A 72089-nucleotide genomic window follows, 5' to 3' on the forward strand; every position below is an offset into this window, starting at 1 on the left:
AGCGTGTAGTTGCATCTGTATTAAATATACACTACGTGCAGAATTATTAGGCAAATGAGTATTTTGACCACATCATCCTCTTTCTGCATGTTGTCTTACTCCAAGCTGTATAGGCTCGACAGCCTACTACCAATTAAGCATATTAGGTGATGTGCATCTCTGTAATGAGAAGGGGTGTGGTCTAATGACATCAACACCCTATATCAAGTGTGCATAATTATTAGGCAACTTCCTTTCCTTTGGCAAAATGGGTCAAAAGAAGGACTTGACAGGCTCAGAAAAGTCAAAAATAGTGAGATATCTTGCAGAGGGATGCAGCACTCTTAAAATTGCAAAGCTTCTGAAGCGTGATCATCGAACAATTGTCATGGAACCATGAACCAGACGTACAACAAGAGATAAGTGGAAATAAGAAGGCTTTATTGAAAATCAAGCTGTAAGGCAAAAGTCCAAACGGATGGCTAAACCGAAGCAGGGTCTTGCGAAGCCAGAGATCAGGAACCAGAAGGGTAGTCAGACGAAGCCTGGATCAGGAACCAGCAGGGTAGTCAGACGAAGCCTGGATCAGGAACCAGCAGGGTAGTCAGACGAAGCCAGGATCAGGAACCAGAAGCAGCAGCAGTCTTAGAAGCATGTGAACACAGGAGGACCAAGCAAGGAACTGAAGCCACAGACCTCCTATATATATGAGCTAGGCATCCAGCTCCTCCCAGTGGGAAGGAGAAGCCGCAGGGTGGGAGGCTACAAGAAACCCAGAAACCAAGATGGCCGCCAGCACATGTCAAACGAAGGAGAACAGCAAGAAGGTAAGACCATGACAGTACCTCCCCCTCAAGGGCCCCTCCTCCGCGGAGTAAAGAACGGTTTCTGAGGGAAGCGTGCGTGGAAGGCTCGGAGCAAGGCAGGAGCATGGACATCTGCGGAGGGAACCCAGGAACGCTCCTCTGGACCATAACCACGCCAATGGACCAAAAACTGCACCCGGCCACGGACCAGGCGTGAGTCCAGGATATTGCTCACCTCATACTCCTCACGATTGCCCACTTGGACCGGACGAGGCCGAGGAACCGAGGAAGTGAAACGATTACACACCAGTGGCTTCAACAGGGAGACATGAAACACGTTGGAGATCCGCATGCCAGGAGGAAGCGCAAGGGCATAGGCTACCGGGTTTACCCTGCGAAGCACTCGGAAGGGACCAACAAAGCGAGGCGCCAGCTTGGGAGTGGGCACTCGAAGGTTGAGGTTGCGGGTGGACAACCATACGCGGTCTCCGACCTGGTAGGAAGGAGCGGGCGCTCGTCTGCGATCAGCCTGGAGTCTCTGGCGCTGCGCAGAGACCTCAAGGGACCTCTGGATCTGTACCCAAGAAGCACGTAGGACGGAAAGGTGATCCTCCACAGCCGGAATATCCTGGGGAGAGAATACCTCCGGTAACACGGCAGGTTGGAACCCATAATTGGCCATGAAGGGGACGTCCCAGAGGAAGAGTTCACCGCCGTGTTCCTGGCAAACTCAGCCCAAGGCAGGAGGTCAACCCAATTGTCTTGGTGATCGGAGACATAGCAACGAAGGAATTGCTCCAAGGCCTGATTGGATCGTTCTGCGGCCCCATTGGACTGAGGGTGGTAGGCCGAGGAGAAAGAGAGATGAATCCCCAACTGGGAGCAAAAGGCGCGCCAGAACCTGGACACAAACTGACTCCACCGATCCGACACAATCTCCTTGGGCAAACCGTGCAACCGGAAGACCTCCCTGGCAAAAATCGAGGCCAACTCTTGTGCAGAGGGTAACTTCTTGAGAGGAACACAGTGGCACATTTTGGAAAACCGATCCACAATCATGAGAATGACCGTATGGCCTCGGGATGCAGGGAGGTCCACAATGAAATCCATCCCCAGGTGTGACCATGGACGCTCCCCGGTGGCTATGGGTTGCAAAAGGCCCAACAGAAGGTGCCGAGGGGACTTACTCTGGGCACAAACGGAGCATGCCGCTACATATGCGGCGATGTCGGAACGTAGAGAAGGCCACCAGAACAGACGTGAAACAGCCCAGGACAGCTGATTCTTTCCAGGATGCCCCGCGGCCTTGGAGTTATGGTAGGTTCGCAACAACCGAGTGCGCAACTCCTCAGGCACAAAACATCTGCCGTTGGGTCTCCCAGAGGGAGCACCAGATTGAGCCGCCAAAATCTGCTCACCCAGGGGAGAGGTCAGGCTGGTGCGAATGGCGGCCAGGATCTGATTCGGAGGTATGACCGAAGTCGGAATCGACTCCTCCCCGGACAGCTCGGAGTACTGCCGTGATAAGGCATCCGCTCTGATGTTCTTGGAACCGGGTAGGTAGGAGACCACATAATTAAAACGTGACAAGAACAGAGCCCATCTGGCCTGACGTGGTGTCAATCTCTTGGCCTCAGAGAGGTAGGTCAGATTCTTGTGGTCCGTCAGGATGAGAACCGGAACCACCGAGCCCTCGAGCAAGTGCCTCCATTCTTTAAGGGCCTGCACGATGGCCAATAACTCCCTGTCACCAATCTGATAGTTGCACTCCGCGGAAGACAGTTTCCGGGAGTAAAACCCACAAGGAAGCAGAGGACCCTCTGGTGTTCTACGCTGAGACAGAAGGGCGCCTACTCCCGTCTCAGACGCGTCCACCTCGAGGACAAAAGGCAACCCAGGGTTGGGATGCGATAGAATCGGAGCCGACACAAAGGCGGACTTTAGAGCCTCAAAAGCTCGGATGGCCTCGAGCGGCCAGACCTGGGGATTACTGCCCTTCCTGGTCAGATCCGTGAGAGGCTTGGCTAGCATGGAAAAGTCCCTGATGAACTTCCGATAATAATTGGCGAAGCCCAAAAAGCGCTGCAGGGCACGAAGACCACTGGGCTGGGGCCACTGTAAGACAGCCGAAACCTTCTCAGGATCCATGGAGAATCCCTCAGCGGAAATGATGTAACCTAAGAAGGTTACCTGGGATCGGTGAAATTCGCATTTCTCAAGCTTACCGAACAGCTTGTTCTCTCGTAAGCGTTGCAACACTCGTCTGACATCCAGAATGTGGGCCTCCATGGATTCAGAATATACCAAGATGTCATCCAAATAGACCACACACTGCTGCAACAGGTCACGGAAAACATCGTTGATGAATTCCTGGAAGACTGCGGGCGCATTGCACAACCCAAAGGGCATAACCAAGGATTCATAATGACCGGTCCTGGTGTTAAACGCGGTCTTCCACTCATCGCCCGCCTTGATCCTTACCAGGTTATATGCCGCCCTCAGGTCGAGTTTGGTAAAGACCGTGGCCCCTTTGAGGCGATCGAACAGCTCGGAAATCAAGGGTATCGGGTAAGCGTTCTTGATCGTGATGCGATTGAGACCCCTGTAATCGATGCAAGGCCTCAACTCACCGCCCTTCTTTTTCACAAAGAAAAATCCAGCCCCTGCCGGGGACGAGGATTTGCGAATGTGTCCGCGTGAAAGCGCCTCCCTCACGTACTCCTCCATGGCCTCATTCTCCGCTACCGACAGTGGATAGACTTTGCCACGAGGAGGAACGGCACCAGATTGTAACTCTATGGCACAATCGTATGGGCGGTGCGGAGGTAGGGCAACCGCACGCACCTTATCGAATACATCCCGGTACTCCTCGTATTCAGGAGGCAACAGAGAGTCCGAGGAAGTACACAGCAACTTGACAGGCCCATGGATGCAACTAGCCCCACACTGCGGTAACCACGAGAGGATCTCGGCCGATCTCCAATCGAAAGTCGGATTATGCTTCTGGAGCCAGGGGTACCCCAAGACCACCGAGTAGTGTGGAGACGAAATAACCTGGAGACAGACCGACTCTCTGTGAACGGCACCAATGGCTATCCCCACTGGAAGGGTCTCCTGAGTCACGTGTGGCGGCAGAAGGGGTCTGCCGTCTATCGCCTCAAGAGCCAGTGGGGAACCTCGAGGCTGCAGAGGAATGGAATTGGCGGCAGCGAACACACTATCAATGAACAAACCACCAGCACCAGAGTCCACCAACGCCTGGGTCGTCACCGAGCCCCCGACCCAGGAGAGGACAACAGTAATCAGTGGTTTGTCAACACGGTGTCATGGTCTTACCTTCTTGCTGTTCTCCTTTGTTTGACATGTGCTGGCGGCCATCTTGGTTTCTGGGTTTCTTGTAGCCTCCCACCCTGCGGCTTCTCCTTCCCACTGGGAGGAGCTGGATGCCTAGCTCATATACAGGTCCTTCTCAAAAAATTAGCATATTGTGATAAAGTTCATTATTTTCTGTAATCTACTGATAAACATTAGACTTTCATATATTTTAGATTCATTACACACCAACTGAAGTAGTTCAAGCCTTTTATTGTTTTAATATTGATGATTTTGGCATACAGCTCATGAAAACCCAAATTTCCTATCTCAAAAAATTAGCATATCATGAAAAGGTTCTCTAAACGAACTATTAACCTAATCATCTGAATCAACAAATTAACTCTAAACACCTGCAAAAGATTCCTGAGGCTTTTAAAAACTCCCAGCCTGGTTCATTACTCAAAACCGCAATCATGGGTAAGACTGCCGACCTGACTGCTGTCCAGAAGGCCATCATTGACACCCTCAAGCAAGAGGGTAAGACACAGAAAGAAATTTCTGAAGGAATAGGCTGTTCCCAGAGTGCTGTATCAAGGCACCTCAGTGGGAAGTCTGTGGGAAGGAAAAAGTGTGGGAGAAAACGCTGCACAACGAGAAGAGGTGACCGGACCCTGAGGAAGATTGTGGAGAAGGACCGATTCCAGACCTTGGGGGACCTGCAGAAGCAGTGGACTGAGTCTGGAGTAGAAACATCCAGAGCCACCGTGTACAGGCGTGTGCAGGAAATGGGCTACAGGTGCCGCATTCCCCAGGTCAAGCCACTTTTGAACCAGAAACAGCGGCAGAAGCGCCTGACCTGGGCTACAGAGAAGCAGCACTGGACTGTTGCATGTCATTCGGAAATCAAGGTGCCAGAATCTGGAGGAAGACTGGGGAGAGAGAAATGCCAAAATGCCTGAAGTCCAGTGTCAAGTACCCACAGTCAGTGATGGTCTGGGGTGCCATGTCAGCTGCTGGTGTTGGTCCACTGTGTTTTATCAAGAGCAGGGTCAATGCAGCCGCTATCAGGAGATTGTGGAGCACTTCATGCTTCCATCTGCTGAAAAGCTTTATGGAGATAAAGATTTCCTTTTTCAGCACGACCTGGCACCTGCTCACAGTGCCAACACCACTGGTAATTGGTTTACTGACCATGGTATTACTGTGCTCAATTGGCCTGCCAACTCTCCTGACCTGAACCCCATAGAGAATCTGTGGGATATTGGGAAGAGAAAGTTGAGAGACGCAAGACCCAACACTCTGGATGAGCTTAAGGCCGCTATCGAAGCATCCTGGGCCTCCATAACACCTCAGCAGTGCCACAGGCTGATTGCCTCCATGCCACGCCGCATTGAAGCAGTCATTTCTGCAAAAGGATTCCCGACCAAGTATTGAGTGCAGAACTGAACATAATTATTTGAAGGTTGACTTTTTTTTGTATTAAAAACACTTTTCTTTTATTGGTCGGATGAAATATGCTAATTTTTTGAGATAGGAAATTTGGGTTTTCATGAGCTGTATGCCAAAATCATCAATATTAAAACAATAAAAGGCTTGAACTACTTCAGTTGGTGTGTAATGAATCTAAAATATATGAAAGTCTAATGTTTATCAGTACATTACAGAAAATAATGAACTTTATCACAATATGCTAATTTTTTGAGAAGGACCTGTATATAGGAGGTCTGTGGCTTCAGTTCCCTGCTTGGTCCTCCTGTGTTCACATGCTTCTAAGACTGCTGCTGCTTCTGGTTCCTGATCCTGGCTTCGTCTGACTACCCTTCTGGTTCCTGATCCTGGCTTCGTCTGACTACCCTGCTGGTTCCTGATCCAGTCTTCGTCTGACTACCCTGCTGGTTCCTGATCCAGGCTTCGTCTGACTACCCTTCTGGTTCCTGACCTCTGGCTTCGCAAGACCCTGCTTCGGTTTAGCCATCCGCTTGGACTTTGCCTTACAGCTTGATTCAATAAAGCCTTCTTATTTCCACTTATCTCTTGTTGTACGTCTGGTTCATGGTTCCATGACACACGGGAAACCGGGGACGAGGAGACTCCACCCAAGATCTGCCCCTGACAGGATCTCAGGTGCGAGCGTTTCCCGGACGGTTCGGGCATGCCAACCGAAAATGCCCACCGAGACCACAGTACATGCATCGGCCCTCGCGTCTCCGGAGCACCCTCTCCCCCTCGGACAGGCGAGCAAACCCCAGCTGCATGGGTTCACCCCCAGACAAGTCATCCCCAGGAGGCGTGGGAGGAGAGGGAGGCACGGGTGGGACAGCAAACGTAGGCGCCAATCTGTTAGAAGACCTCCGCAGGCTCTCCTTAAAGGAAGGTCTCTCCCTGAGTCTGGTGTCAATCAAAATCAGGAAAGAAATAAGAGACTCGAGCTCCACTGGTAGGTCCTTAGCTGCAACCTCATCCTTCAAGGCATCCGAGAGACCATGAGAGAAAGCAGCGACCAGAGCCTCATTATTCCAGCCCACCTCTGCTGCCAGGGTACGAAACTCAATGGCGTATTCAGCTACGGATCGTGAACCCTGTCTGATGGACATAAGGAGCTTCGCAGCAGAGGCAGCACGAGCCGGCACATCGAATACCTTCCGAAGAGAAGCAACAAAACCGGAAAACTCGGCAACCACCGGATTGTTGTTCTCCCATAAAGGGCTGGCCCAGGCCAAGGCCTTGTCCGAGAGCAGCGAGATCAAGAAGCCCACCTTTGATCTCTCAGTAGGAAAGGCATGTGGCAGCAACTCGAAATAAATGCCCACCTGGTTAAGGAAACCTCGGCACTGAGTTGGCTCTCCCCCAAAGCGCTGTGGAAGGGGGGCAGAACCGGTCATACCCCGAAACACCGCAGGCGCAGCAACAGGTGTCGGGGTAGACTCTGGCGCAACAACCGGAGCGGCAGTAGGAGCGGGCCCAGGAGCGACAACCGACCCATCGGCAACGGAAGCTAAATGAGCCGTGCGTTCAAGCAGGGTTTGCAACGCCACAGCGAACCGACCCAACAGGTGATCCTGCTGATCAAGTCTGGCAACCAGCGTAGGTAGCGAGGATGGCCCTGTACCGTCAGAATTCATGGCTTGGTCCTAATGTCATGGAACCATGAACCGGACGTACAACAAGAGATAAGTGGAAATAAGAAGGCTTTATTGAAAATCAAGCTGTAAGGCAAAAGTCCAAACGGATGGCTAAACCGAAGCAGGGTCTTGCGAAGCCAGAGATCAGGAACCAGAAGGGTAGTCAGACGAAGCCTGGATCAGGAACCAGCAGGGTAGTCAGACGAAGCCTGGATCAGGAACCAGCAGGGTAGTCAGACGAAGCCAGGATCAGGAACCAGAAGCAGCAGCAGTCTTAGAAGCATGTGAACACAGGAGGACCAAGCAAGGAACTGAAGCCACAGACCTCCTATATATATGAGCTAGGCATCCAGCTCCTCCCAGTGGGAAGGAGAAGCCGCAGGGTGGGAGGCTACAAGAAACCCAGAAACCAAGATGGCCGCCAGCACATGTCAAACGAAGGAGAACAGCAAGAAGGTAAGACCATGACAACAATCAAGCGTTTCATTCAAAATAGTCAACAGGGTCGCAAGAAGCGTGTGGAAAAACCAAGGCGCAAAATAACTGCCCATGAACTGAGAAAAGTCAAGCGTGCAGCTGCCAAGATGCCACTTGCCACCAGTTTGGCCATATTTCAGAGCTGCAACATCACTGGAGTGCCCAAAAGCACAAGGTGTGCAATACTCAGAGACATGGCCAAGGTAAGAAAGGCTGAAAGACGACCACCACTGAACAAGACACACAAGCTGAAACGTCAAGACTAGGCCAAGAAATATCTCAAGACTGATTTTTCTAAGGTTTTATGGACTGATGAAATGAGAGTGGGTCTTGATGGGCCAGATGGCTGGATTGGTAAAGGGCAGAGAGCTCCAGTCCGACTCAGATGCCAGCAAGGTGGAGGTGGAGTACTGGTTTGGGCTGGTATCATCAAAGATGAGCTTATGGGGCCTTTTTGGGTTGAGGATGGAGTCAAGCTCAACTCTCAGTCCTACTGCCAGTTTCTGGAAGACACCTTCTTCAAGCAGTGGTACAGGAAGAAGTCTGCAAGGTAAGAAAAACATGATTTTCATGCAGGACAATGCTCCATCACACGCGTCCAAGTACTCCACAACGTGGCTGGCAAGAAAGGGTATAAAAGAAGAAAATCTAATGACATGGCCTCCTTGTTCACCTGATCTGAACCCCATTGAGAACCTGTGGTCCATCATCAAATGTGAGATTTACAAGGAGGGGAAACAGTACCCCTCTCTGAACAGTGTCTGGGAGGCTGTGGTTGCTGCTGCACGCAATGTTGATGGTGAACAGATCAAAACACTGACAGAATCCATGGATGGCAGGCTTTTGAGTGTCCTTGCAAAGAAAGGTGGCTATATTGGTCACTGATTTGTTTTTGTTTTGTTTTTGAATCTCAGAAATGTATATTTGTGAATGTTGAGATGTTATATTGGTTTCACTGGTAAAAATAAATAATTGAAATGGGTATATATTTGTTTTTTGTTAAGTTGCCTAATAATTATGTACAGTAATAGTCACCTGCACACACAGATATCCCCCTAAAATAGCTAAAACTAAAAACAAACTAAAAACTACTTCCAAAAATATTCAGCTTTGATATTAATGAGTTTTTTGGGTTCATTGAGAACATGGTTGTTGTTCAATAATAAAATTAATCCTCAAAAATACAACTTGCCTAATAATTCTGCACTCCCTGTAGTGAGGACATGAACTTGGAGCGCAAGCCGTGAAGGATGATGTGCTAACCGATGCCATGCGCAACCTATACTGTGAGGTAGCATCTAATGTTGGTAAGTGATAGTGCAGATATGGCAACAGGGCTAGACATCAGTACAGTATAGTTATGTATCGAGTATGTATCCAATAACATAGTGCATAATATAACAAGAAGTAGGAAATGGAATGAGGGATAGGGGGTGGAGTTAGAATAGGAGTAGGGGTGGGGGGGGGGGAAGATGAAAGGGTTGGGATCAGTATCAGAAGTTTTAAAGTTTAGAGTCAGACCACAGTGGTTTGTGACATAGATGTGAGTTGCTGCAAAACTTGAGAGGTTGATCGGAACTCAATCCAGTCCTGCCAAATATTTTGGAACTTGTGGTGAGATCGTAGTTCCCATTCTGACAGTTCTTCCATTAGGAAGATGAAATTAACCTTTTGTAACCACTGCGCCGTGGTAGGGGCTTTTGGTTAGTCCCATTGTTGTGGAATTTGGCCGCGGCCATGAGGTGTTGGAAAATAATCCTTTTCCCGGTAGGGATATTATCTAGTCTAATGTTAAGAAGGATGGAGATTGGATTGGGATCTGAGGTTAGAGAGCAGATTTGTCTGGACAGTTTCAGGACTTCAGACCAAAATGAAGTTATGACAGGACATGACCACCACATATGTAAGTAAGAGCCTTGTGCAGAGTTGCATTTCCAACACACGTCTGTGTCAAGGCATCCCATTTGTTTAAGCCTGACTGGGGTACGGTACCATCTAGAGATGAGTTTAAAATAATTCTCCTGTAGTTTTGTGCAACATTAGATGCCGTGAGAGTTCTTGTAAATCTGTTTGGATTCTTGCGGGGTCCAAGTGGTAGCAAGATCTTTGCTCCATTCTGAGATGTAGTGCCTATCTGTAGGGGAACTAGTTATTTGTAATATAGAGTACACTTTTGAAAGAAGGTGTGGTGGTGGTTTTGAAAGTGAGGACATTTCTTCAAAGGGGGTAAGATCTCTTGGGGTGCCAGCTTGGCGAAGGTAAGGAGATATAAGTATGGTAATGTGCAATCTTTGTAGATGTTGAAGGGAAGTATTTTCTAATGGGTTCTCCCGAGATCTTTATTGAGGAAGTTAATGAGGCCTATTTTATTTAGCTCAGGCAGATTGAGTTTAACTTCCTTACATTTTGGAAGGTATAGTTCTGATATGTCCGTTATTGTCATCAGAGGGGAGAGGGTGGGGCTAATATATATTTTTATATTTCTTCCAAATCTTTAAGGTGGTTTGTGTGATGGCGTTCGAGGAGAGTTGGCTAGGAGGGTTATATGAATCATTATCACATTGCCATAGAAGGGATCTTAGTGGAAATTTAGCTAGTTGAGATTCTAATGTGAAACTGAGTCTTCTGTCACCGTCTCGTAGCCACTGAACTATTCTGGATAGATGTACAGCGTCGTAGTAGTGTCTCCAGTTGGGTAGGGACATACCTCCTCTTAGTTTATGTTGAACTAATAGGTTGTGACTCAACCTAGGTCTGTTGCCTCACCATAAGTAGTTACTAATCAGTCTCCTAATATTTGTAAAAAAAATTGTACGGGCAATGAGATGGGGAGAGTTTGGAAAAGGTACAGTAATTTAGGTAGAAGGATGGATTTGATTAGATTTTTCTGTCCCATCCATGATAAAAATGGTAGGGCCCAGGATTCTAAGGTTGATTTGAATTTCGGTAAAATAGGGGCGTAATTTAAGGTATACAAGTCTTTCCATGTGGAGCTGATTTTTAGGCCTAGGTATGTGATGTGGGTTTTGGGCCAATGGTATGGGTAGCGTGATTGGAGCAGTTCTGCGTCTTTGCTGTGCAAATTGAAACCTAAGGCTTCCGATTTTGTAGTGTTGATTTTAAAGTTAGAAATCTGACCATATTCTTTAAGTAACGATTGGAGAGCGGGGAAAGCAGAAGTAGGGTTGGTCAGTATAAGCAAAATGTCATCGGCATATGCAGCCGTAGTATGTGACCGGGTACCGTCATTGTAACCTCTAATGTCTGGATGTGATCTAATGGCCGTCAATAGGGGTTCCAATAAAAGTATAAACAGGATTGGGGAAAGTGGGCAGCCTTGTCGGGTCCTGTTTTTTATGTGGAAAGGGGCTGAGAGAGACTTGTTAATGCGTAGCCTATCCGTGGGACTGGAGTACATGACAAAGATCGCATCAATAAAGGCCTGGGGGAATCTGAAGTGTTGCAGAACTTGCTTCATGAAGAGCAAATCCACCCTATCAAAAGCCTTTTCTGCATCGGTCCCAAGTAGTACCAGTGGTTGCTTACGGTGTGACACAATTTGTATTAATGAGAGGATCCTCATGGTGTTGTCCCTCCCTTCTCTTCCGGACACAAATCCAACCTGTTCAGGGGAGATCAAGTCGGGGATTATAGGTTTGAGTCTGCTAGCTAAGAGGGTTGCGTATAATTTTAAATCGGTGTTTAGGAGCGAGATTGGTCTATAACTACCGCAGCTGGCCGGATCTTTGCCCTCTTTGTGGATAAGGGTGATATAAGCCTCTAAAGCTTGTTGAGGTATATTTGAACCCGAGAGATATGAATTTAGCGTGTCAGTTAATTGAGGGAGGAGAACTGAGGAAAATGAGTCATAATAGGAGCAAGGTAAGCCATCTGGTCCTGGGGCCTTATTTTAAGGACATTATTTAAACGCCATGCGAACCTCAGGTATAGAGAAAGGCTTAAGTAGAGATGAATGAAACTTGGGGTTTAGTTTAGGGAGATCGAGTCGTGATAAGAATTCCGAGATGGCCGTTTCGCGCGAACTCTGGCCATGCGCTCCAGCTTCTGAGGGGAGTTGGTACAAGGAGGTATAAAATCGTATAAATTCAGACTCTATGTCTGATGGGGCTGATGTGATTTCACCTGAGTCCTGTCTGATCTCTGAGATGTTGGTGTGTTTTTTTTTTACGTTTGATGAGGGACATCATTAGTTTTGAAGACTTGTCTCCGTGTGCGAAAAATGCGTGTTTGGTTGACATATATATTTTTGCGGAAGATAAGTTCAGTGTATCTTTGAGTTGGAGACGGGCTTCAGTGAGTTTCTGGAGATGGGGGGTGGAAAGGAATTGTTTGTGAAGTCTCTCCAGTTTGAGTATTTCGGAGTATAGTGATAATATTTCACTGCTGATATGAATTCACCTCTGATAGTGGCCTTATGTGCTTCCCAAACATAAGGGATTGAGGTGCCTTTGTCTCTGTTTTGCTGGAAGTATAGTTCTAACCGTGCCTTGATCTTATTATGTATCGAGGGGACCGATAATAATGTTTCATTAAGCCTCCATGGAGGTTTAGCCTGGGAGGTGCTTGTAATAAGCAAAGACATTTCTATGGGGGAGTGGTCGGAATGGACACTAGCGCCGATATCTATAGAGCAGAGTTTAGGTAGTGAGGATTGCTGTAGGAAAAAATTGTCTATTCTGTGGTAGGAGTTATGCGGAATTGAATATAGGGTGTAGTCTCGATCAGTGGGGTGATCAAAACGCCATGCATCTCTAAGGGAGAGAAGTTGGAGGGAGTTTTTTATATGATTGAGTGCCCTGTGGGATAAAGCAGACTTACCAGTGGACATGTCTAACATAGGATCTAGAGCTAGATTAAGGTCCCCGCCAACTACTAGCAGACCCTGTGATATGCCATTAATCAGTGAAAGCACGTCACGCAACCAAGGAGCTTGTTTTGTATTTGGGGCGTATAGATTAGCTAACATTACTGGTATACCTTCTAGCTTTCCGATTAATATCAAGAATCTGCCATCCTTGTCTTTATGTTGGAGGGTTAGGTCAAAGGATACCCGCTTTGAGAAAGCAATGGCTACTCCCTTTGAGTTCTTGGTAGAAGTGTGGGAATGGTACCATTTATCGTAGAAATGCCCACGCAGAGCCGGCGTCTTTTCTTCCCTAAAATGGGTTTCTTGAAGGAAAATAATATCTGAGTGTTTTTTTTTCAAAGCGTGCAGGATTTGACTGCGTTTTACTGCTGCATTAAGACCTCTAACATTATAAGAGGTAAATTTTATGTTGGCCATATGAAAGTGAGATTAAACTGAATCTTTGGAGAAGATGTGGTCTGAAGAAAAGATTGTTGGATGTGCCCAACGCCTTTGAGGATTGAAGAGGTGGGTGTGGGGGGGGGGGGGGGATGAATGGGTGTGGGAAAGGATTGGAACCAATAAAGACATGCAAATATCAACATAGCCTGAGCCCTCTAGTGGATTAGGAGGGTTTGTGCGTGCTAGTCGTAATATATCATCCCAAACTTTGGAATGGAACAGAAGACAGATAACGTCCCTGAGGGGTTCTTTTGGTGTAGGTTTGGCTCTGAGGGATCTGTGTGCCCTTTCGATGGTTATCTCAAGGGGGAAGTTATCTCCTAATATTGCCATGAAGATTTGTTTAACAGTGTCAGGGAGGGTCTCTGGAAGTAAAGACTCTGGGATTCCCTTGATCCGTAAGTTGTTGCGTCTGGCATGATTTTCTTGGTCCTCCATCCAGTTTACAATCTTATTCATGTGTGATTGGCAGGAGGTGAATGAGGTTGTCAGTATAGGAGACGATTTGAGATTGAACGTTCTCTAGTTGTTCGACTTATATCTTGTAACTCTTTAAGCACTGGTTCCAAAGCCTTAGAAAGGGCTTTTCCCAGGAAGTTTCTTGAAATTGGGAGGCCCCTATCCTCCTGGAATTCTTCTGTATCGCTATCCATGTCTGAGGTGTCACGTGATGTGTGGACACGTTTTTTATCCTCTGTAGGAATCTGTGCAAGGGTGTGTTTGGATGAAGAGACCCCTTGAGTTTTTTGCATGTAAGAGTCTAGAGATCCTGATACTTTTATGGTGGAGGTTGTTCTAGATTTCCCTGGTCCAATTTTGACCATATCTGTAGATAATCAGGGATGGACCCGAATTTTTTTGTAGACAGGCGGTGTAGCTTTTGTGGATCACTCGCTGTAGTTGGCCCTCATTGGCCAGTCAATGAGAGATTATGAGAACATAGTGCTCCAGTAGGTTATTTCCCTTGCAGTAATGTCACTGTAGCATGAGAGAGAAATTGGGTCAGGGGCCCTTTAAGGGACAGATTTGTCGGTCTCTAAACAGAGATCTGTAAAAATTTAGGCTTGGCCTATTGAGAGTTAGTGTGAACTCCGCGGGGAATCGATTATATTGTCACCTGAATGAAGAGGTGATGTAGTGTAAAGCAGGTGTGGGCGTCCAAACCACTTTGCTGGCACTACTTTTCGGCTGTGCGGTTAGTTAGAAGGTGGTAGCACAGTGGTGATAGGAAAACCTCCTGATTGCAGGCTGCTGCCTTTAAATTCCTGTGTAGACAGTCCTGCTCTAAAGCGCAGAGTCCTAAGCTCTGCTTTCACCACAGTCTAAATGAGCTTACCCGCAAGATTGGTGTCCACAGCAGATGGTCTTGGGCTGTAGGTGAGGGATCTTTTCTGGAGCGGTGACTTTAATAATCGCGGGGATGCTGGTGTCTCTAATTTGCCGTTGATCTGCTGTAAATATGTGGGAGCAATCAGCAGAGGACCCCCGAGTAGGCAGAGGTCTTGGCGCAGTGAGGAGCTGCTATGGATGTGAAAGATCGAGATTCAGATGATCTGCAGCTATATCGGCAACCACACTGGCTGAAAATTGTTTTCAATGTGCCGCTTAGGGGAGGACAGCTAACCGCTGGAGACCGATTCAGGCGATTGTATTGCCGTATGTCAAGATGGCGCTCACTCAGTGAGACCGCCTACGGTGAGAGTCCAGGTCCCCTGAATTCGCCGGACTGAGGTAGGCACTCTTTATGTGGTCAGCTACCTTGCCCCTGGTATGCTGCCGACAGGGGCTAAATAGACAACTTTAAAGTCGGCCTCACCTCTCTTCTAAGCTGTGGGTTCTTCCTCCGCTAGGCCTCTCTCCTGATTCCCTTTATGTATTTAAAAGTTTCTATCATATCCCCTCTGTCTCGGCTTTCTTCCAAGCTATACATGTTAAGGTCCTTTAATCTTTCCTGGTAAGTTTTATCCTGCAATCCATGTACCAGTTTAGTAGCTCTTCTCTGAACTCTCTCCAAAGTATCAATATCCTTCTGGAGATATGGTCCCCAGTACTGAGCACAATACTCCAAATGAGGTCTCACTAGTGTTCTGTAGAGCAGCATGAGCACCTCCCTCTTTCTACTAGTAATGCCTCTTCCTATACACCCAAGCATTCTGCTAGCATTTCCTGCTGCTCTATGACATTGTCTGCCTACCTTTAAGTCTTTTGAAATAATGACCCCTAAATCCCTTTCCTCAGATACTGAGGTTAGGACTGTATCACTGATTTTATATTCTGCTCTTGGGTTTTTACGCCCCAGGTGCATTATTTTGCACTTATCCACATTAAATTTTATTTGCCAGATTTTTGACCATTCCTCTAGTTTTCCTAAATCCTTTTCCATTTGGTGTATCCCTCCAGGAACATCAACCCTGTTACAAATCTTTGTGTCATCAGCAAAAAGACACACCTTACCATCGAGGCCTTTGGCAATTTCGCTAATAAAGATATTAAACAATATGGGTCCCAGAACAGATCCCTGAGGTACCCCACTGGTAACAAGACCTTGGTCTGAATATACTCCATTGACTACAACCCTCTGTTGCCTGTCCCTCAGCCACTGCCTAATCCATTCAACAATATGGGAGTCCAAGCCCAAAGACTGCAATTTATTGATAAGCCTTCTGTGTGGGACAGTATCAAAAGCCTTACTGAAGTCTAGATAAGCGATGTCTACTGCACCTCCGCCATCTATTGTTTTAGTCACCCAATCAAAAAAATCAATAAGATTAGTTTGACATGATCTCCCTGAAGTAAACCCATGCTGTTTTTCATCTTTCAATCCATGGGATTTTAGATGTTTCACAATCCTCTCCTTAAGTATGGTTTCCATTAATTTCCCCACTATTGATGTCAGGCTTACTGGCCTATAGTTGCCCGATTCGTCCCTACTACCTTTCTTGTGAATCGGCACAACATTTGCTAATTTCTAATCTTCTGGGACGACTCCTGTTGCCAGTGATTGGTTAAATAAATCTGTTAATGGTTTTGCTAGTTCACCGCTGAGCTCTTTTAATAGCTTGGGTGTATCCCATCAGGCCCCTGTGACTTATTTGTATTGATTTTAGACAGCTGACTTAGAACATGTAATCATTTTGTCTCTTTTACTTTTGTGACTCAACTTTGTAGTATTCCTTCATTATTCTTGCTGTTTGAAGCGACATTCACCACCTAACACATTCAGGGGCTCTCTATCTATTAAATAAATAGACAGAATCTGTCTTTGTGGTAAAATAGGGGAGGCCACATCTTTATTGCAAAGATAGGAGGACCTTGTCTACACTTAAGTCCAAAACCGCTGTACTTTCTGTGTCACCTCACATGCCTGGTCACAGTGGCTGTGGTGAGCATGTCTTAGTGGAACCTCAGGTGACTGCCACTTCTCTATCTTTTTCTTAGACAAGGTCCTCCCTTTGCCACCCAAGTCGGATGTAAGCCTACACCAAGCTCTGAACCCTCCCCCCCAAAAGTATGAAGTGGACTTTGTCAATGGCATCCTGTAGCCCTGATAAGATGTTGATACCTATGTCAGTAAGGTACACCCCATCTTGTAACATCAAATTATGGTTGTCACCTTCTAACTGATTGCAAATCACTACTCCACCTTAACCCAACTAATATGTCTGGACACCCTCATGTTAAGAAGATGGTGTGCCCTCTTGATGCCATTACTGTTCCTCACTTCACTCCACAATAAACAGGGAGCTATATTGGATCAGATAACGACTAAATAATTAAAGAAGGCTGGGAAACGATCAAAGGCCAACCGCATAACATAAATCGGTTCTAAAATCCTGACTGAACATAAATTGTTTCTGCCCTCGTGGATAACCAGCACTGTGGGACCACGGGTTTCCCTGCTAATCTTGACAACCTCCGGCAGCATTTGCAGCCATTTAAAACTCTGAGCGCCTGCTTGCATGAATACGAACTGCAAGCCTCTTGGGATGTATGATGCCCTCTGCACAGCCAAGTAAATATAGGAATGACCAATCAGCCAAACCTAGAAAGAAACAAATAACCATTAACCAGTAAATAAATTGGGTCTTGTGTATCCGCAGAAGCAATCAGATTTCCATCACCCAAGCCTGATACCTTATGCCTCCAACATTCCCGCCACATCCATGGTGGTAGCCACCCCAATGCAAAATTAATTTTGATAAGGACAAACCATACTTGGCAATACAGTGTTTGAATACTGTTGTAAATTGATATTTGGTAAGGTGATAACCGTTGGCGTGAATTAAGTAACTCGGAGCCCTTGTATGCATGTCGGAAATAGATCGAATTACGCTCACTGGGCAAAATTTGTTATTAAAACGGGAACGTTGAATGTGGACCTTAAACTGCGTCCCGAAAAAGGGACATGCCTTCCTCCAGTATGGGAGCAGCAGCAGTGCGCAGAGACACCAATAATTCTCTGAGACGCATTGCACAGAAAAAACAGCATGAAAGCGCATTAAAGAAGTTGCGATTCAAATTCTGAAGAACAGACGAAAGGGAGGATGTTGCAAAGTCCGTACAGCAAAGCAAATTACATAGGTCGCCATTTGTCAACTGAACAAGATTCCTTCTTCCTCACTTTTAAAATCATAGAAATGGGAAAGTTTTTAGTGACATAGTGAAGACCCAATAAAAGAAATGAAAGGAAAACGCCGGATAACTGCCTTTGCACAACTCTTGATGAACGGCCCACGAAGATGATTTAAATACAAATTTATGACCCTACTGTAAGAGACGTGTCTGTCTCAGTGAAGGACAACCATTCAACCCATGTGTCACCGTTGCTGGACCAGTTGTAAGGTGCCACTGCACTCTGAATCAATAGCATTAAATGGTCAGTGGCAGGTCCCATGGAAACTGAGATAATGGGAGGCAGCTCCCTGAAATGATGAACTTGTAAATGAGAAAGAGCATCAGCCACTACGTTAAACTTACCTGGCACGTGAGATGCCTTGCAAACCACGTTATGCAATAAACATGATAATACAAGATGATGCAACTACATCAATACAGGCAAATAATGAAATCTATAGACTCAAAATGGTGGCTCACCTCAGGCGGGGTTCTGGATTAGGTGCTACTAGCCCAGTAAAGAGGAACACCCCTCCTCTGGTAGTGAAAATAGCTAAAATCAAAAATCAGGGCGAGCACTCAACACTTGGTCCAAATTGGTTATGAATAAAATATTTATTAAATCACAATAATAACGCGTATATTAGAACCATATAAGCTAAAAACTACAAATAAAATACATAACAATTCACACATATAAGGATGAATGGATAGAGACTGTTGCTAAAATCCGAAATCACTGGTGCAAATGTAACCAATCTGGGTAGTTAATAACAGAGATGCGCTTCAATTTCCCATGTGCACCTTGGAATAGTTCATGAATATCGCTCCAGTATTGGTAATGAGCAGGTAAATCAAGCCGTGCAAATATAGCCAATCTGGGTAGTTGGTAACAGAAATGCGCTTAAATTTCCCATGCGCACCTAGGAATAGTTCATGAATGTCACTCCAATGTTGGTAATAAGCAGGCGGGTCAAGCCGTTCCTGTATAGACACGTGCTTTGATATCTTTAGGTAGCAGTGATACAATCAAGTGCCGTGTAAATTTTGCAAAGTACAGATGTAGTGTTCCTACCTTCCACTCCGATCTCAAAAACGCCTCTATGAGCGTGTGCGGTGGTTCAGCAGCAAGAAACAGTTCCGGCGTCTGGCTTGTGGCTGCTGTGATGCGCTGTTCCCGGATCTCGCGAGATTTCGCGGATTTTCGGAGGAGGTATGTGTCCTGGATGATACAGGGCACTGCTTCACAGATTCTGTACTCGGCGTCTTGGTGATTCAAAATCTTCTGCTTATGTTAGTATTTGCATGGCCATGCATAGGGTGCGGAGATTTCTTTCACAGGTGTGCGGCCCAGACGCGTTTCGGGAACTCTATCCCTTCGTCAGTGGTACAGCAACACCTGTGTTTCTCCGCCTTTTATATCCAAAGCTTGCACCAAATCCTGGATCACTGGAATTTCAGCTGGGAAGAATCGCATGCGTTTTTTTGCGTGCGTTTTTAATGCGGTTTTTTTCAAACATGCATTTTTCATATTATAGATTCCTTTTAACATTTTCTATATTTTGCAAAAAAAAAATTTAAAATTGCAAATTGCATACATAAGTTATTCTCATTTTTCTGGATTAGCAACATATAATAATGCAGTAATAATATTTTACTAAGACTTCAACAATAAATTGGTATAAATAAATTCTGTTACTTCATTTTTTCTTAGTACATGTGTCATTCTAGGCCTATTATTCATTAAGTATCCAATCTTATGTAAAAGTTTAAAATAATAAATAGATGACAATAATAGTAAAAGCATTAATGTGCTATACTGTATGCATATAAATGACACAAATAAATGAATAACAATACATAAAATTATGGGATTCATAAAGTATAAAATACGCTTAAAATTTTTTTAGTATAAGAAATATATATGTAAAAGACTTTTGAGTGAGAATATCAAGAATATTAAGAAAAAAATATTAAATATTAAGATAAAATGCACATCCTGATCTATTTCAGGCTATACAGGTGTTGGAATTCGGACTGTAGATCTCAACTGATGAGGTGTACGACTGGGGGCCCACAACCGAGTCCACGACTCAGTGTCGATAAACGGCCTGACTGAGTCGCAAGAGTCGGACTGGGGGCACCCAGTCTACAAAAATCCCAAAATCTCTAATTCAGCGTTCAAGCCCATTGGTAACAGAGATCCAAACTGATAAATGTGTTTGGATTCTGTCCTAGACATCTGTTCCCCATCGGGGATCGACAACTTCTCTGTTCTGCAATGCTCGACTCCGGGGCTGGCGACAATTTTATGGATCTAACTTTTGCTCACAAGAACAACATTCCGCTTGTAACCAAGACAGCCCCCATCGATCTGGAAACGGTGGATGGGTCCCCACTCTCCTCGGGACCAGTTACACATCAGACCGCAGATTTACAACTCACCTTGGAAGGGGGGGAGTACTGTCAGGACTCGAACCCGTGGCCAGTCATGTCCCAGGCAGTAGCTCTACCTACTAGGCTACCGTCTCTCCTTGGACTATTCTCTAGCTAACTTCTAACTACCTCTCTTGTCCTTGCCTTGACCTGCTGAGTATTCCAATCTCTTGCACCTGCTACTTCCCTATAAAACCCAACCCTTGAACCCAGCCCTTTGCTGGTTATTGTGCCTCCAAGCGTCCTCTCTGCTCCTCCACCACTATTGCTGATTTACCATTGTTGCCAACCCGGACCGTTTGACCTTGCTGATTTGCCGCCTGCATTGACTCACTGCTTACCACCGACCACGCCTCTGTCTACTCCTGCTGTTACCTCGCTGCCATCTCTGCTGCCGACCCGGACTGATCGACCACGCTATCTGCCTCCTGCCTCTGTGGGCCTCTGCCACTGGACTCCATACTTCCAGCTCGGGTGTCCTCTGACTCAGGTGAGCCTCGATTGACACTACCACCCATAACACAATGTGTCTGTGGTTAAGTGGACCTTCCCAGTAACTGCGTTGGTCAGGGCACGTGTGATGTTTCAGGACACATGTTGTAGTAAGACTGGCATGGCACACCTTGAAGAATAGCAGCGGCTGGGGACAGAGTAACGCGGGATGTCCGCCGAAAAAAGGCTGCAGAAGGCCCCAGTGTTCAGAAGCCTAAATGGCAATATTTCCACGGCCATTTAGTGCTATGGACTGTGGGTGTGTGGTTGGATATTTGCGCTTGCATTCAAATGCCTGGGTAAGGACATTTGGACGCTGCGCTGGGACAGGGAAGTGGATGTGTTTGCTGAGGGTGCTTGCGAAGGTCCAGGTGCGGGAGGCATCCTCCCCTGCACCTTCAACAGGCTATTGGCCAGCATGTACCACAGGGGAAGAGGAGGCAGTGGTGTGACTTGCAGACACAGATTGTGGACCCAGTCGTTCATCCCACTTATTAGGGTGCTTTGATGCCATGTGGCAGATCATGCTGGTGATGGTGAGGTTGCTAGTGTTCACTCCCGGCTCATTTTGGTGTGGCACAGGTTTCAAACTACTTTTCTCTCGTCGTTCACATTTTACTCAAAAAAGCGCCATACTACGAAACACCTACCCCTCGGCAAGGGAAATTTCCGCAAGGGGGTGCTCCGTTGAACAGTTGCGAGCCTGTGTGGTGTGGCCCGCCTTCTCCCTTTTGCCACTCCACTACCTTTTCCAGCCTGTTGCGGTGCTGCAGATCTTTCCCCCTCTATACTAATGTCCTCGTTCGGCTTTCCACCTTCCCAGGTTGGGTCAGTGACCTCATCGTCCACCACCTACTCTTCCACTTCCTCACTCTGCTCATCCTCTTAATTTGTTGACCTAACCACAACCTCAGTGATTGACAACTGTGTCTCATCTTCTTCATCAACCTCTTGGGACAGTAATTGCGGTTGACTCATTGGCAACTGTGTCTCATCATCATCCACCTCATTAAACACTAATTGCCATTCCCCACCATCATGTTCTTGTGACTGTGGATGCCCAAGAGGTTAGGAATCAGGGCACAAGATTTCATGTCATTCTTCAAGCGTGCTTGGCGAGAGGTTCAAATTAAGTAATGGCAATGAAAAAAGCTCCTCAGACTATCTGGGTGTGGGATCACTTGTTTGGCCAGACTCTCCATGGTGGGAGCAAAGGATTCTGTTGACTAGACTCTTGGCTACTGAGACTAAACTTGGTGGAAGACAGGGTTTTGCCTAACCAACTGGAAGCATTATCTGCTGCAATCAAACCGACCACCTAGTCGCACTGTTCTTACTTCGAGAACGCTGTCCTGCTCCGGCCTGCAAACTGGGACATGAAGCTAGATATTGTGGATGATTGTTTTTCTTGTGCTCTGGCAGCAGGCATAGTTTTAACACTGCCCAGGGCCACTGCCTCTGCGTGAACCATCAGCATCATGGCCACTTCCCCATCCCTTACTGCTCGCCTTCTTCACATTAAATGTTATATGCACGCTTGACATACGAGATGCGGCACGGATGTCACAGTTCACAGCAAGCACAGTATATAGAAAAAGTACAAAAAAGTATGGAAAAAGGAAAATAGATTTCACTTATATTTTTTCTATCTCTGGCCCTGACAAGCAAAAGGTATTTCACAGATGTCACAAGTCACTCCAGAGACCCTCTATAGAAAAATGGATGGCTATATTATATTATATTGCTGCCACCACACACAATATTCCTTAAAAAGACTTTTGGGTCTTTGAAACGTTTTTCAACTAAATAGATAGTGATCACACTCCCTACACTATCTTTCCCTTCCTAAGCGCAGCTCTCCCTGACTAATAATGAGCTGAACACATGCCATAGGGTGCTATATAGCACCCAATCACATGTTCCGGCCAGCCAATAACTGTAATGCCAGTAACCAACAAGGCTATGGCATTACAGTATGGCAGTACTTACCTGCATGTTTATTGGCTGCATAGGGGAGGAGACTCGAGCATATGCGGTACTCGGCCGAGTACCGCCATGTTCCGAGCATAGCCATGCTCAAGCCGAACAGCAGTTCAGCCGAGCATGCTCGCTCAACACTAATACGCATTGTATTTCAGTAAAAGAAGAAAATATATACGCACTGCACTGTTGCAGTTTTTTCTGGTGAAAGCGTATAGGGCCGTATTTTAGTAAAAAAAGAAGAATATATAGAAACTGCATTTTCCAGTACTACAAGAAAAGTATATACGCATGTCACTCTTTAAGTTTTTCTGGTCAAAGCGTATAGTGGCCTATTTCAGTCCAACAAGAAAAATATATTCTCAGTTCACTTCTGCAGTTATTTCTGTTGAAAGCATATAGTGGTATTTCAGTAAAAAAAGGAAAAAAAAAAAAAATATATATATATATACACTGCACTTTTGAAGCTATTTCTGATGAAAGCATATAGGGGCGTAGTTCAGTACTACAAGAAAAATATATATGCACTGCACTGTTGCAGTTATTTCTGGTGAAAGCGTATAGGGGCATATTAAAATAAAAAAGAAAATTATATACGCACTGCACTGTTGCAGGTATTTCTGGTGAAAGCGGATAGGGGTGTATTTCAGTAGTGCAAGAAAAGTATATAAGCACCTCACTATTTAAGTTTTTCTGGTCAAAGCGTATAGTAGCCTACCTATTTCAGTCCAATTAGAAAAATATATTTTCACTTCACTTGTGCAGTTATTTCTGTTAAAAGCGTATAGGGGTGTAATTCAGTAAAAGAAGAAAAAAATATACGCACTGCACTGCTGCAGTTATTTCTGGTGAAAGCGTATAGGGGCGTATTATAGTAAAAAAATATATATATATGCACTGCGCTATTGCAGTTATTTCTGTTGAAAGCGTATAGGGACGTATTTCAGTAAAAAAGAAAAATGTATGCACACTGCACTGCAGTAATTTCTGGAAAAAATGGATAGAGGCTTATTTCAGTACTACAAGAAAAATACATACGGACTGCAGGTTGGGAGCCAAATGTGCCCAGGGTAGACAATCTGATTCGTGGCAGCCTACCTGCTTCGGAAGTAGTGGTGCAGGGGTTCACGGAGGCAGTGGCAGTAGCAGTCAGTCAGTGAAGACTGTTATGGGAAAAATCACCTACTCGGAAGTGTGGCAGGTTTTTTATTAAGCTGCCAGAGGAGGTTAATGTGGCCATATGTAGAATATGTGGGCAGAAATTGAAGCATGGCTAGGGTGCCAATGTTGGCACTAGGACCCTGCATCAACATATGCAGCGTCGCCATGCAGTGGCCTGGGAGATCCGTGTCTCTGATGTGGTGGTCCAGTCTGCTCAGCTACTGTTGCATCACCCAGTGGCATGTACCTGGTTTCAGCAAGTCAAGGGTCCACCACCTCAGCCGAAGGGAGCTGTCTGTAATTCTCATCTTCTACTGTTCCAGATCCTCCTACTCCTACTCCTCATCAGTCATTCCGTCAGTAATCGATCACCGAAGCAATTTCCAAGAGGCAGCAGTATGCGTGCACGCATCCAACTATGCTGAAGCTGGACATGCTCCTGTCCAAGTTGCTGGTGCTGCAGTTCCTCCCTTTCCAAGTGGTGGACTGTGCACCATTCAGAGAACTGATGGCTTGTCGGTGTCTGCCAAAGTGCACGGCAGTGCCGACGTGTGAATATATAACTTCAGTCAGTGACAGTACAGGGAGTGCAGAATTATTAGGCAAGTTGTATTTTTGAGGATTAATTTTATTATTGAACAACAACCATGTTCTCAATGAACCCAAAAAACTCATTAATATCAAAGCTGAATATTTTTGGAAGTCGTTTTTAGTTTGTTTTTAGTTTTAGCTATTTTAGGGGGATATCTGTGTGTGCAGGTGACTATTACTGTGCATAATTATTAGGCAACTTAACAAAAAACAAATATATACCCATTTCAATTATTTATTTTTACCAGTGAAACCAATATAACATCTCAACATTCACAAATATACATTTCTGAGATTCAAAAACAAAACAAAAACAAATCAGTGACCAATATAGCCACCTTTCTTTGCAAGGACACTCAAAAGCCTGCCATCCATGGATTCTGTCAGTGTTTTGATCTGTTCACCATCAACATTGCGTGCAGCAGCAACCACAGCCTCCCAGACACTGTTCAGAGAGGTGTACTGTTTTCCCTCCTTGTAAATCTCACATTTGATGATGGACCACAGGTTCTCAATGGGGTTCAGATCAGGTGAACAAGGAGGCCATGTCATTAGATTTTCTTCTTTTATACCCTTTCTTGCCAGCCACGCTGTGGAGTACTTGGACGCGTGTGATGGAGCATTGTCCTGCATGAAAATCATGTTTTTCTTGAAGGATGCAGACTTCTTCCTGTACCACTGCTTGAAGAAGGTGTCTTCCAGAAACTGGCAGTAGGACTGGGAGTTGAGCTTGACTCCATCCTCAACCCGAAAAGGCCCCACAAGCTCATCTTTGATACCAGCCCAAACCAGTACTCCACCTCCACCTTGCTGGCGTCTGAGTCGGACTGGAGCTCTCTGCCCTTTACCAATCCAGCCACGGGCCCATCCATCTGGCCCATCAAGACTCACTCTCATTTCATCAGTCCATAAAACCTTAGAAAAATCAGTCTTGAGATATTTCTTGGCCCAGTCTTGACGTTTCAGCTTGTGTGTCTTGTTCAGTGGTGGTCGTCTTTCAGCCTTTCTTACCTTGGCCATGTCTCTGAGTATTGCACACCTTGTGCTTTTGGGCACTCCAGTGATGTTGCAGCTCTGAAATATGGCCAAACTGGTGGCAAGTGGCATCTTGGCAGCTGCACGCTTGACTTTTCTCAGTTCATGGGCAGTTATTTTGCGCCTTGGTTTTTCCACACGCTTCTTGCGACCCTGTTGACTATTTTGAATGAAATGCTTGATTGTTCGATGATCACGGTTCAGAAGCTTTGCAATTTTAAGAGTGCTGCATCCCTCTGCAAGATATCTCACTATTTTTGACTTTTCTGAGCCTGTCAAGTCCTTCTTTTGACCCATTTTGCCAAAGGAAAGGAAGTCGCCTAATAATTATGCACACCTGATATAGGGTGTTGATGTCATTAGACCACACCCCTTCTCATTACAGAGATGCACATCACCTAAAATGCTTAATTGGTAGTAGGCTTTCGAGCCTATACAGCTTGGAGTAAGACAACATGCATAAAGAGGATGATGTGGTCAAAATACTCATTTGCCTAATAATTCTGCACTCCCTGTACATATCCTTTACGGCCCACTGGGTAAATGTGGTTCCTGCACAGCCACATCAGCAACTTGGCCAGGTCAAGCCGCTTCCACCTCCTCGTTGTCGTGCCCTTGCTGCTGCGACAATGTCCGCCTCTGCCTCCTCATTCTCCACCATATTCTCAGCCTCCACTGCAGGGACAAGTCACAGTGCCCCACCACAATACCACATGTGCAGGGCACAGCAGTGTCACACTGTTCTGCACCTCGTTTCCCAGGGAGAACGGAGTCACACAGGGGAGAAACTGCTCTGTGTCCTTCGTCAAGAAATTGAATCCTGACTTTCTCATTGTTTCGATGCTGCGTCAAGGAAAGCTGAATCATGCACTCTGCATGGCACACGTGTTCAATATGGTTGTCAAGCGGTTGCTGTAGTCTTCCACCCATCTGCAAGACATCCTAAAAATGGACAGGAAACTTTGCATGCACTTCAGCAACTTGTACCTCCAAACCCTCCTTGAGCTGCAGCGACAGAACAACATCAAACAACATAGGCTGATATGCGATGTTTCCATCCTTTGGAATACGAACAGAGAGAGGCCATCAACGATTTATTGATGATTCAAGCGGATAGGCGTACTCCCTGTGTAACTTCAATGTCAGCCAGTGTCAGCTCATGCGTGACACCTGTCATTTGCTTAGGCCCTTTGAGGACATCAAGTTATTTGTCAGCCGCCAGGACTACGGGCTGAATAAAGTCATTCCATTGCTTCATGTCCTGGAACAGATGTTGGCAACAATGGCTGGTCAGGGGACTGGAGATGTGGTGCCTAGATCTCAAGGCCACAAGAGCCCTGTGGGGGCTGAACTGGAAGAGGAGGAGGAGGGGAGGAGGACATTGGAGCACAGGCAATGTGTAGCCAAATGGGTGTTTTTTCTACTCAAGTGACAGGAGAGGAGGAGCAGAAGCAGCCAGAGGAGCTACAGGGCGATTAGGAAGATGAGATAGAAGACACAGACACACCGTGGCAGTATGCAGTATTGATGGAGGCAGGGAGTCCCTCCGATTCACTTGCGCAAATGGCCTGATGCATGCTCACTTGCTTGCATAGTGACAGTCGAATTGTCACCATTCGGCAGAGGGATGACTTCTGGCTCTCCACCTTGTTGGACCCTCGCTACCGGTCCAGAATGGAGGCCAATTTTACACCCACTGAGAGGGAGGACAAACTCAACTACTACAGAGACATCCTATGTAGTTAGTTGGCCGGGGAGGGGTAGGGTGGCAGGAGCAGTTCCAGCTCCATCAGCAGCAGCCTGAGTCTACAGTCGCTAATGAGCAGCTTTCTTTATCCGCATAGTGAAGAAACTACTCACCAGCAGCAGCAGGTAGACCTGGAGCAGGACCTAAACCAGCAGGTGGTCACATACTTGGATAGAATCCTGCCTACCCACATTGAAGATCCGTTAGACTACTGGGCAGCCAAACTGGATTTGTGGCCACAACTAGCAGAGTTTGCCCTGGAAAAGATGTCCTGCCCGGCCAGTAGTGTAGCATTAGAGCCGGTGTTTAGTGCGGTGGGGGCCACAGTTACCCCAAGGAGATCTCGCCTTTCCACCCAAAATGTGGAGAGACTGACCTTTGTCAAAATAGATCAGGCATGGTTCAGCAAGGATTTCCAACCACCAATTCCTGATGCATCAGACTAGATCATCCATGGTGCCACACCAACACGTTGATAAAAGAGAACGTTTTTTTTTTTTCTGACTACCTGCCTCAGCTATTACTCTGATGGTGCCACCCGCCTGATGCCACACATCTGATGTCAAGTTTTCCTTTTTTTAACCACCTTCATCAGGGGGTATTGGTATTGCCACCCACCGCCCCACTTTGCTATCGGGTCACTTTGTGATCTCCTGATGCAGCTGCTGTCTTATCCACACTATGTCACCTAACCACTCTGTGGTCTCCTGATGCTGCTGCTATATCCACACCATGTCACCTTGCCACTCTGTGGTCTCCTGATGCTGCAGCTATATCCACACTATGTCACCTTGCCTCTCTAGGGTATCCTCTTGCTGCTGCCATATTTACACTATGTCACCTTGGCACTCTGTGGGTGTCCTTCTGCTGCTGCCATCTCCACACTTTGCCACCTTGCTATTCTCGGTGGTATCTTTCTGCTCCTGCTGCCATCTCCACACTATGTCACTTTGCCACTCTGTGGTCTCCTGATGCTGCTGCTATAGCCACACTATGTCACCTTGCTACTCTGTGGTAGCCTTCTGCTGCTGCTGCCTTATACACACTATTTCGCCTTGCCACTCCTTACTATGTCATAGGGCCTCTCTGTGGACTTCTCATGCTGTTCCCAACCTCCCCACTTCATGACTGGGCCACTATTTTGCCTTTCGGCCTGGCTGACATGATTTATTTGACCTTTCTTCTGATCTGTCTGAAGGAAGTAAAAATGAGATGGACAACGGTTCCTGTCTGTGTAGCAGCTGTAAGACCTGTATGGTCCCTTCACAATTGACTTATGATTTGGTAGCCAAAAGTACGAGTGGGTACAAAACAGAGAAGACATGCAAATATTCCATTCACGTGTCATGTTTGTTTTACATCCACTCCTTTTTTTTTTTTTTTTGGCATTAGCAGTACTGATAGATTATTGGACAAATGCTGACCGAATGAAGGCGTATGATCCACAGACAGGATCCGTTTTTTGTGAATTATTGCTCTGATGACTCTGAGAAAGGGCAAATGAATCAGTGACATCAACACAAACTTACTGCTGACACCCTCTCTACTCTGTCCGGGGGTGGGGGCTCTACTTGTATATGCGTTTAATAGAACAGGTTCTGTAAACATCTATGTGGAATCAGCTGGCGACGATGTACAAGGAGTGTGCTTCTTCTTGACGCTAACATCGAACTGTAAGGCTGAGTTCATATTTGAGTTATTTGGACAGTTTTGACCCTGTGACTGCCCTAATAAGTGAAGTGTGCAGTGATTCTAAGAGCAACGCCTGTCATCTGCATGTCATACGGACTCACAGCATTATTTCACTACCAAAGCAGACTCCCTTGCGTGTTACTACAAGGCACAGTGTTCGACACCACTATAAAGGCTCTCTGCAGCTTTTTTTTTAAACATAATTCGCCGCAAATATATTCAGATCGAACCAAATTTTTCTCGAAAATTTTGCTGAACTGGCAAATCGAATTTTGGTAAATTCGCTCATCTTTAGCAGCAATTATGGTAAAATTAGTACTGCCTGACTCTCACTAAGTGCACTTTGCAATTTTTCCAAATAACCATAGGCATGCAACTCCTTTCTCATTAACTCTCTCTGCAGTTTCCATTTTCAGGGTGTAGATCTTACATCCAAATGGCTAGTTTGTCTTAAAGGTTGGTGGGCACCGAAGCAATATATGTAGTACTCTAGAGAGCGCATGTGATACCGGCCTTAATTTCTTCTGAGTGCAGGAGCTCACAGCGTCATTGGTTGCTATGACGCCATGTGCTTCCTTCTGCCGCCGCAGTACAGTAATACACTGGTATGATCTATCCAGGCCGGTATCACATGGTCCGTGTTTCACGGACGTGTGCATGAGGCTTATAGCTGGGTTGCAGGAAGTATGTAAAGGCGCTTCCTGCCTCAGAACGGCACCTGCGCAATATTAATCACCAGCTTGTCTAGTTCCTTGTGTGAAGGTGTTTTGGAAATTCCTGCTTTTCTTTGTACCGGACCCTTCTTCTTGATTTCTTTGATTTTGCTTGTTTGCCGCCTGCCTCTGACCTTGAACTTCGATTATGGACTTTGCTTGATCGCTGCCTGCCTTGACTCTGGACTTCCTGACTATGTATTTTCCCTTGTTGCTTGTAGCTGGCCATCTAAGACCTCTCCTAGGTTGCTAGTATAGCTTCTATGTGTATACAGCTAGACCTGCCAATAGCCTTAATACAGTTCCTATGTTTGTGTTAAAGACAAAAGCAGAGTTATTTACTGTGACATCATGTTTTGGATGTCATATAACTGTTATATTTTGTGTTCACAGAAGTCAGCGCAGAGCATCGCATCACCTCAAGAAAAGACAAGTCTCCTTTAAGACAGACATTTGTTACAGCAACCTTCAGATCGCATGATCCTGCTCTTCAGAATAAGGTAAGAGCTTTTCCTTTTATTACTTGTCATTGCATATAGGCTTTGGCATAAAGAGACATTTTTGTGTTCAAATAAGAGACTTTAAATAAAAACAAAGGGCAGTTTGTAGTACACAGACTCGAACGCATTATAAAGTAAAAGTAATTTATTGCTTGCATTATTGCTGTTGTATTTAAAGTGACAGTCACTTATTTCTGCATTTGTCAGTATTGCATTAATTTTTGTATTGATTGTTATAGTATTTAAAGTAAAATGTCTGAGCCTAGTATTACCATGCCACTGTTAGAGGATACAAAGATGGATAGAGTTGAAGTTAAAGAGCAAGGGAACCTGTTTGAGGTAGAAGATTATTTTGCAGCATTAGTCTTGCCTCAAACAAATATAGCCCAAGCAGATTAACTAAGACGTTCATCACGTCCCAGAAAACCGACCCCAAAGATGCAATAAAATTTGAATCAAGAAGCAGCATTTAAAGGAAAAAAGTTTGCCAGAATGTATGAGAAGTGGAAATCATACATTAAAGACATTTGTAGAAAGCTTAAGCAATAAAGTATAAAAAGGAACTTGAGTGATATGGTAGAGACAGTAGAAGAATCTGAATCAGAGCTTATGGCAGTATATGTCAACCTACGGTCACTTTGACACCTTGCCAGGATATTGTAAGGAACATGGACACATGTACTGCAGTCACTAAAGATTTAGTAAAGCTCATGAGCAAATTATGATGAAGTTAAAGTAAGAAGTGGAATGAACAAGCTTTTTATGAGAGACTATGCTAGGTTCTTAGGGGGAACCACAATCTCAAGTGTAACTTACTTCACTAGCAGAAGTGCGACCCATATATCAGAGTCCTCAAATACTTCAGCCAAAAGAAAGGAATTAGCTGAACATCTTGCTGTCAAGAACAGAAATGGAGATGGAAGCTGTCATCGAGGCATAGCGTCAACTGATGGCTGAAAAGCAAGCTGTAAAGGCTGCACAACGCCATCAGATGGGAGCTGAAATGAAGGCACAGTGCCATCAAAGGGAAGCTCAAATGGAGGCACAGCGCCATCAAATGGAAGCTGAATTGAAAAGTCTGGAAAGGCAGAAAGAAGTTAAGATCATAGAAGCCAGACTCAGAGTACACGAGGAGGATATAAATCAAAGAAGCCTTAGGTTCAAATCTGTACTTAGTGAAGAAACAGACTACTACTTTTCTCCATACGCCCAGGAGAATGGAAGAAAATCTCCAGCATGTAGTGAAGAAATAAGTTATTTTCCTTCCAACCCTGCTCATAAAAACAAAGAGACCTAGTCCAGTGTTAGGAAAAAGGTGTGTGAATTTACCCTCTATCGCTACCGGAAAAGATTAAGAAAAGGACTCACCTAATTCAGAACTAAGTGAGAAAATAGAACTGGATGATTCTATTCCTAGATTCCACGGAAATGCTTAGGAGAATGTTACAACCATTGTCCCAGCAAGAACGACCACAGAGAACAGTCCTAGCCAGACTTCCCGTTCCGGAACCTACAGTATTTTCAGGGGTCGTATTGAAGTTCATAGAGTGGAAGGCTAGTTTTAAAGTGAGCATTGAGCATCATTGCTTCAGTCCAGTTATTCTACCTTCAGAGATATGTTGGTGGAGAAGCCAAGGAATTTCTTTAAGGTAACTTCTATAGAAAAGACGAAGAAGCCTACAAACAAGCTTGGGAAAAATTTAATGCAAGACATGGTCATCCTTTCTTAGTACAAAGAGCCTTTAGAGAGAAACTGAATAACTGGCCTAAAATAGGTCCTAAAGAACACTTCAGACTCCAAAAGTACGGTGACTTCCTGCAAGCATGCAGCAATGCTATCCCACATGTTCAAGGACTGGAAGTACTGAACGACTATCTAGAAAACCACAGTGTCACGGCCTTTGGTGTGTGCACCGAAGCATGGTTGCCACGCATGCTGTTGCTGGTGGCAACATGGTGGCTGCTGTGTGCACTTCCACTTTAATTTGTAGCCTTCCCCTGTCTGGTGCTGTAAGGGTTAACCCCCTGATTGGGTGTTGTCACTTTGGGCTATTTAGCTTCTGTTGGATGCCTGTAGCTGCTTCCCCTTTATGCCTTTACATTGTACGGTGGGGGGTTTTCTCTACTCCTCACCGTCACACACAGGATGCTAACTAAGCTACCTGAAGAAATGGCTTCTAGGTGGAATAGCTATGTGACTGAACAGTTAGATCTAGGCAAGAACTTCGCAAGTTTTAAAGAGTTCTGAGTTTGTCAATAAGGAAGTACGAATAGCAAATAATCCAGTAACATCATCTTACGTCTTAAAATCCTTAGAAGAAAGGCCTGCAAGAGAGACAAGACGTGCAAGAGCAACTAGCTTTGCAACCAACGCAGCAGCTGAATGTCTAGATACCTACAAGAGCATGTCCAAAGTCATTATTGGGATCAGTAGAGAGACAGAACCGACACATTTAACAGACTACCTTCAAGTGTAAGTTTCTGTGGAGAGAATCACTCCATACATAAGTGCCAACAATTTAAGGAGAATTCCCAAGAAGAAAAGAAAAAAATTGTGCTGGATAACCAACTGTGTTTCGGATGCCTAATAAAAGGCCAAGTTACTATGGAGTGTAATAAAAAGGCCACATGCAGCGTTTGCAAAGGATGCCATCCTACAACACTACATGAAGAATGTCCAAAGAAAGATAAATCCTCAATAGTATACCTAAAGATACTAAAGAAGAAAAAGTATTGGTATTCTCTTGCAGAGTGAGGAAAGGAGAAAGCAATGGCACCTCAAATACCAGTGTGTATATTAAATCCTAAAAGGAGGAACAAGAAGGTATACGCCTATGTGCTACTGGATGCCCAGGGTGATGTCACCTTAAAGGGATTCTGTCACCAGGATTAACGATATAGCGATATTTATATGTGCCCATTAGTCTCCATGCAGTGTTTAAAATGATCCCACTGTTTATGCTCTGTGTGTGTTAGATTCTTATAAAAAACAATCTTATTGATATGTAAATTACCTCTGCCAGGAGCCCAAGGAGTTGTCCCACGATATGTTGGAGCCCAGCCGCGCCCATCGGAGCCCAGCACCGCCTACTACTTAATTTATTCACTCCACTATCCCTGACGTCAGTTCTTCTCAGTGACGTATTCTCGTGCAGAGAGAGCCGGCACATGCGCAGTTGACTCGTCGAACCAGGTGCCAGTAGCCCGCACGGGAGCAGACTACAGTGTCCACTGCGCCTGCGCAAGATTACGGCACTGAGAAGAACTGAAGTCAGGGATAGTGGAGTGAATAAATTAAGTGGTAGGAGGTGCAAGGCTCTTGATCGATGGGTGCGGCTGGGCTCCAACATATTGTGGGACAATCCCTTGGGCTGCTGACAGAGGTAATTTACATATCAATAAGATCGTTTTTTTAATACGAATCTAACACACACAGAGCATAAACAGTTGGATTATTTTAAACACTGCATGAAGACTAATGGTCACATATAAATATCGCTATATCGTTAATTGATCAAGAAATTTCAAGTGACTACAGAACCAGTGATTCTCAAACTCACCACAATGACGGGGAGAGACACATTAGTGAACAGTCAAAGGGTCAAAAGACTGAGAGGACTTCATTCAAACTGCACATTAGATCTACCTCCAGCTTATACAAAAGAAGATATAACTCTAGATCGAGATTGCATACCTACCTGTGTAACAGCCAATGAATGGGAGCACCTATCTGTCATATCTCATGAAATGTCCCTGCTGAAGGAGTTTGGTGTTGGACTGTTGATAGCTATGATTGTCCTGAAGCCTTGGTACCATGAAAGGTAATCACAGGAGGAAAGGATGAACCCTATGCTGTTCAAACGAATGTAGGATGGGGTGTTGGGGGAAAACAGCAGATCACAAACTCAAGACAGGTGACAGGATTCTGTCATGGAATATCTGTCCAAGAGTTACCAACTATAAGTCCAACAAAAGTAATCAAGATCCTTGAATCTAACTTTGCAGATATAAGTTCTAAAGAAAAGAGTGTATCCCAAGATGACAAAGTTTATACACACTCTAGAAGAAAATATTCAGCAGAATCAACAAGGTCATCTTGAAATGCCCTTATCTTTAAGAGAAAAACCTTGTCTGCCAAATAACAGATATCCTGCCCTAGCAAAATTTAAATGTTTGAAGAAAAAGATGGGAAGAGATCCCAAATTCAAGCAGGATTATTTGAAATTCATGGAAGGCATCCTTGAAGAAGGCCATGCAGAGAATGTTAATAACCAACCTAAAGAAGGAAGTGTGGTACATCCCACATCAAGGTGTTTACCACTCAAAGAAACCAGATAAGATTAGAATAGCATTTGATTTCTCAGCAAAGTACAATGGTGTTGCATTGAATGATCATCTACTAAAAGGACCAGATCTTACAAACGCTCTGCCTGGAGTACTCTGTAGATTCAGAAAGTATCCTGTAGCGGTCATGTGTGACTTTGAAAAGATGTTCCAACAGTTTCAATTAAGACAAAGACTTCCTGAAGTTTCTATGGTGGGAGGACGGAGATACAGATACAGAGCCTACAGAATACAGTACACTTGTTTGGAGAAGCATCATCTCCAGTTTGCGCCAATTATGGTATGAAGTACTTGGCCAATCAAAATGAAAAGGATTGCCCATCAGCTGCAAATTTTAGGAAAGAAAACTTTTATGTAGATGATGGTCTTATAAGTCTAGAGTCCACAGAATCTGCAATCAAACTAGTGAAAGAAAGCCAAGAGTTATGCACAAGAGGAAACCTGCGCCTTCACAAATTCATCTCAAACAACAGAGAGGTACTGGAATCCATCAGTGACTCTGAACATGCAGCAACAATTAAGAATGTAGATCTCATTTATGATCTTCTTCCAGTTCAGAACGTACTTGGACTAGGATGGAATGTAGAGAATGACAAGTTCTTCTTTGAAGTATCTATTGAAGGGAAAGTTGCAACTAGAAGAACCACAATTTCCGCAGTGGCTTCTATATTTGATCCATTGGGATTCTTGGCCCCAGTAATCCTCAGAGAAAAAAAAAATACTACAAGAATTATGCAGACAGAAGTTGGGATGGGACGAGCCCATACCTGAAAATTTGAGGCCAAGGTGGGAGAGTTGGATAAGAGACTTCCAAAGTTGAGAGAAGTTCGGATACCCAGATGTTTTGTACCTCATGATTTTGGAAAGTACAAGAAAATAGAACTTCATCGCTTTTCAGATGCCAGTAGTTATGGTTATGGTCGGTGCTCCTACATCAGAGTAATAGGAGAAGAAAAGATACGCTGTGCCCTGGTTATGGGGAAGGCCAGAGTTGCACCTACCAGTATTCAGACAATACCAAGACTTGAACTGACAGCAGCCATAGTTTCAGCATCAGTAAGCAAGATTCTGAGGAGAAGAATTGGAATTGACTCACAAGTTGTCCTAGGATACATAAACAACGAAGCTCAAAGATTCCATATCTTTGTCTCAAACAGAGTTGAGAAAATTCGGGAAATAACAAATCCGGAACATTAGCATCACATTGACACAAAGCATAACCCAGCAGATCATGCTTCAAGAGGCCTGAATGTAACAGAATTGGAAAATTCAAACTGGTTCACCGGTCCAGAGTTCCTTTGGGAAAAGGAAATCACGCCCAGTAAAGGTTATACAGAATTGTCTATGGGTCACCCAGAAGTAAAAGTTGTACAAACATTGAGCACTGCTGCCAAGTGTCAAGATGACATACTTGAAAGACTAGAACCGAAAAAAGAGGAAAAAAGGCCTCCCTATAATACCGTAAGTGAGGGCAAACAGAGAACCAATCATATAAACCTAAAAATGTTGCTAGAAAAACAACCATAGAATGCCCAATAAAAATATAAATACTTTATTAAGTCATCAATTGATCAAAAAATTCATAAGACATTTTCACATAATTACTATGGAGAATAATCAGCAAAACAACCTGGATGCAGTAGTCCCCCCCGTCGGTGCCTCAAACCCGCCAAACAGATGAAATACATGTCTGTGCAATATGCAGTGAGGTGATTCACAAGTGGAAAGTATGAAGTAAATATCCGCTACAAGTGACTGTGATGTTCAACTCCCTGCACAGCCCAGTGGAGAGTTAATGTGTAATAATACAGCCCAAAATAGTAATACTATAGAGCACATAATCGCATAACATCCATTTAATAAATCCAGATGAAATATGCCCCTATACAACAGATCATGAATAGCAGGCTGCAAAATGACAAACTCTTACACAAAAGTACCCACTGGGAACGTGAACATACCCACAGACAGGATGAAGGGCTGAGACACCGAACACAAGGCAGGCAAGAACCCCGACGCGCGTTTCGCCTCAGCTTCGTCAGGAGGTTAATGAGAATGTGGCCATGGCTCCCCTTTATACCCCTCATGTAGCTACACATATGTAAATAATTGATATAACTCAGCTGATACCTATTAATCGAGCGCTTGTGCCCGATGATGCACGCCGAGGACATCATGGAGGCGCTGCATTCATCAGGAGGAAACACAGCGGCGTCCCCACGTGACCCGGCGCACAGCGCATCCTGGCCAAGCGCTGTATCAACTCATCCGGCAGACCTGCCATATGGCTCTGAAAATGTCATAGCCCATTCAAGTATATGGGTAATGATTTTAATCCTGAATGGAGTCTACATGGGGTATATAAGGTCCGGAAATGCCACAGGACCGCTGAGTATACATAGCTAATAACAAGGAAAATAAAAAAAGAAAATGGGGGAAAATGGAGGGAAAGAAAGAAAAGGTGAGATCAGCAAGAAATAAACAAAAAATCCACACCATATGTTTAGATTATGGGTATACGTATCTATGGTCACATAATCAGACAAAAAATCTTATTAATGCATCAGTAGTATCATGATGCTATGGAAAATTGAATAGTAAAACTATAATTCCACAGTTCCATGATTTCATACAAGTTTACAAGAATTTGACATGATAAATTTATACATAGAAAGTAACATGATTTTATATGAATTGGATCCCGTGATTTTTAGCAATAAATTTATATATCCATGACACCATGATTCCATACAAAATTACAACAATTTATCACCAACAAACATTATGTGCATGATTATGTGATATAATATATATTTCCTCTGAGACATGATGTGTGTACATCAATTATGTATATGTATAGAAGAGAACAATAATTTTCCAAAGACGGAGGTGATATAACACTCATACCAATATTATCAAAGACAAATTTAAGTGACCCATTCAACAATTCATTCTATAGAAGTGTAGACCCTATTCAATAGAAGTCGCGTCCTATCCAGCCCATTCAAAAGAAATTTGCATAGACCATATGGAGTTTTACTCCCACATAAATATTTTCAGAGCGAATTGCAGTGACCCATAAAATTTATCACATTTCATAAAAAATCCCACAACCATTCAGAAGAAAAAAAAAAATCATAATTAGTGTGGAGCGTTGCAGGGGATGATCGATGGACCTGAATGCAACTGGGCCCACCTAAACATAGTGGGTCCAGTGCAGTCGGGCCCATCGTCATACCCCAACAATACTGGACACATACATAATCAGTTATCCCATATCCATAATTGTGAAAAAATCACCATACTTGAAAGACTAGCCAAATGTTCAAAATGGGATAGTCATGAACGTAGTAGCTTGAAATCAACATTTGGCAAAGGGAATCAGAAAGAAGGAATTGTTGAATGCAGAAGAAAGAATAAAAGCCGAACAAACGGTCATAAGACTCATTCAAAAGAGATTCTACAGTGAAGAGTTAAAGAGACTTAGTGAAGAACCTAAATGGCTTCCAAACAACCACCCATTATACAAGCTTAATCTTGTCCTGTAGGATGGTATATTGAAGGTGGGAGGGAAACTGGAAAATGCATCATTACCTAGCAGAGTAAAGCATCCAGCAATTCTAACCAAAAACTCTACCTTCACAAGATTGATTATTGATCACTACCACAACAAATCCTTGCATCAAGGAAGAAGCTTTACCCAAAGCTGTTTGAGAGAAGGTGGTTACTGGATTGTGAAAGGAAGCAAAGTTACAGGTGAGACTCAAAAAAATAGAATACCGTGCAAAAGTCCATTTATTTCAGTAATGCAAATTAAAAGGAATTGCATTAATGCAGCTTAAAATTAGAATTTTGTGAAAAGGATCAATATTCTAGGCTCAAAGTGTCACACTTTAGACAGCTAATTAATCCATAACCCCTCAACAAAGGGTACCTGAGACCAGCAGATCGTGTAAACCCATCGGCATCATTTCTTTATAGCAGAATAGATTGTTTTGGCCCATTCATCACCAAACAGAACCACAAGGAGATATGGACTAATATTTACATGTCTAAGCTCCAAAGCAAATCACCTGGAAATGTTAGAAGATATGTCAACTGACGCATTTACCAACGCCTTACGATGTTTCATTGCCATTAGAGGTACCGTCAGAGAGCTTAGATCTAATTAGAGGTACGGTCAGAGAGCTGAAGATCTAATTTTGTCGGAGCAAAGAATTAATTAAAGAAAGCTCTAAAAGAGATCGATAAAGAAAAAGTAACTGAGTATTTGTTAGAGAAACAGTGTGATTTTCATATGAATGCTCCACACGCAAGCCATACAGTAGGAGTTTGGGAAAGACAAATCAGAATGGTGTTGCAAAAAGAATGCTGGAAGAATAGATGATGCTTCACTTAAGACCCTATTCTATGAAGTCATGTCTATTGTTAACAGTGGTCCACTTACAGTTGATAACATCAACGATCCAACAAGTGTTGACCCTTTAACTCCCAACCATCTACTTCACCTTTAGCCTGATTACATACAGCCACCGCCTGGCAAGTTCACCAAAGAGGATTTATATGCTAAAAGGTGATGGCAAAGATTTCACTATCTATCAGAGCAGTTTTGGAATAGATGGAGGAAAGAGTACTTAGTCAATCTTATGCTAAGAAGTAAAATGGCAAACACCCAGAAGAAATGTCCAAGTTGGTGACATAGTGTTAGTGAAAGAAGATTTACCTAGAAGTCAATGTAAATTGGCCAAAGTTCTAGAGGTTCAAAAGGATGAAGACAAACTAGTGAGAATAGTGTTGTTACAAATAAGAGACTCGAAACTTGACAAAAAAGGAAAATGTCTCACTATTCCACTCAAGTTGGAACGTCCTATACAGAAGTTAGTTGTTCTAATTGAGAGTGATAAATGACACTTGGAAAGTGAGAACCTGATGGAAAATTCCTCAAATTCATGTTCAAGTCCTACCACTAAGAACATAGAATTATAGGTAATTTTGGTGGGAGTGTAGCTGGCCAGCTAAGACCTGTCCTAGGTTGCTAGTATAGCTTATACGTGTATACAGCTAGACCTGCCAATAGCCTTAATACAGTTCCTCTGTTTATGTGTTAAAGACAAAAGCATAGTTATTTACTATGATATCATGTTTTGGATGTTATATCTGTCATATTTTGTGTTCAAAGAAGCAGAAAAAGATAATATACCTTTAAGACTCATTTGGTAATGTATGGTAAGCTCAGTGACACAGCAGAAACAACAGAAAGTATAGTGTTAATCTGTTGTTGCTGGGTAGATGTCTAGACCAATCACAGACAGCGTCTCATACAGCAAAAGTTGTCACCAATCACAGCCAGCCTCACACAGAGCCTGTCTGGGAATTCCCCCAGCTCCTGCTGCTAGAATCATTATTTACCAGAGACAGGAGCTGAAGAGACATTCACTCCACTGAGAACTGAGTTTTATGGGAACAAGAGGCCAATCTAGGTATTTAAAACAGTTATATAATGTTCATATTGTTAGTATTGTGTTTTGAACTGTATACTGAACTAGATATATATGTGTTTACTTACAGTTCCACCAATTGCAAATACAAATTGCATGCTACAAATTGCAGGCATTCAGATTCCATATTGCAATCCAAATTGCATACAACCATATCAGATCATACTCAATCAATCTGCAAATAGTCACTGCTAACTGCATACTGCAAGTAGAACTATTAGTTAGACTTCAGATATACCTCTCAGAGAGACCATAAAGTGCTAAAATAACTTAAAGTAACAGTACAGATACTGAAGAGAGAAACATATCCATTTTATGTTGAATGACAAGATTGAACAGTTGAACCACCATCTTATGCATGCTGCCATTTTGTGACATCTTTTCAACACGTGTTATGTACATGGACTATCTGCTGCGGAGGGAGCAGTGCTATATATGAAGAAAAGTTGAAGTTAATAAAAATGTTATATGAAGCATTTGGTGTGCTCTTCAAACCTACTGTTTCCATAGAATGGCGCTAGAGGAATTACAAAGTAATAGAGAATCTGGTTAGACTAAAAGTCAGTGATATCAAATTCTTCTAATGCCACAGCGCAAAAGGCACTTCATAGTGCTGCGCCTTCTACAGTGCTTGCATCGGTATCTCTGATGCTCTGGTAAGCTGCCACTGACCCAAGGACTTCTCTGGAGTGGCACTTGGTAACTATCCTAACGACCCAAGCCTATCCTCACTATCGGAGGATCTAGTGAAGACCAGGTAGTTACTTAGTCACACGTCCAGAGTATAACCGATCAGGGGTGCAGTGAGTCCACACCTGCTTGCATAACACCCACAGTGGGCACTACAGCCATTATTCCATGAGTACTGTTGACTACCATATATTCTACTGTGAGAGACTTTAGCAATATAAAAAGAAAAGATGGTCATAACTCCCTTCCTTGTCGAATTCGATAAAACACTATCTGGGAGAAAATTTCACTGTGTACTGTACAAACCATGTTTACTATGGTTTGCTGTACTACAGCTTCCATTTTGCACTACAGTAAAGAGAAACATATATGCTGAATATGCACTACCTTACTGTCTGAATCCTGCACTACCTTTTTGGTTTAAAACCATCTATGAATGTCTGCTCTGTTTCCCTCAGGTGTAGTCTTTTAGTTAAGTTATTTTCTGTGAGATTTTCAGCTTCATAAATTATGTTTCCTGGATGAGGCTTCTCTTTGGGCCTACCTGACAGATGCTCACCCATGTAGTTCTTAAATATACATCTGCTCAACTAAAACTCTATACACACCAGGGTGCAGGACCAGCCCATTATTCGGGAAACTAGGCTAAAGACTGCCAGTGTTAACCTTTTGTTACCCATAACCACCATTTGGGATACACAGTGCATAAAGATATATATATATATATATATATATATATATATATATATATACGGTATATATACAGGTCCTTCTAAAAAAATTAGCATATTGTGATAAAGTTCATTATTTTCTAAACATTAGACTTTCATATATTTTAGATTCATTACACACAACTGAAGTAGTTCAAGCTTTTTATTGTTTTAATATTGATGATTTTGGCATACAGCTCATGAAAACCCAAAATTCCTATCTAAAAATTTTTGCATATTTCATCCGACCAATAAAAGAAAAGTGTTTTTAATACAAAAAAAGTCAACCTTCAAATAATTATGTTCTTTTTTTTTCTATTTTATTATAATCAAAAATAATAATTTACACATATCATTTCAACAATCTTAGTTCGATATCCACGGGAAATAGTTACATTTTAATTTTCTCCAGAACAGACTGCTTTTTCTGTACATACAAAATTGTTTTACTCCCCTTTTACCCACCCACCACCCTTGTGGGGGAGGGAGAGGAGAGGGACGTAAAACAAAAACAAAAAAATTATATATTAAATTTTCCAACAATCCAGCCCTAAAGTATCCAGTTCTTCCAAACTTCATCAATACTTTTAGGTTTTTTTTATGGCCCTCCATCACCCGTTCTTCTTTAATCAGGTTGTCCACTGCTTTTCTCCACTGTACCACTGTTGGAGAGTCCACCCCTACCCATTTCTTAAGTATAAGGAGTCTAGCTTGGAACAGCACCTTACAGAGAACCGTTCGTATATCTCTATTTAAATTCAGATGTTCATTTGTCCCTAATATGCAAATCACAGGATCTTCAGATATTTGAACCTTCAAAATTGAATTAACAGTCTCTACTATTTCTGTCCAATATCTGACCAATCTTGGGCATCTCCAAAAACAGTGTATTAAATCGGCACTCTCTCTCCCACATTTTATACATTTATCCAAGGCTCTCAGACCCATTTTTTTCAATATCCATGGGGATCGATGCAACCTATGAACTATGAAAAACTGTGAAATCTTGTGTGAACCCCTATCAGAGACCCCAGAGTAACTTCTGAGGGCATCTTTCCATTTCTCTTCCGTAACAGATTGAAGTTCATTTTCCCATTTTTTGGGGGCAAGTATTATGATCCGTTTCTTTTTGACCTCCGTCAATATCCTATATCTTTTTGCGGTTGTTCCTCCACTTTCGCCCTCTTTAGTGAATTTATACATTAGATCAGATTTTTCTATTCTATATCTATCGTCCTGTACAACTGTCTGCAACGCATTCCTAAGCTGAAAGTATTTATAGATATCTTTTTGGGAGATTCCGAATTCTCTAACCAGTGTATTAAAGTCTTTCAGTTTACCCTGTTCGAATATCTGGCCAAGGTATTTCATCCCTTTTTTTTCCCAATCTATATAAGACTTAATCGTTTGCAATTCCTTAAGATTTATATTTTACCAGATAGGTGTATAGTGCAAAAACCCTGTAATATCTAGTATTTTTTAATCTCTACCCATATATATTCCAATAAATTTAATATTCTGTTCCCTGTATTCTTTTTCCCCAGTGTACCCGATTCCAACACCTCTAAATAGTTCCATTCCTCTTTCCACCCCAGTCTGTTTATAACCTGTTTACCTACTAAACCATTTAAACTCCCTTTTATGTGACCATATTGTGATATTAAATAATAAAAAAAACAATTCGGGACAGCCAGTCTACGCTCTCTCACTGGGAGCTGTAACACTTCTTTCTTTATTCTGGGGACAGCACCTTTACAGAGAAAATCCCCCATTAAATTATCAAGTAACTTAAAGATACTCTGCGATAACCTCAATGGGGCATTTTGAAGAACATAAAGTATTTTAGGGAGAAAAATCATTTTTATTAGATTTACCCGACCCTGTATTGACATTGGTAATCTTTGCCAAATATCTATTTTAATCCTAAGTTCTTTAGGTAAAGGGAGTACATTTAATTTTTCATATTCTGCTTTATTTCCTGAAATTTGTATACCTAGATATTTGATATTCTCGTGTTTCTCTAGCACATGCACCCTTAAATCTCCCTGTGGTTGTATATCACCTAACATCAACATATGTGATTTCCCCCAATTAATGTTTAATCCAGAAAAGGATCCCAATTTATCTATTATATCTATTACTCTATTAAACTGATCTCCAATATTATGCATAAATAATAAGATATCGTCCGCATACATTAGCAGTTTTTCTTCTCCTCCCTCATATTGAAAGCCTTTAATCTCCTTATCGTTTCTTATTATACATGCCAGCGGCTCGATCGCAATAGCGAATAATAGTGGAGAGAGAGGGCATCCCTGCCTAGTGCCCCGATACAGGGCAAGGGGCAGGGACAAGCTCCCGTCCACCATCACTCTAGCCCTAGGATTGTAATATATTAGCTGGATCCATCTTATAAATCCCTGCCCTATACCAACCCTTTTTAATACTGCCCACAAGTATTCCCATTCAATACAGTCAAATGCCTTTTGGGCAACCAGTGAAAGTACCGCTTTCTCCCCTGATTCTAATCTATTAGCTTCAATATTTAGGAACAGCCTTCTTATGTTTGAATATATCGTTCTCCCGGGTATAAAACCTGTCTGATCTTAATTTATAACTCCACTAATCACCTTCGATAGCCTATCGGCCAAAACCTTCGCCAAAATTTTAACGTCCGTATTTAGAAGAGATATTGGCCTATATGATCCGGGGTCTAGTTGTTCCTTACCCTTTTTTGGGATTAAGGTAATAATTGCCTCTTTCATGGAGTCTGGTAGCTCACCTATTTTTTGAGCCTCGTTCAGTGTTATTTTTAACTCTGGTACTAACACCTGAGAAAACGTTTTGTATATTTCAAAAGGGAGCCCATCACTACCTGGTGCTTTATCGGGTTTTACCTTCCCCAGAACCTCGTTTATTTCCGCCATTGATATTTCTTTTTCTAGATATTCTTTTCGGGCCTGAGATATTTCTCCAAGAGATATCCTGTCTAGGTATAGGTCCAGATCTTGTTTTGTATATTGTACCCTAGATTTATATAGTTCCTGGAAATATTCCAGAAACACTTCTTTAATTCCTTCCGGTGTACTAATTATTTCACCCTTTTTATCTTTAATCGCCCCTATCCAGGATTTCCCTCTTTGGTTTCTTACTATATTTGCCAGAATTTTACCAACCTTTTCTCCCTCAGAAGTTAAACGGATCCCTTGAAAGAGTAGTTCCTACTTCTATCCATTTGATATGCCTTTAACTTTTCTTGTTCTTCCTCCCATATTTTCTTATTATACTCAGTGGGGTGTGTTATGCAAGTTATTCTTACTTCTTGTAATTTTTTTTCCAGTGCATTTCCTATTTCTCTAGTGCTTTTTTTTCAATAGTTCACCTTTTTTAAAGAGCAATCCTCTCAGGTATGCCTTAGCGGTGTCCCAGACAATTATCCTACTAGCGGTATCGCTATTCACCAAAAAAAAGTCTTTTAGTTCTTGTATTATACTCTCTTTATCTGGGATCATCGTTAACCAGTGGGAGTTAAACTTAAACGGTGGGAAAACCTTATTTTTAATCAGATCTAATTCCATTACCACTGCACTGTGGCCTGATAAAGCCATAGGCACGTACTTTATCTTAATCCTATTTTGGGACATTAAATTTTTTATTTCCCAGAATCATATCTATTCTTGACCAAGTTTGATGTGTTTTGGAATAACAGGATTTCGTCCGGGTTCTGGAAACGCCAAACATCAACCCAATTAAATTCCTGGGCTAGTTTAAAAAGATCTACTTTTAATGCTCCTCCCACTCTGCCAGACTTTCTATCCCTGAGTGGATCCATTACAGCGTTGTAATCTCCTATCGCAATCATTTTAGCTTCCTGTCTATTCAGCATAAATCCCTGCAATTGGTACAAGACATCTGGCTTATATGGTGGTGGAATATATATATTCTCAATAACCATTTTAACACCTTCTATATTACAATATAAAAAGAGGTACCTACCATAATCATCCGCCTCGTATGCCAGACACTCAAATTTAATCTTGTTATGTATCAAAATTGAGACCCCTCTAGAATAGGTGGTATATCCGTCTCTTCTCTAACCACCTTAAAGATTCCTTATCCAAATGTGTCTCTTGGAGGCAGATGATAGCTGGCAAGAACCTCTTTATCCACTCCAGGATAGCATATCTCTTTACTCTCTCCCGTAGACCCCTCACATTCAATGAAAGAATCCTAACCATCTAGCAGAGGTGAAGGAGCACAAAAAAAATAAAATAAATAAACACGTCCCCCTCTCTCTCCTCCGATAGGTACCCCCCACCCTAAATAGCCCCCCCCCTTCTGCTGAACAGCAGTCGGGGCGGCTCCATAACTTAGCATAATAACTCCTTTCCCCTCCCCCGACCTCAAAGGCCTTCGCCATCTGCCATAGATGTAACAGGAATATGCGCACGGGAGCGTCTGACGAAAGACGCTAGGCTCCGCCCCCCCCTCCCTCGCCGCTCGCTGGCTACACGGTCCGTCCGCCCGCTCCTGCACTAGGTGCTTGCCTGGGGGACGCCGATGGAGTTATAGACGTTGCCTGCTCTCCCCACCCGTCTGCTAGATGTCCCTTGTCCCCGCTGGTCCGTTCCGGTGTGTTGCCGGAGAGGTCGATATTGTGGCTGAAGCGGCTGAAGTGGAGAACCCGGCGCTGGCATCCTCCACTGGTCTGATGGGTCCCAGAGAGTTGTGGTGGACCTGCTGCATGCCGACGCGGTGGTCGTGCCTGGGGTGGTGAGTTGCCTGTTTGGAGGAGCAGAGGAGATTGTCCCCCCCCTTCCCCTTTGGATGTTTTTTTTGGAGGGTCTGGAGATGAGCGGCCCCCAATTGTGGAGTACACTACTCTGAAGACCGTTCTGGATGGCCCTTATTCTATAAAAAATTTATAGATATTGATAAAGGGGGTAATAAAAGAAGTGGAGGGGAGGTCAGGAGGAGAGAGGAAAGGAGAGGAGAGACCTGAAGGAAGAACAGTAGGAAAAGACGAAAGGAGACAAATAGAGGGTTGGAAGCTCGAGTATGGAGTCAAATTTGGAGGATGCTATTTAAAATGTATTAAGTGCGTCTAGGTGGGGAGTGAGCACCTTGTTGACTGTTTTCTTTGGAAGGAAGAAAATTATATGAAATAAGAGGGTAATGGGGGGGGGGAGGGGGGAGAGAATATAATTAGACGGTCCTGGATTACGGAATATAGTGATTGATGTATCTAAAACTATATCATCCCTGCTAATTTGGACTCTGACCTCTGCAACTAACCTCTGCAATTAACCCTCTGAAGGGAGAAAAAAAATTAAATAAAAAAACCTTCCATATAAGTACTTACAAGACTAACTCTTAATAGCATCCCCAAACTCTCCCGGACTAACCAGGCATGGACTCGCTCGGAGGTAAACCAACCCTCTTACTAAATGTATAAGGCTTGTATATGGTCTCTTGAAGTTGCGACCCTCTGACCCGGCAGGGAGAGGAGGAGACTGCTCGATACTGGGGTGTGGGTACTATCGTATACGGCACCTTTGGACATTATGTTATCGTCTATTGTTTGATTGTTGCTTTTTTTTTTCCTCTTGAGGATTGTGTCTAGACAACAGAGAGGAGCGTCACTAACAACCCTACTATTTTTTTTTTTTGTGTGGTGTTAGTTTGTAAAAAGAGGGGAAAAAAGGGGGGAAAAAAGAGAGCTTAAAGATGCCACCCAAGAAAAAGGAGGAACAGCGTGGCCCTATGGGGGGTAGTGGTAGGAGGTCAGCCACAGGGTTAGAGAGTGGGCCCAAACAACAGGGCTTAAATAAATTTTTAGCTCCAAACTCGCCGGGTTTTAGAATTCCACAAAAATAAAAAACTATAGAGCCAGGACCCCAGGGTTTGAGGCATGAGAATGGGTCTAAGGAAGGAATGGGAGAGAGGGGAGTTCCAGCGACATTTACAGAAATAGATGCAAGGACGATGAAGGACATATTTTGCACTGTCTCGAGGATGGAAAATGTAATGGGGAACATAGCAACCCAGATCGGGACAGTGCAGACTGATGTCAGCATAATAAGGGAGGAGATGGAGAAAATTAGGCAGCGTTTACATGAGATGGAGAAAAAGGTCCCTAGCTTGGAACATTCGGTACAGCACTTGGAGAAGGAGGTAGTTGTCCTAAAGGAACTAAACTCCAAGATGGAACAAAAATTAATAAGTCAAGAAGATAGATCAAGAAGATCCAACATAAGATGTGTAGGGATCCCAGAGCGGGTAGAGGGAGACAACTGTACTAAATATATGGAGGGATGGATAAGGGAGAATTGCAAGGCGGGTACCCTCTCCCCTCTTTTTGCCATTGAAAGAGCACATAGGGTCCCTACAAGAAAGAGGGTTCCTGGGGAATATCCTAGACAGATATTGATTAAATGTTTACTTGCTAGGGACCGTGATACAATAATATCTGACGCTAGGAACTCTGAAAAATACCAGATACAGGGCGAAAAAATAAGATTGTTCCCAGACTATTCCACTTATACTAATGCCCATAGGAAAGAATATATTGCTGTTAAAAAGAGATTGAGGGAGGCAGGTCTAAATTATAGCTTACTTTTCCCGGCCAAACTAAGGGTAGAATACAAAGGTGCTGAAAAATGAAATTTTCATCTCCATAAAGCTTTTCAGCAGATAGAAGCATGAAGTGCTCCAAAATCTCCTGATAGCTAGCTGCATTGACCCTGCCCTTGATAAAACACAGTGGACCAACACCAGCAGCTGACATGGCACCCCAGACCATCACTGACTGTGGGTACTTGACACTGGACTTCAGGCATTTTGGCATTTCCTTCTCCCCAGTCTTCCTCCAGACTCTGGCACCTTGATTTCCGAATGACATGCAAAATTTGCTTTCATCCGAAAAAATGTACTTTGGACCACTGAGCAACAGTCCAGTGCTGCTTCTCTGTAGCCCAGGTCAGGCGCTTCTGCCGCTGTTTCTGGTTCAAGTGGCTTGACCTGGGGAATGCGGCACCTGTAGCCCATTTCCTGCACACGCCTGTACACGGTGGCTCTGGATGTTTCTACTCCAGACTCAGTCCACTGCTTCCGCAGGTCCCCCAAGGTCTGGAATCGGTCCTTCCCCACAATCTTCCTCAGGGTCCGGTCACCTCTTCTCGTTGTGCAGCGTTTTCTGCCACACTTTTTCCTTCCCACAGACTTCCCACTGAGGTGCCTTGATACAGCACTCTGGGAACAGCCTATTCGTTCAGAAATTTCTTTCTGTGTCTTACCCTCTTGCTTGAGGGTGTCAATGATGGCCTTCTGGACAGCAGTCAGGTTGGCAGTCTTACCCATGATTGCGGTTTTGAGTAATGAACCAGGCTGGGAGTTTTTAAAAGCCTCAGGAATCTTTTGCAGGTGTTTAGAGTTAATTAGTTGATTCAGATGATTAGGTTAATAGCTCGTTTAGAGAACCTTTTCATGATATGCTAATTTTTTTAGATAGGAATTTTGGGTTTTCATGAGCTGTATGCCAAAATCATCAATATTAAAACAATAAAAGGCTTGAACTACTTCAGTTGGTGTGTAATGAATCTAAAATATATGAAAGTCTAATGTTTATCAGTACATTACAGAAAATAATGAACTTTATCACAATATGCAATTTTTTTTAGAAGGACCTGTATAAGCTGATCTCTCAAATTTTAAAACCTGACAGGAGGCTTCCTATTTTGCATTAACTCTCTTTACTAACTCCACAGCAGTAAAGAAAAATGTAAAGAGTAACAAGTAGATCACTGTGCAGCATAGTATATAAGGGTCATGCTGCCTGTACACTTCCTCTTTCTTTACTGCTCCATCACAGACAGGTCAGACTTTTTGCTCCCCTGGAGCTATATTACTTCTTGTACATTTATTTCTTACTATATTGTATTATTATCATTTACCTCGGGTTCCTCAGGTCCCCCTCTAGCCTGGAGTGCCTCCTGGCTTCCTCCTTTTCGCACCGTTTTTGCGCCATTTTCGCGTCCGTTTTCGTGCCGGCCCGCTTCCAAATCATGGCTGGCCTCAAAAATTTAGTCCCCGGCTTATGGCCTACACTCGCAGCCGCCATTTTGGATTGCGGACATCGCAGGATTTCGCGGCCTTCTTAATTTTACCTCATAACATCTCATTGGGGATTCAGTGTGACTGTACTAATTAGCTGTTACTCCCTCATTACTGGTTTTCACCCCTGTGCCTATCTCAGACTACTATTCAGTTCTCTCTGTGCCTCATGTGGCTGGGTCAGTCAGGTCAGTGCTGCTGCCTGTTTATTATTTTGACGTGCATTTAAGGGTTTCAACCCTGTGCGACTGGGGTGAGCCCCCACTATTAATACGCTGCTTATTGGGAGACTAGCTGTTGCAGTTCTCTCTAACTGGGTGAGCCCCAGTTTATAAGGTCACTACTTTACCCTGCTGGGGTTTATACTGGGCTTTGTTCCCATACTATTAAAACTGACCATACGCCTGTTCTCAAGACCTGGATGCCCGTTTATTACTGTACCTTTCAGTGACATACCAGCCGACCCTTATCATGGAGAATTCCCAGAATGTCCCTGTAGACTTCCAGGCTATGATTAACGCAGCTGTCGCTGCCTCTGTGGAGACGGCACTCTCCAAGGCCGAGCTTCGGTTCCTGACATACCTAAAACTCGCAGACGTCCACGGCCCGAGTCGGACTCCGACCTGTCCGACTATCAGACAGGGGATGAATTCCACCCTACGAAACGCCATGACAAAGGCGAGGACTATACACCCAAACCACCCAAGGGTAAGGCACCTGCTAAGCGTAAACCTGCCAAACTTCACACTCCGGCCCCGCGTCAGGAGTACTCTTCAGAAGAAGAACAGGACCCTACCCACTCCATGTCAGTGCTAGGTGAGTGGCAAGCTGACTCTTCAGAGTCGGATTACGACTTTCCAGGTTCATGCACCTGTGGCTCCGCAAACCTCTGGAGAAAGAGGTCCGCAACCGACTCAGGTCTGAATGCCCACGCCCTTCCCTGCCGGATAAGGTCGCTCAGACCCCAGAATTTGACAAAGTTATGACGACCTTTATGATGCGCAGTGGCAGAGACCCTCGACGGGGGGTATAGAAAGGCCTATGGGGCACCCAAGATAACCGACTTGATTCCGTAGGCCCCCTGGCTCGCATTATGTATCTGGCAGATGATGCCTACGCCAAAGCCGATTCCTTCTCCACCGAGGACTTCAGGGAATGGGCACATGACATTCGTGAGTGGGCACAACGTTGTTTTTGTTTCATCGGAAACGCCAATGTTACGCTCTCTTCGGAGAGACGAAAAGCAGCGTTATTCCGTATTAACGGTAAATTGGCAGACCTTGGCACAAAGGAGATTGGGCCCCAGGCACAAGGGAAACTTTTCAGTGAACCATTCCTCAAGGAATTAAACAAACATGTCAACGTGTTCACCTCCCTTAATAAGACGCAATCCTCAATGCGCAGTGTCTTCAGGATCAACCCTACCAGAGGGTTTTTTGGAAGGGCTGGCCGGCAACGGGGCCGTGCCGCCAGCCGATTTTGGATAGAGGCCGTGGAATCCGCAGACGTTCCCGCTTTACTGCAGGTAAGGACCCATATTCCTCCGTTGTTACCATGTACCCGCACTGCGGGCCGTATTTCCCTTTCTTTCCACAATTGGGCCGCCCTTTGCTCAGAGCATGGATTCTACAAACAGTGCAGGGATATATCATAGACCTAGTGGGAACCCCCTTTCAGGTTCAGCCCCCTCACCCCATCCACATGTCGTCTTTCAACCACAACCTCGTCAACACGGAGCTACGCGAGCTTCGGGACAAAGGGGCTATTCAACCAGTCCACGAACAGGGAGGTTACTTCAGCAACATCTTCCTCGTGCGGAAGAAGTCGGGAGAATACCGCCCAGTTATCAATCTTCGCGCCCTCAACGCGTACGTGGTCTACCGCCACTTCAAGATGGAAGGCATCCACCTCCTGCGGGACCTTCTTCGGAGCAACGACTGTTTTGCCAGGCTCGATCTAAAAGATGCATACCTATCAGTCCCGGTGCACCCGGACTGTCGAGCACTCCTACGTTTCTTCTGGCATGGTCGCCCTTGGCAATTCACTTGCCTCCCTTTCGGGCTCAGCTCAGCCCCATGGTGTTTTACCAAACTCCTAAAACCGGTGGTGGCCCACCTGAGGTCCAGGGGCATTCGATGCATCATCTACTTGGACGACCTCCTCCTGTTCTGCTCCGACAAACGCAGACTACGCCAACACACTCACCTGGCAGTATCCCTACTGGAATCTCTGGGCTTCGTGGTGAACCAACAGAAATCGGAGCTGACCCCTACCCAGACGATACAATTCCTCGGCTTCGAGATCGACTCGACGACGTGCACTCTGAGGCTACCAACCTCAAAGATTGCAACCATTCGCAAGGAGGTTCGCAGAGTTCTCCGACTCGATTCCATCCCTCTACGCAACCTGGCCAGGATTGTGGGACTCCTCTCAGCTTCCATTCAAGCCATATTTCCGGGTCCTCTCCACTACAGGGCCATGCAACAACTCAAGGCAAAATACCTTCGCCACAGACCTACCTACGATCAACCCGTCCCGGTGATGACAGAAGTTCGCGAAGAGCTGTCATGGTGGCTGGACAGCATGCAAGCCTGGAATGGCAAGGCCATATTCGGAGACACTCCAGATTTCGTTTTAGAATCAGACGCCAGCTTGTGGGGATGGGGTGCCACCAACGGAACCATCTCCACGGGAGGAGCATGGACGACGCAGGAGCTCTCCATGCACATCAATTGCCTCAAACTCCTAGCAGGATCCTTCGCGATTCGCAGCCTGGCTCGGGAGAGCTCCAATTGTTGCATCCTCCTTCGCATGGACAACATCTCCGCAGTCCAGTACATCAACCGCCTAGGAGGCGCTCGCTCACGCCTACTGTCGGATATCACGAGGGACATCTTCGACTACTGCCTCCCTCGCAACATCACGTTACAAGCGGAATACTTGCCGGGAGAAATCAACCTCGCAGGTTCTCTCGCCACTGGAGAGACGTCAGCGACTGGAAGCTGAACACGAGAATATTCAGGGCCCTGGCAGCCCGGAGGGGTCCCTTTCACCTGGATCTGTTCGCCTCTCGCAACAATCACCAGACCCGGAGTTCTTCAGCTGGCTCCCGGACCCGGAGAGCAAGGCGACAGACGCATTTCTCCAACAATGGCCGGCGACAGGAGCCTACGCTTTTCCCCCCATTCTCCATGTTTGCGAGAACACTACACTGGATGCGGACACAGCAAATCAAACTGGTTCTCATAATGCCCTTGTGGCAGAGTCAACCATGGTTCAGACCTCCTGGCCTCCTCCTACATGGATCCTCTCTTCCTTCCATCCTTCCAAGACCTGCTCACGGATCCCAAAGGATGTCTCCACCCGCTCATCCTGGAAGATCGACTACCCCTGGTGGCTTGGTCTCTTTCCGGGGTTCCTGGCGAGTCAGCGGACTATCACAGACTGCTAGGGACCTCTTATGGGACTCATGGGCCCCGGGAACTAGACGCTGACCTTTCAGCTTGGGCCTCCTGGTCTACTTTGTGCATGGAACGGGACTCCGATCCATTTACGGCACCTGTTCCCATGATTCTCAATTTTCTTTCCTCCTTGTTTTCTTCTGGCCGCTCTTATCGCTCTATCAACGTCGTTCGCTCTGCGATTTCGGCAGCCCATAGTCCCGTCGGGAACTTCCCGGTCGGCAAAGATCCTCTGGTCTGTCGCCTACTCCGCGGCATGCAGCTCCGCCGCCCCCCAGCCCCCAAATACCATCACCTATGGGACGTGGGACTGGTTCTCTGTTTTTTCAGGGATTGACCTCCGAATGACCGCCTCTCCCTTCGCCAACTATCCGCTAAGTGCGCTTTTCTCCTTTGTCTTGTGTCTTTCCGACGGGTGTCGGACATTTGGGCCTTCGATGTCGATGCCTTTGAGGTGACCCCTGAAGGAGTCACATTCCATATCTCTCGTCGCACTAAATCAGGTTCGACGTCGGTCTCTTATCCCTTTTTTCCAGACGACCCGCAGCTCTGTGTTGTATCCACCCTTCGCAGTTATGTTTCGGTTACCTCCTCACTCCGTTCCTCTACGTCGGGTCAACTCCTAGTTTCCTACGTGCGCCCTTACGCCCCAGTCTGTCATCACGCTGGCCCGTTGGATCCGCTGGATCCTTTCCCTCACAGGTATAGACCCCGCTTTCGGCGCCCACTCCGTTCGCAGAGCGGCAGCTTCATCAGCCCTAATGGCAGGGGCGTCCCTTTCGGATATTCTCCGAACGGCGGACTGGTCTAGGGAATCTACTTTCCGTACCTTTATTTTCGCACTCCCCCTTCTGCTGGGACATCTCTTCTTCAGCGTTAAAATTGCAAAATAGGAAGCCTCCTGTCATGTTTTAAAATTGAAGATTATGCTAGCTTTAGTGTACTAATAATCTTAATTTTAATAAAGACAGGAGGCGAGTATTTTCCCTCCCTTCTATTCCCTACCCTGACTCTTTGGGGGAGTGAATCTCAAGGTGTCGGATATGGGGCTTGATTTTAATAATCTCTCTGTTTTGGGACATATTCGGAATTTCTCACCCTAAGTATTGCCTCCCTGACGGACAGTTCTTAGTTGTATTACATACTTACACCTACCATACATTTAGCCACTAGATAATTTGCACGCTATTTGTAATGATTTAACTTTACACTATTCCGTTAAAGCCCATAAGCGTGAATAGTTACGATTCTATACCTAACCTATTTTATACTCTCCTTTCAGTGTAACCCTCTTCAGGTCCTCCACTGGTCGCTGGTTTGTTAATCTTACGACCCCATAGGATGAGATGAGGAGACTTCTGGTAAACAAGGTTGGAGGTAAGACCGAACGAAGCTCTCAAGTTCTGCTCGCCAGAAACCGCTGTTACAGTTTTCGTTGAATTTCTGGATGTTCAAGCTCAACCTGGACTTTGATGTCGCTTTTAGAAAGAGGAAGTGTACAGGCAGCATGACCCTTATATACTATGCTGCGCAGTGATCTACTTGTTACTCTTTACATTTTTCTTTACTGCTGTGGAGTTAGTAAAGAGAGTTAATGCAAAATACTCGCCTCCTGTCTTTATTAAAATTAAGATTATTAGTACACTAAAGCTAGCATAATCTTCAATTGGCTCTGAAGCTCTTTAACCCTTGGATATGCTTTTTCTAGTACATGCCAATGCTTACGGACTATATAGTCCAGGCGATGATTAAAGGGTGATATTTGTGTATGAATGCTATACGTTCAACTGTATTTTTCTGTGTTTGTTGTACGATCACTGATACCTTTGCTTTTGTGAGTAATTTTGGCGGATAGTCTCTCTCCAGAAATCTGGATGTCATTTCATCCATTCTTTTTTGCTGAGTTGAGGGGTCTGTCACTATCCTTTTGACCCTTATGTATTGGAACTTGGGAATTGCTCTCTTCATGGCTGGTGGATGAGCACTTTGATAGTGTAGGACTTGTAGGATACTATTTTTTATCTTTTTTCTTCCTAAAGAGGTCTATATCAAGTATCCATCCTTGTTTTTTATTACCACCGTATCTAAAAAGGAAACAGAGTCTTAACTGTATGTCATTGTGAATTTGAGCTCTTCCCAGATCCCATTTAAATACTCAAAGAAAAGGAGAAGGGATTCGAGTGGCCCCGCCCTTACACAAAGACGTCATCTTTTCCATGTACATATGTACTTCTGAAATAGTTCATGAGTAGAGTTGAGCGAACACCTGGATGTTCGGGTTCGAGAAGTTCGGCCGAACATCCCGGAAATGTTCGGGTTCGGGATCCGAACCCGATCCGAACTTCGTCCCGAACCCGAACCCCATTGAAGTCAATGGGGACCCGAACTTTTCGGCACTAAAACGGCTGTAAAACAGCCCAGGAAAGGGCTAGAGGGCTGCAAAAGGCAGCAACATGTAGGTAAATCCCCTGCAAACAAATGTGGATAGGGAAATTAATTAAAATAAAAATTAAATAAATAAAAATTAACCAAAATCAATTGGAGAGAGGTTCCATAGCAGAGAATCTGGCTTCCCGTCACCCACCACTGGAACAGTCCATTCTCAGATATTTAGGCCCCGGCACCCAGGCAGAGGAGAGAGGTCCCGTAACAGACAATCTGGCTTCATGTCAGCAGAGAATCAGTCTTCATGTCATAGCAGAGAATCAGGCTTCACGTCACCCACCACTGTAAGAGTCCATTTTCATAAATTTAGGCCCAGCACCCAGGCAGAGGAGAGAGGTCCCGTAACAGACAATCTGGCTTCATGTCAGCAGAGAATCAGTCTTCATATCATAGCAGAGAATCAGGCTTCACGTCACCCACCACTGTAACAGTCCATTTTCATAAATTTAGGCCCAGCACCCAGGCAGAGGAGAGAGGTCCCGTAACATACAATCTGGCTTCATGTCAGGAGAGAATCAGTCTTCATGTCATAGCAGAGAATCAGGCTTCACGTCACCCACCACTGCAACAGTCCATTTTCATAAATTTAGGCCCAGCACCCAGGCAGAGGAGAGAGGTCCCGTAACAGACAATCTGGCTTCATGTCAGCAGAGAATTAGTCTGCATGTCATAGCAGAGAATCAGGCTTCACGTCAGCCACCAATGCAACAGTCCATTGTCAGATATTTAGGCCCAGCACCCAGGCAGAGGAGAGAGGTCCCGTAACAGAGGATCTGGCTTCATGTCACCAGAGAATCAGTCTGCATGTCATAGCAGAGAATCAGGCTTCACGTCACCCACCACTGCAACAGTCCATTTTCATAAATTTAGGCCCAGCACCCAGGCAGAGGAGAGAGGTCCCGTAACAGAGGATCTGGCTTCATGTCACCAGAGAATCAGTCTGCATGTCATAGCAGAGAATCAGGCTTCACGTCAGCCACCACTGCAACAATCCATTGGCATATATTTAGGCCTAGCACACAGGCAGAGGAGAGAGGTCCCGTAACAGACAATCTGGCTTCATGTCAGCAGAGAATCAGTCTTCATATCATAGCAGAGAATCAGGCTTCACGTCAGCCACCAATGCAACAGTCCATTGTCAGATATTTAGGCCCAGCACCCAGGCAGAGGAGAGAGGTCCCGTAACAGAGGATCTGGCTTCATGTCAGCAGAGAATCAGTCTTCATGTCATAGCAGAGAATCAGGCTTCACGTCACCCACCACTGTAAGAGTCCATTTTCATAAATTTAGGCCCAGCACCCAGGCAGAGGAGAGAGGTCCCGTAACAGACGATCTGGCTTCATGTCAGCAGAGAATCAGTCTGCATGTCATAGCAGAGAATGAGGCTTCACGTCACCCACCACTGCAACAGTCCATTTTCATAAATTTAGGCCCAGCACCCAGGCAGAGGAGAGAGGTCCCGTAACAGAGGATCTGGCTTCATGTCACCAGAGAATCAGTCTGCATGTCATAGCAGAGAATCAGGCTTCACGTCACCCACCACTGCAACAGTCCATTTTCATAAATTTAGGCCCAGCACCCAGGCAGAGGAGAGAGGTCCCGTAACAGAGGATCTGGCTTCATGTCACCAGAGAATCAGTCTGCATGTCATAGCAGAGAATCAGGCTTCACGTCAGCCACCACTGCAACAATCCATTGGCATATATTTAGGCCTAGCACACAGGCAGAGGAGAGAGGTCCCGTAACAGACAATCTGGCTTCATGTCAGCAGAGAATCAGTCTTCATATCATAGCAGAGAATCAGGCTTCACGTCAGCCACCAATGCAACAGTCCATTGTCAGATATTTAGGCCCAGCACCCAGGCAGAGGAGAGAGGTCCCGTAACAGAGGATCTGGCTTCATGTCAGCAGAGAATCAGTCTTCATGTCATAGCAGAGAATCAGGCTTCACGTCACCCACCACTGTAAGAGTCCATTTTCATAAATTTAGGCCCAGCACCCAGGCAGAGGAGAGAGGTCCCGTAACAGACAATCTGGCTTCATGTCAGCAGAGAATTAGTCTGCATGTCATAGCAGAGAATCAGGCTTCACGTCAGCCACCACTGCAACAGTCCATTGTCATAAATTCAGGCCCAGCACCCAGGCAGAGGAGAGAGGTCCCGTAACAGACAATCTGGCTTCATGTCAGCAGAGAATCAGTCTGCATGTCATAGCAGAGAATGAGGCTTCACGTCACCCACCACTGCAACAGTCCATTTTCATAAATTTAGGCCCAGCACCCAGGCAGAGGAGAGAGGTCCCGTAACAGAGGATCTGGCTTCATGTCAGCAGAGAATCAGTCTGCATGTCATAGCAGAGAATCAGGCTTCACGTCAGCCACCACTGCAACAGTCCATTGTCATAAATTTAGGCCCAGCACCCAGGCAGAGGAGAGAGGTCCCGTAACAGACAATCTGGCTTCATGTCAGCAGAGAATTAGTCTGCATGTCATAGCAGAGAATCAGGCTTCACGTCAGCCACCACTGCAACAATCCATTGGCATATATTTAGGCCTAGCACACAGGCAGAGGAGAGAGGTCCCGTAACAGACAATCTGGCTTCATGTCAGCAGAGAATCAGTCTTCATATCATAGCAGAGAATCAGGCTTCACGTCAGCCACCAATGCAACAGTCCATTGTCAGATATTTAGGCCCAGCACCCAGGCAGAGGAGAGAGGTCCCGTAACAGACAATCTGGCTTCATGTCAGCAGAGAATCAGTCTGCATGTCATAGCAGAGAATGAGGCTTCACGTCACCCACCACTGCAACAGTCCATTTTCATAAATTTAGGCCCAGCACCCAGGCAGAGGAGAGAGGTCCCGCAACAGAGGATCTGGCTTCATGTCAGCAGAGAATCAGTCTGCATGTCATAGCAGAGAATCAGGCTTCACGTCAGCCACCACTGCAACAGTCCATTGTCATAAATTCAGGCCCAGCACCCAGGCAGAGGAGAGAGGTCCCGTAACAGACAATCTGGCTTCATGTCACCAGAGAATCAGTCTGCATGTCATAGCAGAGAATGAGGCTTCACGTCAGCCACCACTGCAACAATCCATTGGCATATATTTAGGCCTAGCACACAGGCAGAGGAGAGGTTCATTCAACTTTGGGTAGCCTTGCAATATAATGGTAAAATGAAAATAAAAATAGGATTGAATGAGGAAGTGCCCTGGAGTCCAATAATATATGGTTATGGGGAGGTAGTTAATGTCTAATCTGGACAAGGGACGGACAGGTCCTGTGGGATCCATGCCTGGTTCATTTTTATGAACGTCAGCTTGTCCACATTGGCTGTAGACAGGCGGCTGCGTTTGTCTGTAATGACGCCCCCTGCCGTGCTGAATACACGTTCAGACAAAACGCTGGCTGCCGGGCAGGCCAGCCCCTCCAAGGCATAAAAGGCTAGCTCTGGCCACGTGGACAATTTAGAGACCCAGAAGTTGAATGGGGCCGAACCATCAGTCAGTACGTGGAGGGGTGTGCACACGTACTGTTCCACCATGTTAGTGAAATGTTGCCTCCTGCTAACACGTTGCGTATCAGGTGGTGGTGCAGTTAGCTGTGGCGTGTTGACAAAAGTTTTCCACATCTCTGCCATGCTAACCCTGCCCTCAGAGGAGCTGGCCGTGACACAGCTGCCTTGGCGACCTCTTGCTCCTCCTCTGCCTTGGCCTTGGGCTTCCACTTGTTCCCCTGTGACATTTGGGAATGCTCTCAGTAGCGCGTCTACCAACGTGCGCTTGTACTCGCGCATCTTCCTATCACGCTCCAGTGCAGGAAGTAAGGTGGGCACATTGTCTTTGTAGCGTGGATCCAGCAGGGTGGCAACCCAGTAGTCCGCACAGGTTAAAATGTGGGCAACTCTGCTGTCGTTGCGCAGGCACTGCAGCATGTAGTCGCTCATGTGTGCCAGGCTGCCCAGGGGTAAGGACAAGCTGTCCTCTGTGGGAGGCGTATCGTCATCGTCCTGCCTTTCCCCCCAGCCACGCACCAGTGATGGACCCGAGCTGCGTTGGGTGCCACCCCGCTGTGACCATGCTTCATCCTCATCCTCCTCCACCTCCTCCTCATCCTCGTCCTCCTCGTCCTCCAGTAGTGGGCCCTGGCTGGCCACATTTGTACCTGGCCTCTGCTGTTGCCAAAAACCTCCCTCTGAGTCACTTCGAAGAGACTGGCCTGAAAGTGCTAAAAATGACCCCTCTTCCTCCTCCTCCTCCTCCTCCTGGGCCACCTCCTCTTCCATCATCGCCCTAAGTGTTTTCTCAAGGAGACATAGAAGTGGTATTGTAACGCTGATAACGGTGTCATCGCCACTGGCCATGTTGGTGGAGTACTCGAAACAGCGCAACAGGGCACACAGGTCTCGCATGGAGGCCCAGTCATTGGTGGTGAAGTGGTGCTGTTCTGTAGTGCGACTGACCCGTGCGTGCTGCAGCTGAAACTCCACTATGGCCTGCTGCTGCTCGCACAGTCTGTCCAGCATGTGCAAGGTGGAGTTCCACCTGGTGGGCACGTCGCATATGAGGCGGTGAGCGGGAAGGCCGAAGTTACGCTGTAGCGCAGACAGGCGAGCAGCGGCAGGATGTGAACGCCGGAAGCGCGAACAGACGGCCCGCACTTTATGCAGCAGCTCTGACATGTCGGGGTAGTTGTGAATGAACTTCTGCACCACCAAATTCAGCACATGCGCCAAGCAAGGGATGTGCGTCAAATTGGCTAGTCCCAGAGCTGCAACGAGATTTCGCCCATTATCACACACCACCAGGCCGGGCTTGAGGCTCACCGGCAGCAACCACTCGTCGGTCTGTTGTTCAATACCCCGCCACAACTCCTGTGCGGTGTGGGGCCTGTCCCCCAAACATATGAGTTTCAGAATGGCCTGCTGACGTTTACCCCGGGCTGTGCTGAAGTTGGTGGTGAAGGTGTGTGGCTGACTGGATGAGCAGGTGGAAGAAGAGGAGGAGGAAGCCGAGAAGGAGGAGGTGGCAACAGGAGGCAAAGAATGTTGCCCTGCGATCCTTGGCGGCGGAAGGACGTGCGCCAAACAGCTCTCCGCCTGGGGCCCAGCTGCCACTACATTTACCCAGTGTGCAGTTAGGGAGATATAGCGTCCCTGGCCGTGCTTACTGGTCCACGTATCTGTGGTTAGGTGGACCTTGCTACAGATGGCGTTGCGCAGTGCACACTTGATTTTATCGGATACTTGGTTGTGCAGGGAAGGCACGGCTCTCTTGGAGAAGTAGTGCCGGCTGGGAACAACATACTGTGGGACAGCAAGCGACATGAGCTGTTTGAAGCTGTCTGTGTCCACCAGCCTAAATGACAGCATTTCATAGGCCAGTAGTTTAGAAATGCTGGCATTCAGGGCCAGGGATCGAGGGTGGCTAGGTGGGAATTTACGCTTTCTATCAAATGTTTGTGAGATGGAGAGCTGAACGCTGGCGTGTGACATGGTTGAGACGCTTGGTGACGGAGGTGGTGGTGGTGGTGTTGGTGGTACATCCCCTGTTTGCTGGGCGGCAGGTGCCAACGTTCCTCCAGAGGCGGAGGAAGAGGCCGAGGCGGCAGCAGCAGAATAGGCCGAGGCGGCAGCAGCAGAAGAGGTAGCAGGGGGAGCCTGAGTGACTTCCTTGGTTTTAAGGTGTTTACTCCACTGCAGTTCATGCTTTGCATGCAGGTGCCTGGTCATGCAGGTTGTGCTCAGGTTCAGAACGTTAATGCCTCGCTTCAGGCTCTGATGGCACAGCGTGCAAACCACTCGGGTCTTGTCGTCAGCACATTGTTTGAAGAAGTGCCATGCCAGGGAACTCCTTGAAGCTGCCTTTGGGGTGCTCGGTCCCAGATGGCGGCGGTCAGTAGCAGGCGGAGTCTCTTGGCGGCGGGTGTTCTGCTTTTGCCCACTGCTCCCTCTTTTGCTACGCTGTTGGCTCGGTCTCACCACTGCCTCTTCCTCCGAACTGTGAAAGTCAGTGGCACGACCTTCATTCCATGTGGGGTCTAGGACCTCATCGTCCCCTGCATCGTCTTCCACCCAGTCTTGATCCCTGACCTCCTGTTCAGTCTGCACACTGCAGAAAGACGCAGCAGTTGGCACCTGTGTTTCGTCATCATCAGAGACATGCTGAGGTGGTATTCCCATGTCCTCATCATCAGGAAACATAAGTGGTTGTGCGTCAGTGCATTCTATGTCTTTCACCGCTGGGGAAGGGCTAGGTGGATGCCCTTGGGAAACCCTGCCAGCGGAGTCTTCAAACAGCATAAGAGACTGCTGCATAACTTGAGGCTGAGACAGTTTCCCTGGTATGCATGGGGGTGATGTGACAGACTGATGGGGTTGGTTTTCAGGCGCCATCTGTGCGCTTTCTGCAGAAGACTGGGTGGGAGATAATGTGAACGTGCTGGATCCACTGTCGGCCACCCAATTGACTAATGCCTGTACCTGCTCAGGCCTTACCATCCTTAGAACGGCATTGGGCCCCACCATATATCGCTGTAAATTCTGGCGGCTACTGGGACCTGAGGTAGTTGGTACACTAGGACGTGTGGATGTGGCAGAACGGCCACGTCCTCTCCCAGCACCAGAGGGTCCACTAACACCACCACGACCATGTCCACGTCCGCGTCCCTTACTAGATGTTTTTCTCATTGTTATGGTTCACCACAACAACAAATATATTATTTGGCCCAATGTATTGTATTCAAATTCAGCGGGATATAAATTTGAGGCCTAGTATTTAGGCGCTGGGTGACCGGTATGGATTTAGTGACAGAATTAGACTTGGAAATGCACAGAAGCGTGTGTGTGAAGTTATTCTGAATGACCCTATGTGCACCTTGAATATTATATACCCTTTTTGGGATAGATTTCAAATAGCTCTGATATAGCAGGAACCACTAAATTATGAAATTGCTAAATTGGGAATTGTATTTCAACCCAGAACAAAAAATGTGCTTTGACGGACACTAAATATCTTGCCCAGCAACAACAGTACAGCGGTAACGAGAGATTTAGCAGGATATAAATTTGAGGCCTAGTATTTAGGCGCTGGGTCACCGGTATGGATTTAGTGACAGAATTAGACTTGGAAATGCACAGAAGCGTGTGTGTGAAGTTATTCTGAATGACCCTATGTGCACCTTCAATATTATATACCCTTTTAGGGATAGATTTCAAATAGCTCTGATATAGCAGAAACCACTAAATTATGAAATTGCTAAATTGGGAATTGTACTTCAACCCAGAACAAAAAATGTGCTTTGACGGACACTAAATATCTTGCCCAGCAACAACTGTACAGCGGTGGGTAACGAGAGATTTAGAGGGATTTAAATTTGAGGCCTAGTATTTAGGCGCTGGGTCACCGGTATGGATTTAGTGACAGAATTAGACTTGGAAATGCACAGAAGCGTGTGTGTGAAGTTATTCTGAATGACCCTATGTGCACCTTCAATATTATATACCCTTTTAGGGATAGATTTCAAATAGCTCTGATATAGCAGAAACCACTAAATTATGAAATTGCTAAATTGGGAATTGTATTTCAACCCAGAACAAAAAATGTGCTTTGACGGACACTAAATATCTTGCCCAGCAACAACAGTACAGCGGTGGGTAACGAGAGATTTAGAGGGAATTAAATTTGAGGCCTAGTATTTAGGCGCTGGGTGACAGGTATGGGTTTAGTGACAGAATTAGACTTGAAAATACACAGTAGCGGGTGTGTGTGAAGTTATTCTGAATGACCCAATGTGCACCTTGAATATTATATACCCTTTTAGGGATAGATTTCAAATAGCTCTGATATAGCAGAAACCACTAAATTATGAAATTGCTAAATTGGGAATTGTACTTCAACCCAGAACAAAAAATGTGCTTTGACGGACACTAAATATCTTTCCAAGCAACAACAGTACAGCGGTAACGAGAGATTTAGCAGGATATAAATTTGAGGCCTAGTATTTAGGCGCTGGGTGACAGGTATGGGTTTAGTGACAGAATTAGACTTGGAAATACACAGTAGCGGGTGTGTGTGAAGTTATTCTGAATGACCCAATGTGCACCTTGAATATTATATACCCTTTTAGGGATAGATTTCAAATAGCTCTGATATAGCAGAAACCACTAAATTATGAAATTGCTAAATTGGGAATTGTACTTCAACCCAGAACAAAAAATGTGCTTTGACGGACACTAAATAACTTTCCCAGCTACAACAGGACAGCGGTAACGAGAGATTTAGCGGGATATAAATTTGAGGCCTAGTATTTAGGCGCTGGGTGACAGGTATGGGTTTAGTGACAGAATTAGACTTGGAAATACACAGTAGCGGGTGTGTGTGAAGTTATTCTGAATGACCCTATGTGCACCTTCAATATGATCTACCCTTTTAGGGATAGATTTCAAATAGCTCTGATATAGCAGAAACCACTAAATTATGAAATTGCTAAATTGGGAATTGTATTTCAACCCAGAAGAAAAAATGTGCTTTGACGGACACTAAATAACTTTCCCAGCTACAACAGGACAGCGGTAACGAGAGATTTAGCAGGATATAAATTTGAGGCCTAGTATTTAGGCGCTGGGTGACAGGTATGGGTTTAGTGACAGAATTAGACTTGAAAATACACAGTAGCGGGTGTGTGTGAAGTTATTCTGAATGACCCAATGTGCACCTTGAATATTATATACCCTTTTAGGGATAGATTTCAAATAGCTCTGATATAGCAGAAACCACTAAATTATGAAATTGCTAAATTGGGAATTGTACTTCAACCCAGAACAAAAAATGTGCTTTGACGGACACTAAATATCTTTCCAAGCAACAACAGTACAGCGGTAACGAGAGATTTAGCAGGATATAAATTTGAGGCCTAGTATTTAGGCGCTGGGTGACAGGTATGGGTTTAGTGACAGAATTAGACTTGGAAATACACAGTAGCGGGTGTGTGTGAAGTTATTCTGAATGACCCAATGTGCACCTTGAATATTATATACCCTTTTAGGGATAGATTTCAAATAGCTCTGATATAGCAGAAACCACTAAATTATGAAATTGCTAAATTGGGAATTGTACTTCAACCCAGAACAAAAAATGTGCTTTGACGGACACTAAATAACTTTCCCAGCTACAACAGGACAGCGGTAACGAGAGATTTAGCGGGATATAAATTTGAGGCCTAGTATTTAGGCGCTGGGTGACAGGTATGGGTTTAGTGACAGAATTAGACTTGGAAATACACAGTAGCGGGTGTGTGTGAAGTTATTCTGAATGACCCTATGTGCACCTTCAATATGATCTACCCTTTTAGGGATAGATTTCAAATAGCTCTGATATAGCAGAAACCACTAAATTATGAAATTGCTAAATTGGGAATTGTATTTCAACCCAGAACAAAAAATGTGCTTTGACGGACACTAAATAACTTTCCCAGCTACAACAGGACAGCGGTAACGAGAGATTTAGCAGGATATAAATTTGAGGCCTAGTATTTAGGCGCTGGGTGACAGGTATGGGTTTAGTGACAGAATTAGACTTGAAAATACACAGTAGCGGGTGTGTGTGAAGTTATTCTGAATGACCCAATGTGCACCTTGAATATTATATACCCTTTTAGGGATAGATTTCAAATAGCTCTGATATAGCAGAAACCACTAAATTATGAAATTGCTAAATTGGGAATTGTACTTCAACCCAGAACAAAAAATGTGCTTTGACGGACACTAAATAACTTTCCCAGCTACAACAGGACAGCGGTAACGAGAGATTTAGCAGGATATAAATTTGAGGCCTAGTATTTAGGCGCTGGGTGACAGGTATGGGTTTAGTGACAGAATTAGACTTGAAAATACACAGTAGCGGGTGTGTGTGAAGTTATTCTGAATGACCCAATGTGCACCTTGAATATTATATACCCTTTTAGGGATAGATTTCAAATAGCTCTGATATAGCAGAAACCACTAAATTATGAAATTGCTAAATTGGGAATTGTACTTCAACCCAGAACAAAAAATGTGCTTTGACGGACACTAAATAACTTTCCCAGCTACAACAGGACAGCGGTAACGAGAGATTTAGCGGGATATAAATTTGAGGCCTAGTATTTAGGCGCTGGGTGACCGGTATGGATTTAGTGACAGAATTAGACTGGGATATGGCCAAAAAATAACCACACTATTGCTGGTTAAATGCACTTGGTGACGGGCGCAGCTTGCCCCTGATGTAGTATATGGCCAAAAAATGAACAGACTATTGCTGGTTAAATGCACTTGGTGTCACAGCTTGACCAACCACACTACTGAGGGTTAAATGCACTTGGTGACGGGCGCAGCTTGCCCCTGATGTAGTATATGGCCAAAAAATAAACAGACTATTGCTGGTTAAATGCACTTGGTGTGACAGCTTCACCCTGATGTAGGCTTTAGCCAGAAAACAACCACACCATTGAGGGTTAAATGCACTTGGTGACAGGCGCAGCTTGCCCCTGATTTTGTATATGGCCAAAAAATGAACAGACTATTGCTGGTTAAATGCACTTGGTGTGACAGCTTCACCCTGATGTAGGCTTTAGCCAAAAAACAACCACACCATTGAGGGTTAAATGCACTTGGTGACAGGCGCAGCTTGCCCCTGATTTTGTATATGGCCAAAAAATGAACAGACTATTGCTGGTTAAATGCACTTGGTGTGACAGCTTCACCCTGATGTAGGCTTTAGCCAAAAAACAACCACACCATTGAGGGTTAAATGCACTTGGTCGCAGCTTGTGCTGGCGCACCACAAGACACAAAATGGCCGCCGATCACCCCAGAAAAATGTGACTGACAAACGGTCTGGGCAGCCTAAAAACAGTGAGCAATTGAGGATCAGCAGCTCAATGATCCACAGCTGCAGATCGATCAGTTAATCAAGTCCTTTGGAGGAGTTAATCTGCCTAATCTCGCCCTACTGTCGCAGCCGCAACCTCTCCCTACGCTAATCAGAGCAGAGTGACGGGCGGCGCTATGTGACTCCAGCTTAAATAGAGGCTGGGTCACATGGTGCTCTGGCCAATCACAGCCATGCCAATAGTAGGCATGGCTGTGATGGCCTCTTGGGGCAAGTAGTATGACGCTTGTTGATTGGCTGCTTTGCAGCCTTTCAAAAAGCGCCAAGAAAGCGTCACAAAAGCGCCAAGAAAGCGACGAACACCGAGCCCGAACCCGGACTTTTACGAAAATGTCCGGGTTCGGGTCCGTGTCACGGACACCCCAAAATTCGGTACGAACCCGAACTATACAGTTCGAGTTCGCTCATCCCTATTCATGAGAATATATAAATTGTTGTTCAAAGGATGACATATACGCATTTGCGTAGGGCGAGGCCACATTCGAGCCCATCGCCGATTCCCGTCTCTGCAGATAAAAATCATCCCCAAACTAAAATAAATTTTCATATAAAACCACTCGCAACAAATTCATAAAAAAATCCTGCTGGTTTTCAGAATGCTGACTTGATCATAATAGAGATAAAGTAGCGTTAATGCCCTTACTGTGCTCTATCGACGTGTACAAACTCACCACATCGATGGTTACCAACCAACTATCTCCAGGGATGATCCCCAGATCCTTTATGATTTTTAAAAAGTGTGTCGTATCTAATAAGAAAAGGCGCAGTATTTTTCACCAATGACGTCAACACCTTCTCAAGGACTATTGCTAGGGGGGATAGTACAGAATTTACAGAGGCCACAATAGGGCGACCCGATGGATTGTCCAGGGTTTTATGAACTTTGGGAAGCACATAAAATACAGATGCCACCTGGAGAATGGTTAATCAAAAAATCATGTAGTTTTTTTTTATCTATCATACCCAGGTCAATTTAACCTTTCAGCATATTAGAGATCTTTTTCTTTATACCAAAAAAGGTATTACAATTTTTGATATGTATTGCTATCCGACAATTGTCGCTCAATCTCCCTGATATATCCCATCCTGTCCATGATGGCAATTGAACCACCTTTATCCACAGGTTTGATCACTAAGGATTCGTCTTGTATTAAATTACATATTGCTTGTTTCTCAGAGACTGAAATATTATGTGTTTTCATGTAAATCTCCTTTTTTGATTATGTCCATCTCCTGATGTATATCCTGGGTCACTAGAAAAGTCTCTAAAGGGTGATAGACCTTAGGAGGGGTATAGGAGCTTTTGAGTCTAAGATCCAGGTCTGTCAGTATAATCATATCATTATTGTCCCTATCTGCCATATCACTTTCCAATGTCCTTTGTATTGGGTCTTTCAAAGAAAAAGGCACTTTTAATCTTAGTATACAAGATGGCCCCTCACCTATGAACCACCTATGGATACGGTGCACTCCTCTAGGATCACCCAAATCTAAGAAGTAATAGAAGTAATAAAAGTAGTGGTGGAGGGGCACTCAGATATCAGGGAGCCCTGGACAGCGGATTGGTGTAAAAAAATAAAATAAAAAATATACATCAATAAAATGAATAGTACATAAACAAAAACATAAACATAAAATGGATGTAGCTATATAGTAATTATTGTGCAATGGTGCACCAATATTAAAACTCCATGATACAGCCGCTTGAGAGCGCTCTTGTTGAAATGAATGGCTGATTATCCAAATGGAGCAGATTATAAAACGTACAACCTGGTCAGGGGATGCTGAAAACTAGTGTCCCATATAGGAATGGATCAGTGATAAATAATAGGATGATGTCCACTAAATAGTAGGAGCGTACCACTTGTCACCTCTTGTAACAGATATATCCGTATCTTGAGTGTCTCAACCATATAAAATCACCAGACAATGATAGTGTGATGAGCTTTATACATTACCGACGGATGCTGGATACCTTCTTTCCCTGCCGCCTTGACTCACTACTGCATCCCGTGTGGTCTCGCGGTCTTAGCGTGGCGTCCCACGTGACCTGGGGGTGACTCACGTGATATGAATGTGTCCATGTGATCGGCGGATCATACACTGGGAGGGATCAGATGTTAAATTCCACATCTCCAGGTGTAATCACAGTTTGTGAAGTTACATCCTGGATTTTTTCTTGGTCTTCTGACTTCAGTTTTTTTACGAAATCGGTGTATTTTTCGACCTCCACGTCTTGTGGCTTTTTTCTGTTGCTGTGAAGCTTGTATTACTATGATTGTTCTATACCCCCACGTGCACGGAAACCAAAGGTAAGACCTCCAATCACAGCAATAAGTGTAGCACATAAATAGGAGCACTAGAAAGGGCTTGTAACACTCCCTGAAAAAGGACAGCGTCTGTCCGAAACGCGTTGGAGACCTTTCTGGCAGCGGTAGAGACCCGTAGCTACAGAAGTGACGTCACTAGCTGCTCAGTGAGAGCGCGCACTGCAAAACTCTGATCGAACACCAGCATCACGCCCCCCGCCAGGGCATGTATTGTAGGGTGGAGACTGTTAAGGACCCCGTACCTACCAAGTACAAAGTGCACCTAAACAAGATAGCACTGGTGACAAGGTAATCTTCACAAGATACTGTAGAAGCATAGAGTGATTGATAACACATAGGATCACCCACTTGTGTACACATATTACTAACACTTAATCCCCTTTCCCGTCTGAGCGCGGTACCAATAGTATATTGTAAGTAACACTAAGACTGAAAAATGTTGCTTTGTTTTTGCCTTGTGTGTGTGAAGTTTGGTTTTACAAACAGTTTTTTTGCCTCTGTTCTGCTTCCGCTTACCCTACCTACCATAGCGAATGCCCACAATTAGTGGAGGATGCCGGCACATGCAGTGAGGCTGGCCTGAAGGTCAAAAAGTTTTATTTTTTTCCGGGCACGGGTGTATATCAAGCCGGCAAGGTTACATCCCTTGTCCCCTAACAAAATGGTGGCAGTTGTGAATGCCCTTATGGGGGCTAACTTGCAGCAACGGGAGGCTAACTAGCAGCAACAGGAAACCAACCAGCTGCTATTACAGCATGTGATGGCGTTACAAGCGACAGGAGCGTCCTAGAACGTCCACAATGCCCTTAAAGCCGTCTGTGCGGTGATCACTAAGATGACCCCCTTGGACGACGTTGAGACCTATCTGGTAGTATTCGAATGGGTGGCCGTGAGGGAGAAGTTACCCCGAGACCAATTGGCTGAGGTTGTCGCTCCGTTCCTGGCGCCTGGACCCCAGCAGGTGTTTTTCGACATACTAGATGATCAAGCGGCTAACTACCTGACCCTAAAGTGTGAGATTCTGGCAAGACTGGGGGTGAATGCATTGGTCCAGGCCCAGCGGGTGCATCAGTGGGAATTTAATCCGGTTGAACCCGCCAGACCGCAGTATTATGATCTGCTACGCCAATTGCAAAAATGGCTGCAGCCTGATGTACTAAGTCCAACTGCTATACTGGACCATCTGTTGGCTGATCTGTTCCGGAGGGCATTGCCATATGCTCTCTAGCACTGGATTGGCCAGGTGTCTCATGGTAATGCCCTAGAGATGGTCAACCTGGTGGAGCGCTATGAGGCCACCAGAAATCTACAAGGGGGTTCTTTTTTTTTTTGGGGGGGGCAGTTAAACCCCAGAAATCTCCACCCTTGACCAGGCAACAAAACCCGCTCAGGATATATTCCCTACAGACCCAGCTCTGATGGTCTGTTGGCAGTGTCAAGAGCCTGGTCACATAAGGGCCGACTATCCCCATTGGGGGGGAACCCATGGACAATAACTATTGCTACCGCCCCTCAATGTATGCCAGCAGACTGTGACAATAGACCGAGACAATAGACAAAAGTCACCTGTGCCAGTTGAGAGTGGCTGATACCCTGGAAGAAGCCAGGTCTACTTGCGAAACGGCGTTGGGTCAGGAGTCGGCCAAGAGATTGATACACCACACAGGATATGCCAATTTTGTCCTCTTACCTAACCTCAACATTTTTTACAATCGCCTCTCTTGTACTTTGTTTGGGGAATTGCTGCCATGAGGTTCTCTGGTATGTTTTTCTAGCCAGTATTCTGTTTCCCTGTCTCTTGGTGTACTGATCTCCCGGCCTCTCCTTGGGTCCTGTTCCTCATCCATGTGTCCCGCCTTGTGCTGCCTTTCTTATTATTGTGTATGTATGTATTGTTTATGTATATTTATAATAAAGTCTTTTTGGATTTTCACATATACGAAAGTCATGTCCATTTTTTGGTGATAATTATGGCCCAGTGTGGGTCCGTTTTGTTGAGATCAATCCTGTCCGGTCAATATTGGCTAACACCATATTTTAAAGGCTAATGGACATTGTACTCCGTCCACATCATCGGTTCGCTTAGGCGTACCTGGACAATATCGTTATTCTCAGTACCAACTGGGAAAGTCACCTACCTAAGGTACAGGCTGTGGTGGACTCCCTTAGGAAGGTTGGCTTGACAGCTAACCCAAAAAAGTGTGCAATAGAGTTAAAAGAGACTAAATACCTAGGGTATGTCATTGGGCATGGAGTCATCAAACCCCAAGTAAACAAAATAGAGGCTATACGGAATTGGCCCCGATCTGTCACCTTGTCACCTCTAGGCAAGTAAAGTCGTTCGTGGGGATGGTGGGCTATTACATGAGGTTTGTCCCCCACTTTGCTACGATAGCGGCACCATTGACAGGACTTTTGAAGGGACAGAAGTCTGTGATGGTTCGCTTGGATGATCAGACGGAAACGGCGTTCTCCGCTTTCAAGCAGGAATTTTTTGTACAGACGGATGTCTCCAAGGTGGGCCTCAGTGCTGTACTGTCCCAGGAAGTCAACAGGGAGGAGCATCCCATTGTCTTCCTCAGCCGTAAGCTCATCCCAGCCGAGACCAGGTACAGTATAGTGGAGAGAGAGAGTGTCTGGCTATCAAGTGGGCACTCGAGTGTCTCCGCTATTGTTTGTTGAGGAGAAAATTCTGCTTGGTGACCGACTACTCCCCTCTCCGGTGGATGAGCCAGCCAAAGACAGAAATGCACGGGTCACCCCATGGTTCCTGTCCCTACAGAACTTAAAATTTACAGTGGAACACAGGGCAGGCCGGTTACAGGGAAACTCGGATGCCCTGTCCCAGGTACATTGTCTGGTGAGTGATCACCCCCTCAGGGTTGCACATAGGGGGGGTATGTGATACAGTGAAGGGTATGGTCTGGGAGGACAGGTATTTTCCTCCCAGTGTGTGCTGCTGGGCTGATTTGCAGCCAGGTGGGGTCAAACACCAGACTGGATTTTAAGTGCCGGTCCGGGTTTTGACAACACCTAGCTGTCCTCAAAACACAGCTGGGCTTAGTAGCAAGGTGTCTCTGTTTTGGGATCTGAGGCATAGTGCCATTCTAGAGGGCTAAGAGCCGCATGTGGGGAAACGGGCCCCCTAAAGCCTGTTGTGGACCGCTGGTGAAAAACTGCTAACAAGTAGAGTTGAGCGAACACCTGGATGTTCGGGTTCGAGAAGTTCGGCCGAACATCCCGGAAATGTTCGGGTTCGGGATCCGAACCCGATCCGAACTTCGTCCCGAACCCGAACCCCATTGAAGTCAATGGGGACCCGAACTTTTCGGCACTAAAAAGGCTGTAAAACAGCCCAGGAAAGAGCTAGAGGGCTGCAAAAGGCAGCAACATGTAGGTAAATCCCCTGCAAACAAATGTGGATAGGGAAATGAATTAAAATAAAAATTAAATAAATAAAAATTAACCAAAATCAATTGGAGAGAGGTTCCATAGCAGAGAATCTGGCTTCCCGTCACCCACCACTGGAACAGTCCATTCTCAGATATTTAGGCCCCGGCACCCAGGCAGAGGAGAGAGGTCCC

The sequence above is a fragment of the Bufo gargarizans genome, chromosome 2 (genome assembly GCF_014858855.1).
Source record: "Bufo gargarizans isolate SCDJY-AF-19 chromosome 2, ASM1485885v1, whole genome shotgun sequence".
NCBI classification, from domain to species: domain Eukaryota; kingdom Metazoa; phylum Chordata; class Amphibia; order Anura; family Bufonidae; genus Bufo; species Bufo gargarizans.